The sequence below is a fragment of the Grampus griseus genome (assembly GCF_964374135.1).
Source record: "Grampus griseus genome assembly, chromosome: 16".
NCBI classification, from domain to species: Eukaryota; Metazoa; Chordata; class Mammalia; order Artiodactyla; family Delphinidae; genus Grampus; species Grampus griseus.
The window spans coordinates 67,170,153-67,234,882 of record NC_139010.1 but is presented as its reverse complement, the minus strand read 5'-3'; the positions used below and the strand labels follow the sequence as shown (position 1 = coordinate 67,234,882).

The window sequence follows — 64,730 nt, the reverse complement described above, 5'->3', positions numbered from 1 at the left end:
CAAGGGGGGAAAGCTTCGGCGCCAAAGCTAAGACTGGGAGTCTGAGGGCCAGTAGCGGTGCGGGTAGGTGCTCACGTGGTCTCGGGCTGTTTGGAAATACGGTGCTGGCGCGCGTCCCCGAACACGGAACGTACTGGACGCGGGTGGGATTCGGTGTGCAGAATCCCTGCTCCTCCACTATTCTCTCTCGCTTTGGGAACTTTTATAAATTTAGAATTGCTCCCACTGGGTCTGGACCGCCCAGTCGCAGGACACCCCAAATGGACTTGACGCTCGAAAATTAGTTTTAATAATGTCATAATTATTAATACCCCGGGCGATTTTTACTGCTCTGCCAACTGCTATAAATCTAGGCAGTTGGACAACTGCAACAAAAAGAGATTTAGGTAAGATGAAAAGCTCCCCTCCCCTCCCTTTTTATAACAGCCTAAAACATACGAAGTGCTAGTGGCAACCCTGGGTGTATCTGATATGTTATCAATCGTAGGGGAAAAACATACTGTTAGAAATTGGATCTCCGGGTCCCTGTAAAATTACCTGCCACTCAGCAGCCACTCAAGTTGGTTGGTCCTCGCCATCCCTCCCGCTGCGGCTGGCAGTTCTAGACCTTATTCTTTCTAGATTGAACTGTTTCTAGTAGCCTCTTAACTTCATCCCTGTCAGCGCCTCTTAGTGCTGGCAGAATTCTTTATATACCGTTTTAATAGATGAAGGGAGAAGGACACTTCAGGGAAAACAAATGACTTATTTGAAGGTGAAAAGGGGGAGAGAAAGAGCACATAAGGGAAAACAAATGACTTTTAGGAAAGTCAAATGGGCCCTTAGGAGATCAGATGGGAGACCTGCTAGTTTTTGTGATTTTGTTTGGGTGTTACTCAGTGATAAGAGTCAGACTTCTCTGTGAGTTCCCGGAGAGAGGATTTATGACAGTTGAGTTACTTTGAGCTCTTTTGGGAGGCAGATAAGAGATTTCAGGAACTCAAGTACTTTAAGCTCAAAATAATTTTTATGCCACAGTAGTGGATTCTGGAGCCCTTCAAGAGGGTATTCAGAGTATACTTGCCACTTCCTCCCTCCCAGGTCTGAGGAACATGGTGTCAGTATAGTGGACCAGCATGATAATCTGCTCAATGATGAGAGAATTAAGCACTCTAGGCTATATTATGACGGAGAGCAAAGAAGTAATGTGCCCTTGAATGTGAATTGCTGCAGGCACCGTGGGAGTGCTGCACTCCTTCCAGATGAAGATGAAAAAGAATACATTTTGCCGGATAATAACTGCCAGTCTGTGTTGATCTCTTCTAGTAAGGATTCTACCTCCAGCCCTGCAGCTGAGTTACTTCTCGCTTAAGTTCTGTTAGTCCACTGTCTGTCAGGATCAATCTGGTTTTTGCAAGGACCTAACGGGTGAATTAAATGGAGATTTAATGGGGACCACCCCCCCTCATCCTTTAAACCTTTGAGAGTGGCACTCATTTCCACCATTCTGTCCAAGATGTGGTACTGCTTCTAATTTATTATCTTGGCTGGCCTTAAGGCAGTTTTAGGGAGTCTGACTTTTAGATGAAAACATGGGAGTAAATCTTTGTGACTATGGATTAGGCAATGGTTTCTTAAATATGATACTAAAAGTACAGTGATGAAAGAAAAAAAATATACTTTGTCAAAACTTTTGTGCCTCAAAAGAATTAAAACGACAAGAAAATGTGAGTTATATATTTGACAAGGGACTTGGATCTGAAATATATAAAGAACTCTTACAATAACTTAGCAACTTAATAAGTTAACAATAAAAAGACAAATAACTCTGTTTAAAAATGGGCAAAGGGGGCTTCCCTGGTGGCACAGTGGTTGAGAGTCCGCCTGCCGATGCAGGGGACACGGGTTCGGGAAGATCCCACATGCCGCGGAGCGTCTGGGCCCGTGAGCCATGGCCGCTGGGCCTGCGTGTCCGGAGCCTGTGCTCCGCAACAGGAGAGGCCACAACAGTGAGAGGCCCGTGTACCGCAAAAAAAAAAAAAAAATGGGCAAAGGATTTGAATGCACATTTTCCCAAATGGTCAGTAAACTTATGAAAAGATGCTCACCATCATTAGCCAGTCAGATACCACTTCACACCCTCTAGGATAGCTAAAATAAAAAAGACAGACAATAACAGGTGTCAGCTTGGATATGGAGAAATTGGAACCGTCTTATATTATTGCTGCTGGGAATGTAAAATGGTGCAGCCACTTTAGCTATTCCTCAAAAAGTTAGACATAGGATTACTATATGACCCAGCAATGTCATTCCTAGGTATATGCCCAAGAGAAATGAAAACTTCCACACAAAAATTTGTGTATGAATGTCCATAGCAGTATTATTCATAGTAGCTAAAAAGTAGAAATAACCTAGATGTCCATCGACTGATGGATGAGTAAAATGTGCTCTATCCATACAATGAAATATGAGTCAGCAATAAAAAATAATACCAATACATGCTGAAGACTGTACTGCCACATACACTCACTGCTATGGCCCGGGTTCAATCCCTGGTCCAGGAACTCACGTGGCACAGCCAAAAAACCCCACAAATAAACATGGATGAATCTTGCAAATGTTAAGCTAAGTGGAAGAATCCAGTCACAAAAGAGCACATATTGTATGATTCCATTTATATGAAAAGTCCAAAATAGACAAATTCATGGACACATAAAATAGATTAGTAGTTGCCTGGGGCTACAGGTTGGGTGCGAAGGTTGGGAAATGGGTTTTGGGGAAGGATTTTGGGAAGGGTTTTCAGAATATTCTAAAATTAGATTGTAATGATGGTTATACAACTTTTTAAACATAGTAAAAACCACTGACAACATTGCAATTCAACTATACTTCAATTAAAAAAATTTAAAAACTGTACACTTTAAACGGGTAAATTTTATTATATGTGAAATATATCCCAATAAAGCTGAAAAAAGAAAAACTAGAAAAATTTTCATTATGGATCTTTAAACCATACCCAGGTCTTCCCTCGTGGCACAGTGGTTAAGAATCCGCCTGCCAGTGCATGGGAGATGGGTTCGAGCCCTGGTCTGGGAAGATCCCACATGCCACGGAGCAACTAAGCCTGTGTGCCACAACTATTAGGCCTGCGCTCTAGAGCCCGCGAGCCACAACTACTGAACCCACGTGCCACAGCTACTGAAGCCTGCACACCTAGAGCCCGTGCTCAGCAACAAGAGAAGCCACCGCAATGAGAAGCCTGCGCACCTCAATGAAGAGTAGCCCCCGCTCTCTGCAACTAGAGAAAGCCCATGCGCAACGAAGACCCAATGCAGCCAAAAATAAATAAATTAATTTTAAAAACCCACACAAAACCATACCCAGATTTAGGTCATGTGCAGATTTATATAATGTACAAATTATCTGGGTCATTCTAGAACCATTCCATAAAAGTCACCAGTGATATGTATATATAAAATTATATATGTATATATAATTAAAATACATTATAATTTCAAATATGCTATTGAAATCTCATGTTTATATCATCTTTACTCAAAACTTTAGCTATTTAGGTTAGCGCAGAAATTCAAATTCTGGCTTGGAATCAAATATGCCATCTTCCAAATTCTCGATTTTGCATTCTGTAATAACTATCACTACAGAGTTAAGCACAAAATTACATTCTTTAACAAATAAGATGATAAAATTTCCAATGTAATTGGTATTTTAAAATGTTCTACAATTTAAAAGTTATTTAATGCAAAATCGCCAAACAGTATAAGGGTTTTTGGTGGGGGGAAGAAGCAACACAATGCAAAAATGAGTTATTTACTAAGAAGAGGGAGGTTTACCTCCTCCCCGCACCTTTTCTAGAACCAGAGTTTTTGCTATAGGCAAGATTTAAAGACCCTAACCTCAGGACCAAGATTTTTTTCCCAAATTTTTGGCCTGTAGCCCAAAGTTAAATTTCTTTTTCCAGGTTGAAAGTCAGATGGAAAAAAAGAATTATTGATTTAAAAATCATTTAATGCAGACATTGTATCATCTGTTTTTCTGGCTAAAGAACAAACAAAACCTCATTCAATCAACTTTCTCAAAAGCAACTTCATATTTTATACTTTTCAACATACAGACTTCAGCTGTTTGTTTGGCACCTTCCCAAAGAGACAATTCTCAAGACCCTGAAATCTCTGATCATTTTAAAACTCAGCACACTTAAGATTTGTTTTTATACCACTATACACGCATCAGAATGACTAAAATTAAAAATACTGATAACACTAAAGGTATTAGAGCGAGGTTTTAGAGGAACTGAAACTCATACATTCATGATAGAAATGTAAATAAGTGGTAGAACCAGTTTGCAAAAAGTTTCTCTTTTTTTTTTTCTTTTTGAGGCCAGTCAGCTGACAGCTTTATTGCATCGGGGAAGGGGATAGATCTGTCAGGAGCTCTTCGTGGGGCGGGTCCGCTTTCTCTTCACCATCACAGGCTTCGGGCTGCGCAGGATAGCGCTGGCTCTGCGGGTGACGGCCATAGGCAAATCCGTATGTTCTTTCGGATCACGTGCGGGATGCTGCTGAGGGTGGCCCGGGCGTTCTTGTTGATGGTGGTCCGCACGAAGGAAGTGGCTGCCTTTCGCTGGCCGGATCCTCGCTTCATGACCACCACGACCCCTTTGCCGTCCGCCGCCGGCTCCACGCCCACAGTCTTGCGGTGAATGAGCCCGTTGTAGCGAAAGGAGTTGCGGGCCTTCAGGTTATTGGGTTCAGTGCTGTACGTCTGCTGCTCCTCTCTATCAAGAAGCTGGAGCAGTTCCGCACGACCATCCGTTGCAGATGCGCGGACTTGACGGCAGCTTCTCTCGTGGCAGCGGCCGGATACGGAGTTTCTTTCTTATAAAACTAGGTATACATCTACCCTAGGACCTAGCAAGTCCATCCATAGGTATTTTGCCTAAGATGAAAACGTAAGTCCAACATGATTTGTATATCAACAGATGACTCAATCAATAAACTGAGGTATATATATTGACAACAAAAAGAAATGAATTACTGATACATGCAATGACCATTGATGAATCCCAACAATATTAAACTGAGTGAAAGAAGTCCTATCTACATGAATACATACTGCATACCTCTATGTATAGGAGGTTCTAGAACAGGTGAAGCAAATCCATGGTGGGAAAAAAAATCAAAAAAGTAATGATTACTTAGGGGAGGTTCCAGGGGAAATGAGAAGGAACGTAAGGGAATTTGGGGAAAGGTTATGGTAATTATATCTTTATAGGAATTTTGGTTCCAAGGTTTCTGCGTGTATCAAAATTCCATGACTATTCACTTAAGAATTTTGCATTTAATTGTATCTTCATTTTACATCAGAAGAAAGAACATACTAAATATAGAATTCTAGGTAATGATAATGAATGCTGAAGTATTTAGGGGGAGGTGTATTGTTGTCTGCAACTTACTTGGAAATTTACCCCCCCAAAATTAGCTGTGTAGACAGATGGACAGATGTGATGAAATAAGTGTAGTTAAAACATTAATGGGAAAGTTGAGTGGAAGGTATATGGATTTCATTGTAAAAATTTTTAAACTCTTTTGTATTTGAAAATTTTCATAAAAACATTCTGGGGGGATAAAAGTCCTAGAAGTTTCCAAAAAAAAACTAGCCCATTTTTGCCTCTCTGATCTCATCTCCTGCTACCGCCCTCTCTGTTCTAGCCGCATTTAAGTGTACCAGGTATCCCCTACCTCAGGACTTTTGCACTTGCCCTTCCTGATGCCTGCATTTCTCTTCCCTCACATATCTATCTGACTTTCTCCCTCACCTTCAGGCAGATTTATAAGATTTCTGTCCCCTGGTGTACATGCCCTGTATAATCTCCTCCCCTTGGGTGTAGATGGGACTTGTGGATACGATGGGACATCACTCCAGGGATTAGGTTACCATATATGGCAACGGGACTTGAGGGGATTTTGCAGATGTAATTCAGATCCCTAATCAGGCAATTTTGAGTTAATTTTTTGAAAAAGATGATCTTGGATGGGCCTGACCTAATCAGGTGAGCCCTTCAAAAGAGGGCATCAGAAAGGAAGTCAAGTCAGAGAGATTCCAAGCCAGAGATGCTCCCCTGCTGGTCTTTTAAGCTGTGGAGAAGGCCATATGGCAGAGAATAACAGGTAGCCTCTGGGAACTGAGGGCCTCAGTCTTACAACTGCAAGTAACTGAATTATGCCCCAAACCAGTGAGCTTGGAAGAGGCCCCTGAGGTTGAGATGAAATTGCAACCTGGCTGACACCTTGATTTCAGCATGTTGAGACCCAAAGAGAGGACCCAGTTGCATTGTAAGAGTTCTTTATATATCCTGGATACTAGACCCTTATCAAATACATGATTAACAAATACTTTCTCCCTTTTCTGTGCATTGTCTTTTTACTTTCTTGATAATGTCCTTTGAAGTACGGAAGTTTTAAACGTTAATGTCACCTGATAGATCTATTTTTTCTTTGGTTGCTTGTGGTTTTGTTGCCATATCTAAGAAACTATTGCCTAACTTTTAGTCCAGTTTTTTTTGTTTGTTTGTTTTTGGTTTTGGCCATGCTGCATGGCTTGTGGAATCTTAATTCCCCAACCAGGGATCAAACCTAAGCCCTCAGCAGTGAATGCACGGAGTCCTAACTGCTGGATGGCCAGGGAATTCCCTAGTCCAATTTTTATAATTGATATCTGTGAAAGGAGTCACCTGACCACTCCACACTACCTGGAAAACACTTCTACCAGACATCCCCAAGACTTACCCCCCACTTCATTTAGGCCTTTACACAATTGTCACCTTATCAGCAAAGTCTTCTTTGATCACGTTATCTAAAGTAACAGTACCCTTTGGTCACTTACCATACTTTACACTGCTTTATATTTCTTTAGAGGACTCCTTATATGACACACTCTCTCTCTGTCCCTCTCTGTCTCTCTTTTCTTCTCTTTTCCATTTTCATTTACTGTATACCCCGGTGCCCATATTGGAATGTATGCTCCTGGAAAGAAGGAATTTTTGTTTACTTTGTTAACTGCCAATTACTCAGTGTCCAGCATAGACTCATAATAGGTGATCAATAATAATTTGATAAGTTAATGATTCCCCCAATCCAAGTGTTATCAAACTTTTTCATCTTTGCCAATCTGAAATATGTAAAATGATATTTTAATGTCTTTTTGTTTGCATTTTCATTTCTTTGAGTAAGGTTTAGCACCTTCTCATACATTAAAAAAAAATATTTCTTTCTCTGTTAGCATCATTGTTTTCAATAGATGCTATTGTAATAAATGAAATATACACATCCCTTCAAAAGGATTATAAATGTTATAGTAGTTTTTGGTCGTTCTATTCTCTATCAGGGTTTGAAATAATGCCTTTTGTTGAATGCATGAAGAATGAACAGCTAGAAGGTGAAGACAGGGCCCATGAAACTTTTTGAAGTTTAAAAGGAGTCCTCATAATTGAAGGGTATTGTGTAGGCTAAAATATGGAGAAGACACATTTAGCTGTGGCAAAATACACATAACATAGATTTTACATATCTTGACCATTTTTAAGTGTACAGTTCAATGATATTAAGCACATTCACATTGTTGTGCAACCATCACCACCATCCATCTCCAGAACTCTTTCCTCTTGCAAAACTGAAACTTTACCCATTAAACAATAACTCTCCATTTCCCTCTCCCCCAGCCCCTGGCAACCACTCTACCTTCTTTCTCTATGAATTTCACCACTCTAGACAACTCATACAAGTGGAATCATACAGTGTTTGTCTTTTTGTGACTGGCTTATTTCACTTAGAATAAAGACTTCAAGGTTCATCCATGTTGGAGCATGTTGCAGAATTTTCTTCTCCATTGTGTGTGTGTGCGTTTCTCTGCAACCGGCCTTTTTTTTTTTTTTCAGTTGAAGTATAATTGACCTACAACACTATTTAGTTCCAGCTGTACAACATAGTGATCCGATATGTCTATGCATTTCAAAATGATCACCACTCTTCTGTTGCCTTTGAATGTTTCCCCATGCTTTTGGCCCACCTGCATTTCACACTCCTTAAAGGTCAGACTATTGGCTGCTTCAAGGTGTATCATGCAGTCCCTTGGAATTACATTGTGACTTATACATTCAGGTGTTGATTGTTTTTCACTTATTCATTCATTCACTACAAAATGTGACAATCATGGTTCTGCAAAAAAGGAAGGAAATATGCTTAAGCACTTTGAAGTTTATACCTAGCTGACCTTGCCTCTTGTTGCCCAGGGCACTAGGTTTGCCTTCATCCCGTATTTTTATACGTCCCAGAGAAGGAAACTAATCAAGTGCCACCAGTCCTGGACCAGACATCCAAGTAAACATCAACTACAGGTACCTATTGGGCTAAAGAATCGGAAGTCACAAAATAAAATCTCTGCTCTTTGCAGATCATGTCTGAAGTCACAGTTACCTTCTGTTGATTTGTGAAAGGAGTAGAGGACAGTCATTGGGATCTTGATTATGTTATCTAAGCTGGTTTTATAGTCACCACAATGACTTCCCTGGGAGGAAAGCCAGTGAATCTATTACTGTGGGACGCCGCCAGGAAGGAGCTGGATTCTTGGTCCAGAGGAAGGCGAAATTACATTGTTGCATCTTGTTTGCACTACCCGGGAGTGCCGCGTAAGGCGCCACGCGTGCATCCCGTGGATTGTAGGCGTAGCAATATATTGTCACATGTACTGACACACACCAATCCAGGGCTGTTGTGTGGACCTTCTGGCCAGTATAAAGCCTGCCATATTCTGCTGCGTAGGGTCTTCCTTCCATCTTTCTTCAACCAAGCTGTGCTCCAATAAAGTGTGATACGAGAAGAATCTTGCGTGTGGCGGCTCGTTATTCTGCTGGTCGGAAACGGCCCGCTGCAAGTGGTGCCGAAACCCGGGATCTTCGCGCCTTACATGGAAGACCGATTCAGAACTCGACACACGGAGTGAACCGGTAATTTTGCCGGTACGTAGCTTTTGTGCCTTGCACTGTCTTGTGTGTGTAATGGTGTAAATCTTTTAGTGAAAGTAAGTAAAAGTACATAATGGGGAATACTCATGTTAACCCCACGGCAAATTTTTATGAGCCGATACAGGCACTTTTACGGGATCGGGGGTTGATGTTATCTCACAAGACTCTTGGCCGTTTACTGAATGATATAGATCAAGCAGCGCCATGGTTTGGAGTTTCGGGTACTTTGACTATCCCTTCATGGGAGAAATTAGGAGAGGATTTGCACCGTTTTCATGAGGAGGGTAAGCTGTGCTGTGCGACTTTCCCTTTGTGGAATTTAGTTCGATCTTGTCTTAAGGAGGGAAAGTGTACAGACATAGTGAAACAAGCGACACAAGTTTTGCGGTCATATCAAGATAGTGCTTCCGAAGCAGGCAGTCATAAGGCTACAGATGATAGGCCTACAAAAGAAGAATTAGTAGATAATAAGGTTAAAAAAAAGTTAAAATCTAAACAACCAGACGCCCAAGAGACTGGGCGAGAACCAATGTATCCGCTATTGTCTGGCTTGCAAGCCATGTATTTATCAGATGATGAGGAGCTAGATCCCGGCGATGCTGCGGATTTGGCAGAAGCTGCTGCAAAATATGAGGAGGAGCGTTATGGCCCTTTTGGGGCTTTGCCCCCTTCTCGACCTCAGGAATTTTTTGCCTCAAGAAGTGTTGTTCAACCTAGGCGTTCTGCGCCTTCCATTCCTTCCCCGCAATGTACTTTTATTCCCCGCGAGGCTTGGTTTCAAGTTCCTTCTTCTTTGTCCAATGCGTTTCCAGTATTTGAAGATCCGGCTACACGCCAGCGATATTATGATATGATAGATCATAAATTAATTAGAGATCTTGCAGAAGCTTCCAAACGAGATGGCATTTCTGCTAATTATACTATTATGCTTTTGCAGCGGCTTACAAGAAATGCCTTGACCCCTACTGATTGGCAAGATATTGCTCGTGCGTGTTTAACGATGGGGCAATATTTAGACTGGAAGTCTATTGTTTCTGATTTGGCTCACAGTCAAGCGAGGGAAAATGCTGCCAATGGGCAGCCTGCCTGGAATGTAGATATGTTATTAGGACAAGGACAGTAGATAAATAATCAGACTATGTTCCCTGTACAAGTTTATCAACAAATAAATGAGATTAATATGCGTGCATGGCGAGCCCTCCCAAATAAAGGGGAGGTGTCAGGGAATTTAACAAAAATAATACAGGGAGGCACAGAGCCATTTTCTGATTTTGTAGCCCGGATGATGGAAGCGGCGGGAAGAATTTTTGGTAATGTGGATGAGGCGATGCCTCTAGTGAAACAACTTGTTTATGAACAATGTACAAAAGAATGCCACCAAGCCATTACACCTTTTAAAGGAAAGGACATTAAAGTGTGGATAAAAGCTTGTAGGGAGATTGGAGGCCCTTTGTCTAATGCAGGGCTTGCCGCTGCGGTAATGACAGCTGCTAAAGGTATGCAAGATCCTGTGCGATCTGGGAATTGTTTCCATTGTGGAAAACCAGGACATTTAAAGAAACAATGTAAAATGTTAGGAGCTAAACCTAAGATGTCCCAGTCGGCACGCCCTCCTGGGACATGTCCAAGATGCAAGAAAGGGAAGCATTGGGCTAATGAATACAAATCTGTGAAGGATATTAATGGCCAGCCTTTACTACCCCTAACTCAATCCAAGAGCTTTCAACCAACCTTTGGAAATGCCCAGTCAAAAAACAGGTTAATGGGCCCACGGTCTCAGGGCCCGAAAATTTTTGGGGCCCACGAGAATGTGAACTTGCAGCCACCCAAGCCCCGCGGCGAGCCACGGCAGGCTCCGCAGGGCTGGACCTCCGTGCCACCTCCCGAATGGTATTGACAACCAATATGGGCATTCAGCCTATAGATTCAAATATGCATGGACCATTACCCAAGGGCACGGTAGGATTAGTGTTGGGCCGTTCTTCCTGTACCTTGAAAGGTTTGATAGTTTCCCCAGGGGTAATTGATTCTGATTATACAGGTAATATAAAGGTGTTATGTCAATCACCTAGGGGAATAATAGTTATTGCCCCTGGTGATCGTATTACACAACTTTTAATTTTACCCTCTTGCCATGATAAATATCCCTCTTTGCCTGCTGAACGGGGCTCTCATGGATTTGGGTCATCAGGCATTGATTCAGCTTTTCTTTCTTTGTCTCTTGATGATCGGCCAATGATAACTTTATGGATTGAGGGCCGTAGATTTGTAGGCCTTATAGATACTGGAGCTGATTGTAGTATTATTACCCAACAAGATTGGCCAAAAGCATGGCCCCTTCAACAGTCTTCACAAACTCTACAAGGTTTGGGATATGCTAAAACACCTAATCTTAGTTTAAAATTGTTGACTTAGAAATTTGAAAAGCATAGTGGTTGTTTTCAGCCTTTTGTAGTAGATGGATTGCCTTTTAATTTGTGGGGCCGAAATGTTCAATCTCAAATGAAGTTGGCATTGACCAATGATTATTCTGAAGCAGCCCAGAGAATAATGCTGAAGCAAGGTTATGTTCCCGACAGAGGCCTAGGCCAGCGGTTACAAGGTATACAATCCCCTTTGGAATTGATTCAAAAAAGAGATCGGGCAGGCTTGGGTTTTTCTTAGGGGCCACTGAGTCTATGATTCCTATTACTTGGATGACTTTTGACCCTATTTGGGTTCCTCAGTGGCCTTTATCCCGAGAAAAGTTATTGGCAGCCACACAATTGGTTACAGAACAGATACATTTGGGACATTTAGAGGAGTCTACTTCACCTTGGAATACCCCTATTTTTGTAATTAAGAAAAAATCTGGTAAATGGCGATTGCTACATGATTTGCACGCCATCAATCAGCAGATGCAAATAATGGGACCTATTCAGCGTGGTTTACCGGTTTTGTCCACTCTTCCTAGGGATTGGCCGATTATAGTAGTAGATATTAAAGATTGTTTCTTTTCTATCCCTTTACATAAAAATGATAGGGAGCGTTTTGCTTTTACTTTGCCAACGGTGAATCATAAATACCCGGATAAACGGTATCAGTAGATTGTGTTACCTCAAGGAATGGCAAATAGCCCTACTATGTGTCAGTTATATGTGGATACCGCTTTACAGCCCCTTCGAAAATTGTGTCCATCTTTACGTATCATTCATTATATGGATGATATATTGCTAGCTGCTCCTATTATGAAAGATTTAGAACATGCTTTGACTGTGCTAGTACAATGCTTGCAAGAGAAAGGATTATATCTTGCTCCTGAGAAAATTCAGAGGGGTGACGTAACACAGTTTTTGGGAGCGCGGATTACTAATCATACAATTTTGCCACAGAAATTGATAATCAGGACTGAGCATTTACGAACTTTGAATGATTTTCAAAAGTTATTAGGTGATATAAACTGGTTACGTCCTTATTTAAAATTAACCCGTCATGATTTGATGCCTTTATTTCGTATTTTAGAAGGAGATTCCAATCTTCTTTCTCCCCGAAGTTTAACACCAAAAACTGTTACGGCCTTATCCAAAGTGGAACAAGCAATGAGTGCTGCACAATTGATTAGATTTAATTCATCCCTTCCCCTTTGGTTATGTGTTTTGCCAACTTTTGGATTTCCTACTGCTGTATTATGGCAGGATGGACCTTTATTGTGGATCCATACTAAATCTCTTGGATTACGAACATTAACCTATTATCCTTCCATGGTTGCTGAAGTAGCTATTTTAGGCATTAAACAGTGCTTGAGTTGCTTTACAATGATGCCTGATAAATTAATTATACCTTATACTAAAGAGCAAATAAAAGTTTTGATAGCTACTGTGACTGAGTGGTCTGTTCTTGCGTGTATGTTTCCTAATGTTTTTGATAATCATTTGCCTAAAAGTGAATTATTGAAATTTGTAATAAATCATCCCATATTATTTCCTAGGATAACTGCTTCAGCTCCTTTAAAGGATGCATTGACCATTTATACTGATGGTTCTAAGTCGGGGAAAGGTGCTTATATGGTAGAGGGTAATGACCCCGTGATTTTAAATTTTTGTCTTAATACCCCTCAATTGGTTGAGTGTGAAGTAGTATTAACGGTATTTAATAGATTTCCTCAGCCTTTTAATTTGGTTTCGGATTCATTATATGTGGTGAATGCTGTTAAAAATTTAGAATTAGTTTCTTTTATTAAACCCTCGAGCATTATAGCTCCTTTATTAGTACAGTTACGTGCTTGTATTTTACAGCGCGTAAATCCCTTTTATATTACTCATATACGTGCACATAGTTTATTGCCTGGACCAATGGCGTCCGCTAATGCACAAGTAGATTTGACAACTCGTGCTTTTCCCATTTTAGATCCCCTTTTGCAGGCCCAAGAATTTCATGCTTTATATCATGTTTCTTCTGTGGTACTTCGGAAAAAGTTTTTTATTTCCCGTGCCGCTGCTCGAAAGATTGTAAAGCAATGCCCTGTCTGTGTAACCTTTACATCTGTTTCTCCTGTTGGGGTCAATCCTCGTGGGTTGCTTCCGAATAGTTTGTGGCAAATAGATGTAACTCATTTTTCCTCTTTTGGGAAGTTACAGTATATTCATGTTTCTATTGACACTTGCTCTGGCGTGCTTCATGCCACTCCGTTGGCTGGAGAACGAGTACAACATGTAATTACTCACTGTCTGGAGGCCTGGGCTACATGGGACAAACCATTACAATTAAAAACAGATAATGGCCCTGCATATACTGCAAAATCATTTGCGCAATTTTGTCAGCGTATGGGTGTTTCCCATGTTACGGGTATACCCTATAATCCTCAGGGACAAGGTATTATTGAGCGTGCTCATAGAAATCTTAAAACTGTTTTACTTAAACAAACAGGGGGAATTGCTGAAGGCTGTACTCCAAAACAAAGAATTTCGCTTGCCCTATATACAATAAATTTTTTACAAGAGGGTATTGCAGCTAGTACTGCGGCTGATCGCCATTCGGTGCGGGAGTTGCAGGATTATGGGAAAGTTATGTGGAAAGATGTTTTAACCAACACCTGGAGAGGCCCGGATGCTGTTCTTACACGATCTAGGGGGTCCTTATGTGTTTCCCCGCAGGGTCAAGAACCAGTTTGGGTGCCGGTACGTTGCACTAGAACGGTTGAAGAGTGATGGCCTTTCTACGTCAGTTACTTCTACTATGCTGCCTGTGGGGAGCAATGCAGACAATGGAAGACACCTTTTGGGGAATAAGTAGAACCTGGCCGGTACCCATGCCAGTCCATGCTAAGAGTCGAGTACTCCCAATTTTATATGCTAGTGATTGCTCTATGTATACTCCTTGTATAGATCCACAGAATATGGATTGGATATCATATAATGGCAGTTCTGTTAGAATTAATAAAACCCTTTGTTTTAGTTGGGATTTGAATGTAAGCTGTATAGGCTTGTTATGGAAAAGACTTGTTGCCTGGGATAATCCATTGAAACATAATCAAATGCCGTTTAATATGCTGTCTGAAGCCCTATCCAAAACATCCTTAGGTGCTCAATCGGGCTCAGGTGATGGAGTAAATGGCTTAGAGTTAATGAATGTGACTACTTTATTATTTTATCATGATGGAGTGATTCCTGTAAGGAATAAAAAAGTTAATCAGACCAGGGGAAATAATACGTTAAATTTTTTATCCTGTGTTCCAAATGTTAGGTACCCTCCGGTATTCACATCTTGTGCTGGTAAGGATTTTGCATCGTTGCAAGTTGCCCATGGTTTTCGATTATCATTTAATATAAAGTCTTTTGCGGGCAGGAAAAATTGTAATGCTTCTAATGTTACCTGGTATTATGAAGGGTGGCCGTTTTATTCTTGGGTTGTGACTAATGATGCTGGCGCTAGCATGGATCTTTCTGCGTTGGCCATGATTTATTCTAGTAATGGCACCTTGTATAATGTGAGCGGGGAGGTTAAATTAGCTAATAAAAGTCAAATATATAAATTGAAATTACGTAATATACTAAATTCTTTGTATAATTATTCCAAACCTGCAGCTGTGATATGTGTACAACCCCCTTTTATGTTTTTATTGTCTAATGATACAGAAGGATGTAATAAGGGCGTTTCTTGCTGGATTTCACAATGTTGGAATGGAACAATCGTGCAGACTGCTGTAATACTACGTATACCTACATTTGTTCCCATTCCAGTTAAGGCAGATCCCGCTACTTTTCCATTAATTAATTTGGTGAGGCAGCGGCGGGATCTTGGGATTACTGCTGCACTTATAATTGCCTTAACTGCTTCTGTGACGGCGGCCGCCACTGCTGCTGCAACAATGGTAAATCAGGTACAATCAGCTGCTGTAATTAACGGTATAGTAAAGCAAACGTCGCTAGCATTAAAAAATCAGAATCGCTTTAATACACATTTACATGCTGGCATTTTATCTTTAAATCAACGGATGGATTTGCTGGAGGATGCCTTTGAAGAGTTGTATGATATGCTTCAGCTTGGTTGTGTTGCTAAATTTAATCATCTTTGTGTTACTCCCTATAAAATTATAGGACGTTTGAACCAAAGTAAATTGATTGGAGAATATTTAAAAGGAAATTGGTCTGAAGAAGCAGAAAGACTGCTGTTTGAACAACGATTACAGATTATTCATCTTAATACTACCGAGTTACACCCTATTTCTTTTGGGAATTTTGCTTCATGGCTATCCTCTACTTTTCTTTTCTTTAAAGAATGGGTAGGCATGGGAACTTTTGGCATCCTTTGTGCAGTGGGGATCGCACTATGCCTGTGGTTGGTGTGTCGTCTGAAACGTAAGTCACACACACAGAAGATTATGTTGATGCAAGCCTTGGTGGCCATTAAAAACGGCCAGCCTGCCGGTGCCTGGATCTCCCTGCTAAACAAGTCCTAGTGGTTGCCCCTGCACAGGATGGCCATGAGCCATTGCACTCCTAGTGGGAGCCTCTGCCTGAAATCAGCCCTTGCACCCCGCGCTGTAAGCAGCATTGCACTATGGGAGGGTGATTTCTGCCACCCATGACAATAGCCCTTGAACAGCCATGTCCCCTTGGGGGCAAGACTTGTACGGGCGACCGTTATGTGGTCTAAGGACATAAAGAAAAAGGGGGAGATGTGGGACGCCGCCAGGAAGGAGCTGGATTCTTGGTCCAGAGGAAGGCGAAATTACATTGTTGCATCTTGCTTGCACTACCCGGGAGTGCCGCGTAAGGCGCCACGCGTGCATCCCGTGGATTGTAGGCGTAGCAATATATTGTCACATGTACTGACACACACCAATCCAGGGCTGTTGTGTGGACCTTCTGGCCAGTATAAAGCCTGCCATATTCTGCTGCGTAGGGTCTTCCTTCCATCTTTCTTCAACCAAGCTGTGCTCCAATAAAGTGTGATACGAGAAGAATCTTGCGTGTGGCGGCTCGTTATTCTGCTGGTCGGAAACGGCCCGCTGCATATTACCTGGAAGGAGACTGTGTCCCAGTGCCAGGGCTTGGTCCTGGCTGTTCTAGACAATGCCGCCAAGTACGACCATGTAGACTGCACTGCACAGCTCCTGAGGACACCATTCCTAGGCTTGTGTCATATGGAGAACTGAAGATAAAGATCTCAAATGGAAGCTCCTTCTCAAACAGGAAAGGACTGGGAAAGAGAGCATTGATGGGTACCTGTGCTGATTGAACGGTGCCAATGAACTGACCCCTCCCCGCATGACTTTGTCCTGAGGAAGAGAGTGAGGGTTAGGAATCTGGTTGGTGAGATACCAGTCTCCCTCACACAGTGAGTTGATAGTCATAGTCATAGCATCTACTCTCCTGCAGGCTCTGTGCAGACACTTCATGGATAAATCTCATCCAATCCTCTCAAAAACCATTTAATGGGTGAAGAAATTGTTCATTTCCTTAGAGAGGGAAATGAAGAGGGCATTAGACTAGGAGAAAGGTGGTTCACTACTTACTCACCAGTGGACTTTGGGCAACTCACTTAGGTCTTCTGGTCAATACTCAGTTCCCTGCAGCCCACGAACTGCTTGTTGCAGCACATGAGGAGAGCAGTACAGGATGAAGAGCAGGTGTTTAGAAACTCTCATGCAATTTGACGTCCAGTGCATGATCAGGGAACTTGTTTCATGCTGTTCATGAGTTAGGTGTATTGAGAGCTGTATGTATAGTAGGAAAATATTACCATGTGTGATATTTTAAGGGTTAGTTGGTCAACTGTAAACCAAATGCATACAAAAATCTGAGAAAATAAAAGCATTTAGGTCTTTGTATAATTTGTTATTTTTTACTTATTAAATATAACTTTTTTGTAAAAGTATGTTTAAAATTTGTAGATATTAGCTAAATTAGGAAGGCAAATTTTCATAATAATATTTAACTATAACTTAAAATTGTCAAAACACTCTTCACTTGACTTCTTTTAATCAAGAAAAGACATACTTTTCCTAACACGCAACAGCAGCAGTAATAAAACAACTGATGACTGTGAAAGTGATTCTGAAGAAATTAAAACCAAAAGAATTTGTATTAGTTTTACTTGAAAGTATAAGTCTTCATGTGTTAAGCTCACTTTTGTGGGCATAACTGATACTAAACCACTAAAACTGTGGTATGTTATCTGCAGAGATGTACTAGCAAATGAAGCTAATAAAGAAAGTCATCCATATAGATCAGTGGAACAGGATAGAGAGCCCAGAAATAAACTCACGCACTTATGGTCAATTAATCTACAACAAAGGAGGCAAGAATTTTCAATGGAGAAAAGACAGTCTCTTCAATAAGTAGTGCCGGGAAAACTGGACAGCTACATGTAAAAGAATGAAATTAGAAATTCTCCAACACTGTATACAATAATAAACTCAAAATGGATTAAAGACCTAAATGTAAGACCAGGTACTATAAAACTCCTAGAGGAAAACATAAGCAGGACACTCTTTGACATAAATCACAACAATATTCTTTTTTTGATCCATCTCCTAAAGTAAGGGAAATAAAAGCAGAAATAAGTAGGACCTAATTTAACTTAAAAGCTTTGCACAGCAAAGGAAAACATTGACAAAATGAAAAGACAACCTACTGAATGGGAGAAAATATTTGCAAATTGTATGACCAATAAGGGATTAATATCCAACATATATAAACAGTTCATACAACACAATATCAAAATACAAATAACCTGATTAAAAACTGGGCAGAAGAACTGAATAGACATTTTTCCAAAGAGGAAATGCAAATGGCCAACAGGCACATGGAAGATGCTCAACATCACTAATCAGGGAAATGCAAATCAAAACCACAATGAGATATCACATCACACCTGTCAGAATGGCTATCATCAAAAAGAAAACAAATAACAAATGTTGGCAAGGATGCAGAGAAAAGGGAACCCTCCAACACTGTTGGTGGGAATGTAAATTGGTGCAGCCACTGTGGAAAACAGTATGGAGGTTTCTCAAAAAACTAAAAATAGAACTACTATATGACCCAGCAATTCCATTCCTGGCTATATAGCCCCCCCCCAAAAAATCACCAAAAACACTAATTCAAAAAGATTCATGCACCCCAACGTTCATAGCAGCATTATTTACAATAGCCAAGACATAGAAGCAACCTAAGTGTCCATCAACAGATGAATGGCTAAAGATGTATTTTATATATATATATATATAAATATATATAAAATGGAGTACTACTCAGCCATAAAAAAGAATGAAATTTTACCATTTGCAGCCATGTGCCTGGACTTGGAGGGCATTATGCTAAGTGAAATGTCAGACAGACAAAGACAAATTATGCATGATATGTGTGGAATCTAAAAAATACAACAAACTAGTGATTATAACAAAAAGAAGACATAGATATAGAGAACAAACTAGTGGTTACCATTGGGGAAATGGGGAAGGGGCAATATAGGGGTGGGGTGGTGGGGGGTATTGGGTGTAAGATAGGCTACAAGGGTGTATCGTACAATATGGGGACTATAGCCAATATTTTGTAATAATATAAATAGAGTGTAACCTTTAAAAATTGTATAAATAAATAAAAAGTCATCAAATTTAGGTAGCATTTACAAAGAAAACAAAAGAATAAGTTTAAAACTTAAAGAATACTTTGCAAGACTATTGAATTTTTAAAAATTGATAGAAGCAGAGGTTCAAAATTTCCCATATAAACATTGTTAATTGTGTCTAATAAAGTAGGACTTTGGGATGCTAAAATTAAAAAAAAATAGTGCAAAACTGTATCAAAAATCTTGGAAATTATGGGTGAATTTGTGGCAAAGAAGGTAGGTCAAATATCATTCTTCATAGCTGGACAAATTCAGCAGCTAGCTAATGACATGGCAGATTAACTCACAAAACAAATACAGGTAGCAAAGTATTTTTATTTCTTTTCATTGCAAATTGTTGAATGCACACATACTGCTAACATGACAATTAATTTGAAATATGTATATGCAATTTGAACATTGTAGAGATATGAGGAAGAATTTTTTTTCAGCCTTATTGATGACAACACAACTAGCTCTGAACTACATAAAACTGTGAAGGATTACACTGTTAAGGAATGTGGTTTGAGTTTAAATTTGTGTAGGAATATGCTCTAATGGTGCAGCTGCGTTGACAGAAAAACATTCTGTAGTTATTACCCAAGTTAAAGAGCTTGCATGAGTATGTAAATCAGCACATGGCTTCCCTCATCAAGAAAGCTTTGCAATGAAAAAAATTTACAGTGTCTAGTTACGTAGTAAAAAAATGTGAATTATGCAAAAGCTGATGTATTAAGTTTGAGATTTTTTTCTCTTTATTATGTGATAACATGGAAGCTGATAACATGGAAACACCTATTATTGCGTATGATATGAGGCATGAGATTCCATGCTTACTGAAGGGGAAAGTTCTATTAACAATGTCTGAATATGAAACAAACTTTCAGTGTTCCTAGCAAGTGAAAAACGCACCTACATAAGGTCCCCACCTTTTAAATATGTGGTTTGGATGACAGACTAGTTTATTTGTGTAATATTTTTGGCATTTTTGATGATCTTACTACTTCTAAGCAACGAAAGACTGCAATATGATTTTCAATGGCAGATGGGATCGAAGAGCAAAAATAAAATTGAGAAGCTTGGAAGAACAGAGTTTCCATAGACTGTTATAACATGCTCCATAATTTAACAGCGATTATCAGTAAAGTAGGGGATGATCTTGATATTGCACATCGGGGAGGTGTTATGGCCAAATGTCTTACAGATTTCACAGAATTGTTTAAATTGTATTTCCATCAAAAGAAGATCCATGATAGGAAATTTACAGATCCAGAAACCTTTGCTTTAATCGAAAGATAATTTTATTCAACTTTATAACCTTACAGGATAAATTGGTGGAAATGGCAATGGATTGAGAATTGAAGATGGATTTTGAAAATCAGAATCATTTGCTTCACTTTGGGTAAAAGTGAAAGATGAAAATCTTGAGCTTCCTGGAATGGCTTTAAAATTTCTTCTTCCATTCCCATTAACAAACCTCTGTAATACTGGTTTCTCCACTAGAGCTCTTATTAAAACAAAATTTAGAAACAGTTTCAACAGACATTGTACCTTGTGAATAGCATTATATTCCATTCTGCCTGCATTAGATAGACTAACAAGCCATAAGCATGTGTATTTGTCCATTAAAAACACAATATTGATATAAATAATGTTCATTCCAAGTGGGGAAACATATCGTACTTATAATTTTTCTTTAGTTATGACTGAAGAATGACAAAAAAGTTATTCGCATAATAGCAATTGTCTATATTAATCGGTTATTACATGCACATTTAATGAACAACACATACAGACTTTGCAATTGTTTTACTTTTTCCTTTGTTATGTTTGCTCTGATTATGTTTATTGAAACGTAATATTGTCTATTGAATCTGATAGTAACAATTAGGTTTTTATTTTATATGTTTGTTTTTAAACGTAATTTATCTAGTTTTTTATTTTTTATTGACTTTTTTTTTTTTTTTTTTTTGCGGTACGCGGGCCTCTCACTGTTGTGGCCTCTCCCGTTGCAGAGCACAGGCTCTGGACGCGCAGGCTCAGCGGCCATGGCTCACGGGCCCAGCTGCTCCGCGGCATGTGGGATCTTCCCGGACCGGGTCACGAGCCCGTGTCCGCTCCATCGGTAGGCAGACTCTCAACCACTGCGCCACCAGGGAAGCCGTTGATTACAATTTTGAGTGATGTGAAGTCCAGTAAGTTAGGAAAAAAGGGCCAATTTTATTCCAGTAGGAAAGATGAACATTGTTCTGAGTTTCACTTTTTCATCTTTCCCACTAGAGGGCAGTCAAGAAGTACTTATAAGTGTTGGGCGTATCATAAAGCCAAAATTGCTCTTTAAGAGATTGAAGTACGGAGAAAAAATAAAACAGAGCAAGATCAATTACCCAGCGAACGTTTATTGGTACCAATACTGTACTGTAACACACTAAGACTCGATGAAGAGCTCGAAACCCAGTGTCTATGTATTCATAGCTAAAATCCAAGATAGTAGGTAAAAATGAGACAACACAAGGGTAAAGAAAGAGTTTTGCAAGGTGTTGTTTTATATTATGTGTATTTTAGAGTGCATGCACGTGCAGGAGAGAGAGAGAGAGAGAGAGAGAGAGAGAGGTTGATTCATTCCTCAGGCCTGAAGCCTGGGTGGGCTGAAACCATCTATATTGACAGTTCCAGTTCATAAGACGTGGAGGAGAAGTAGAGGGACACAGGCTGCACATCACAGGTGTTACTGAGCTGTTGCTCTGGGGGACACACACATACATACACTTACTTTTATTCTGATTGTCACTACAAATCTTAGCCCATCTCTCTATTCCAGTTTCCTAGCTGACTTCTTTAGGGAATTGCTTTCACGAATTAGTTCATTCAACATTTGCTGGGTATCACCTTGTTTCCAGCACCTTGTAAGGCTCCGGGTACAGCTGTGAATGAGTTTCTACTCTCAAGGTGTTTAGAGAATATAGCTTTTTATGTTTGGGGCCTTGAAGGTCCTGGCAACTGTTTTTATTTCAAGTCAGCATCTCCTTCAATCGGTGACAAGTGGGCCACTTGGAGCTGCTGTCTCTCAAGTGTTCTGTTGCAAAGGTGGGAACACAAGAAAGAAAAAGAGAATAACTATAGGACCATAGTGTGATCCAGAGTTGCCTTGATAACAAGATTAGAGAAAACAGCCAAGCCTTTGAGGTGCCAGGGCTGGACTCAGCCTTGGCCAACTGTCCATGGAAGCATGTCACCTTTTGACTTTAACAGAACTTCACTGAAGTGAGTCTTTGAAATCCAAAGGAAGAGGGGCCCACGCATTGAGGAACTCACGCCACACCTACTCCAGCCTTGTTCCGATTCGTGTAGGAACACACGATGTTCTCACTTTAAAGACTGTCTGGGGCTGCTGGAGGCAGTATAGTGGATGGGTAAGAGTTTGACTTAAGAATCAGACAAGCTGCAGTTAGAACTCAGGTTGGACCTCGTGGTAGCTGTGTAACTTCAGACATTATGTCTGAGCCCTGGTTTCCCCACTTGAAAGTGGAAATAATAATAAGAGTAGCACCTCAGAGGGTGTCGTGAGGATGGAATCACATAAGTGAAGTTCTTAGCACACTGCCTGGCATAGGATAAGCACACAGTGAGTGCTGGCTTTAAAAAATAAGCTGAGCTGGAGCTCAGAGATCGTCTCATCCAACTCCATTCTACAGATGAGAGAACTGAGGCCCAGCAGCCTCGTGACAGCGGAAAGATCATGAATTTTGGAGTTAGACAGACCTGGTTTTGAATCCTGGCTCTACCAATGGACTTGAGGAAGGTCACTTAATTTCTGTAAGCTTCAGTTTCCTCATCTGTGAAATGGGACAATAAGGTAACTCTGAGGACTAAATGGTATATATTATGTAAAGCACCTGGCACAAGGGCCTGGCACATAATAGTTGCCCAATAAAATGTTCCTTTGCTTCCTTCCTGCTCTTCCGTTGTCCAGAGTCATACTAGGTCCTAACTTTAAAAATGTAGGCCTCAGGGAGTTCATGCTGACCTTCATGATGCAAATGTGGAAGTCAAACTGGTCTCAAGTCAAATCCAGTTGCTGACCTTGGGCAAGTGACTTATCCTCTTTCTGTTGCATTTAATTTGTCTGTAAAATGACGTTAATAACACTACCTACCACCCAAAGCTGGTGTGAGGATCATGCTCTCTTTTGAAGTGTCCCATAAATGTTTAGTTTCATGTCCTTCAAACATGGCTCTGATCTGTAGGAGACTCTCAGGTAGATAAGTAGTCACGCCCATGTTCATTCATTCAATCAGTCATTTTTTTTGTTGTTGTTGTTCTTTTGTGTGCCAGGGTGTTATCAGAGCTGGGAGTCACAGAATTAGACAAGGCTCCTCCTCTTGAGTTGCTCACAGTGTAGAGGACTTAAACAATGGCTACATAACTGTGGGTCAAGGGCTTTGAGAGGCTCGGTCATCAGCAGTTAAGAGTACAGAATCTGGGGCTTCCCTGGTGGCACAGTGGTTGAGAGTCCGCCTGCCGATGCAGGGGACACGGGTTCGTGCCCCAGTCTGGGAGGATCCCACATGCCACAGAGCGGCTGGGTCCGTGAGCCATGGCCGCTGAGCCTGCGCGTCCGGAGCCTGCACGTCCGGAGCCTGTGCTCCGCAACGGGAGAGGCCACAACAGTGAGAGGCCCACGTACCGAAAAAAAAAAAAAGAGTACAGAATCTACAGTCAGACAGCCGAGGTTTGACCTCAGCCTGCCACTCTGGGATCTTGTGCAAGTTACTTAACCTCTCTGTGCCTCTATAAAATAAGGATTACCACTGCACTTCGTTCATGGTGTTGCTATGAAGGTTAAATGGTTTCATAGCTGCAAAGTGCTTAGAACAGAGCCTGGAACATAGTAAACACACTCTGTGGACTTTTTCAATCAATAGGAGCATAAGCAAAAATGACATCAGTAGAACTTAGGGGAGAGGGTGGAATCCTAGAGGAAGAAATAGGGAAACCCAGGAGAAATTCAGTGCAGTTTCTATACCTCAGCCACCCTACATTTCACATTTCAAAATATTCCCAGCAGCCAAACCTGGAAGGAATCTGGAGAGCTTTTCATCAAAGACTCACAGTTTGCAGATGAGAAAACTCAGGCCAGAGAGAGAAAATGGCTTGCCCAGGTGAGGTAGACAGAATAATGACCCCCAAATACGTCCAAGTCCTGATCCCAGAACCTATGATTATATAGCCTTACGTGGCAAAAGGAACTTTTCTGATGTGATTAAATTAAGGATTTTGAGTTGGGAGATTATCCCGGTGGGTGGGTCCAGGGTAATCTCAAGAGAGTCCCTAAGGGAAAGAAGGAGGCAATCAGAGGGGCAGACGTGGCATCAGAAGCAGCGGTTGGATTGATGTGGGCCAACAAGCCAAGGACAGCGTGTGAAATGGGACTTCTGCTTCCCCCATGCCCCTTCCCCATGGAGGCCCTTCCATTGATCTGAGCCTTCACTTCCTGTTATTTGTCCCAGGAACCAAATTTGCTACTTTCAGCTCTGCTAAAATGCCTGCCTCCCCAACTCCTGGTTTTAGAGAGAAAGCCAGAGCCTCACTCTCAGAAGTGTCCACAGAAAATGAGTGATATTAGCTATCTGTGGAAAACTTTTAAGGAAATAACTCACCCTAGATGAGATTTGTGAACAAGGCTGATGAGATTTGGGAAATGTAGTCAATAGCAAATAAGCAGTCATCTAACTAATCATCAGCAGTCCTCTGTGAAGCAAGGCTTGGTGGCTGTGATGGAAAACTGGCAGGAGACGATAGTCAGAGTTTGTATCTCCAGAACTAGACAAGGTAGAAGAGGCCTTGTGAGGCTGGGAGACCAAATTTATGTATTTGGACAGAAAAATCCTTAGAACGGAGAAGAGAAAGTGATCAGGCTACCGCTGCTGGAGAGAAAAGAAGGGCTGGCGACAATCAAGATAGGGGACACTGCTGGACTTGATAGGTGGGAACACAAACTGACATGAAGTTTTTGGAAGCCTGTTTGTAAGTATGGACCAACAATTCTCCTTTAGGAAATTCATCATAGGGGAGTAATAAAGATGTTCAACTGCTAACATGTTCATTTCGGCATTGTTTATAATGGTGAAAAGACTCAACAATATGGGATTGGTTGAATAAATGATGATATGACTATCTGGTAAGACACTATGCCAGACATTTTTTTAAAAATGATGCTGTAGAAGACCAGTTAAAGACATGAGATGATGTTAATACACACTCATAGGTGAAAAGAGCAGGTTGGAAGATGGAGTGGGCATAGGATCTCATCTTTGTTTTAAAAAAATTATAATACACAAAAAGCCTGGAAGGACAAATACTAAAATACTACCAACAGTTCCCTCTTGATGATGGAGAGGTTTTGATTTTTTCCTTCTGGCTTGTTGCATATTTTCCATATTCAATAATTAGCATGTGTTACCTTTGCAAATGAAAGTTATCTATAAAAAATAATTAAAAGAAAGTGACCACTGGGTGATATCTAGTTTGTACCTGGATCTTCCTGTATGTTATCTCATTTACACTTTAAAGCAGTATGAGTTAGGTGTTATTGTGCCCATTTTACTTACAGAGAAACTGACACAGAGACTTTAAGTAACTTGCTCAAGATCATACAGTTCATAAGTGCTGGACCTATGATTTCAAACCAATTGCTTCAGACTCTAAGGCCACCTTCTTTCTACGACATCCCTTGCTTCCTTGTAAAGAGTTGCCAGGTCCCTCTGTGCTCTTTCTATGTTCTGAGCAACCTTCTGCTTATATAGTAGCCTCGGCTTGCCTTATCCTGTAGCAAAGAACAATACTGCTGCTGCTGGACTCAGGAATAGCCTGATAAACTAATACATTAGTTTCCTATTTCATTATTCCCACTCTTGTCATTACTTAGAATAAATTGGTCCCTCCAGAGCTTATTAGGGCTGGGGGAACAGGTGGGTCAAGTCCCAGGGTCCACGCTGGCAGGCTCTGGCTACCCTGGCTGGTTTCCTGCCCAATCTCCTTTAGTCTAATTCCCAGGGGGTCATTTGAAATAAGCTGTGACTTCTGTAGAGACTAGAAGCTGGGTGATTCCCCAGCGTATGTTAACCCAAGGGCATTGAGATAAATGCTCGGTTTCCGTCATGTGAGTTGACCAAGGAGAGAGATGTGCCTAAATTGATTCCATATCCACACCACGTGCTTGGCAGGAAGAAGTCACTTGGTCGATATAGAATGTATCCATGGCCACAGGAAACCACCGAGGTCACTCTCCGTGCCAGCAGCTGCCTTTCCTCTCCCCTTGGGTCAAACATTGCCCAAATGGCCGAGAACTGATCAAGCGGTTAGTATTTTCTGGAAACCTGCACTGTGTCCTATTATCTGAAATGACTAAAGGGAAGGTTGCAGGAACAAACAACAATTGAGCACCTGCCTGCCATCAGCATTCTCCTCTTTCCAATATTCATTCATTCGACAAATATACAACTTGTTGAATGTGTACCGTGAACTAGACCTTGCACTGGATGCCAGAGAGAATAAACAGGTAAAAAGGATGCCATGTAAGGAGCGTCTTACTTAAAGCATAGGATTAAAAATTTTTTTTTGTTTTAAAATTATTGTTCAGTAAAGTTGATTCTGCTGATATACAGTTCTATGCATTTTATTTCTTTTATTTTTTATAAATTTATTGATTGATTGATTTATGGCTGTGTTGGGTCTTTGTTGCTGCACGCGGGCTTTCCCTAGTTGCAGTGAGCTGGGGCTCCTCTTTGTTGCGGTGCGCAGGCTTCTCATCGCGGTGGCTTCTCTTGTTGCGGAACACAGGCTCTAGGCGCACAGGCTTCAGTAGTTGTGGCACGCGGGCTCAGAAGTTGTGGCTTGATGGCTCTAGAGCACAGGCTCAGTAGTTGTGGCTCACAGGCTTAGTTGCTCCGCGGCATGTGGGATCTTCCCGAACCAGGGCTCGAACCCGTGTCCTCTTCATTGGCAGGTGGATTCTTAACCACTGCGCCACCAGGGAAGTCCAGTTTTATGCATTTTAAACATGTATAGATTCACCCTGTTAGCATCACAATCAGAGCACAAAACAGAGTATAGGAATTTTAATTTCCAGTTGGCTGTTGTGGAATTCAGTCCCAGAGAGTTTGAGCAATTCTCCAAGGTCAAGGTGTCCAGTGTTTACACAGATGACAGGAGGAAATGCGGGTTTCACCTTGGAGTCAGCAGGAGGTCAAGGAAGGGCTCTGTGGCCCAGCATTGGTCCTTGAAGTGGAAATCCCCTCTTTTTCATGGATGGTTGCAAACTTCTTGGTGTCAATGAAATCTACTCTGTAGCTTGTCTGGAATAACTGATTTAACAAAGAAGTATTTTGACTCACTTTCTTTAAAAACAACATGACTGCAAGGTAATCTTTTGCCAGTAACTCTTGGTCATCTTGGTGACTGTCATTTGAGGTACCTTATTCTGACTCCTCTCTTGGGGAAAGTGTGCTTGCTGCCCTCACCACAAGCCCGCCTTTAACCCGATGTGTTTAATGAGCTCTATCCTGGACAATAAACACTGCAGTGTGGTGAAAACTGTAAACTGAAAGTCAATAAAGTTGAGTAAAAGTTGAGAGCCCCTTCTAGGGAGTGTCACGCACTTGCAAAATCCAGTACTTCCGTTCTACTTCTTAAATCACCTGCTGTCGTTGCTGAAAGCACTTTGGAAAATTTTTAAGCCAGCATTTTTATGTTAGTTTATGTAAGTAATAAATGCACATGATAAAAATAACACTAAGTGACTGAGAGTCTCCCTCCTACCCCCAGACCTCGTCCCTTGGTCTCCCCTTCCAGGGGCAAATGCCATGGTCAGTTTACTGTGTATCCTTTTGGAAAGTCACTAAACAATCAGAAAGCATTCTATTTATTGTCTGTAGAATGTGCATTTATGTACTGCCTAAAAGAAATATGCCACCCCACTTCTCCTGACTCTATTCGTTCAATTAATTTAACTGGGGGCTGCTACCAGGTATACAAGGACCAATAAGGCAGCTGTGACTTTCAAGGAGCTCTTGTCAAGCAGAGGAGCTGGGGGCAGCATTTGTGTAAACAGGACTAAACACAGACTGCTCGGGTTAGTGGCCCAGATGCCCCTTAGTCCCGCCCGTTTGGTCCTGGCCCATCCACCACTGGCACCATCTTGTGGCAGTGGCTGGTTTTCCAGATGTACCTGCAGGGCTGGTCCCAAAGCCTCCAAGGTGGGGCTAAGCTTGCCTTCCCTGGGGGAAGGGAAATTCTTCTCCTCAAAATCCCCAACAGGACCCCAGAGGCCATCCCCACAGCTGGTGACCCCTAGCCTGGAGCGGGCCTGAGGAACGCTTACTTTCCGAAGTGCTTGGAATTCCCACCCCTGCATCACCAGACTGGAAGGGACTTGAGAGGATGAGCCACCCCCTTTCCTGACTCCCGTTCCCACACAACACATCCCCATCCTGGGGACTTCTGACCTCGTGGGGGTGGGAACACACCAAGGACCAGGCACTCCTTCCCTGGGCAGCCCACTCAGTGGTCACACAACACAAGTGGTGAGAAAGATCTTCCCTATATTAGACAACACATGTGGCCCAGTGACACCCATCCAACAGGCAGACCAAACCGGGCTGACAGGATCAGAAAGTGGAGGCATCTGAAAGCATAAACAAATTTTCAAGGGACATTGATATTTGATACTATTTAAAAAAAGAAAACAAAAGAAACGAAAATACTAAAGTGGTCATTGTGAGAAAAATCAGAACCTTATTGGACATCCTTATACTTGTTCTTTAGGAATTAGATTTCTTGATTTTATATTACCTCTGGGAGGAGGGTGGGCAAGAAATATGATCATTAGAGGCTTAAGACTTCGAAAGATCTTAAACAATATTCCTGGATTCTGCTCTCGGCATTTACCCGGAGGAAGCGTCCCCCACCAGACAGCCTTTCAAATATCTGGTGACTTCTTCCGCTCTCACACTCAACGTCCCTTGCAGTTTGTCAACCTCCAGGAAGCCCTTTCTGTGCGACTGGGAGAGGATTGGGGTTTCCCCCAGCACACACAACCTCGTTTGTGTTTGTCTTTCCACACAGAGTCCTGACCCCTGTGCTTGGAGACAACAATATCCCCTGAGTGGGTGCCCAGGAGGCACCCATAGGGTCAGTGACTACTCCTTGCTTCATGGCTAAGGCTTGAACATCCGCCTACCTGTCCCCGTCAGCCTTACATCACAGGTCTGGAGGGATGGGGTCCTCGTTCTTTACCCTCCTTACCCAGCCCCAGGACAACCAGGGTCTCCCGCCAGGCTTTCCATAGCAGGGTTGTGGAATAGGGCTGAAGTCGAGAGCTGGTGCCTCTCAACCTGGTAGGATAAGGGCACAGGAAGGGGTGACTAAGCCTCCCTGGCAGCTGGGGGTCATACGTATCATGGCTCTTATTACTAAACAGGGCTCTGGAGCACAGGGGACCCTGAACGAAACAGGAAGTGGTCACTGTGATTCAACCACAGAACTTTTTCCTGTCATCTGGTGGGAGTGACACAGCTTTTGGGGAAAGTCAGTGCTGAGGTGGGAGTGTGGGTGGGAGGGTGGGTGGCTGGATGTTCAAGTTATGGGCCAGTGCTGCCGCAGAAACTGGGCAGTGAGGCCGGGAAGGAGGGCAGACTCCTTCCTGTAGCATCGGTGTCTCCAGGGAGTCACAGCCAGCACCAGTCCCAGCTATGTGGGAAAATGCTTCTCCGTAGAGGGGACAGCTCCCAGGAGGCAGCATCTCTCTGCTTTCCTGGAGTCAGAGACCCTATTTACTAAAGCTACCATTTGTACAGGTTACTTTACTTCTCTGAGCCTCTATTTCCTTATCAATATAATGGGAATAATAATGGAGTCCACTAACAGCTTTGTTGTGAAAATCAAATGAGATGTTTATCACTTAGAAAAGTGCTTGGTATATGGTAGGTGGTAATAAACAATAGCTGTTATTATTTAGTATTTATTATAATCAGAGACTCTCAGAGGTGGAAATCTTAACCTGAATAATCCATTTTAAAGAAAAGAAATCTGAGGTGTCAAGAGGGCCAGTGATGTACCCAAAGTCTCACATTGCTAACCAGAGGCACAGGTGTGCCTAGAACCGAGGTCTCCTGCTTCGCAGCCCCTTTCCCTCGTTCTCTCCCCACCCCCGTTCATCATCCGCCACTTAACTGGGTTCTTGTTACATGCCAACCATTTAATGTATATGATATCAGTTAATTCTCAGAGAAGGTAGGCAAAATTGTTCCATCTTTCAGATGCCATGTCATTCAGCATGCTTTCAGCCATCTTCTCATCAATTCCTTTAAAACTCTCTGCCCAGCCACCCCCTCCAGGAAGTCCTCTGGCATTAAACCTTCCCCAGGATTCTAGTCCCTCCCAAACACCCTGCCCTCTCAGCTATTAGCCGACAGCCTGATCTAGCAGATACATCTTGCAACCATCAATAATCAACATAAACATGAGGAAGGACAAACATATGAAGGACAACATCCTTCAAACATGGGTCTTTCACATCATAACTTTAAAAATTGTTTAAAATACTTTTATAATAAACATAAAGTAACAGGCATCATTTTTTGAGTATTTATTTTATGCCAGGCTCTCTTCTGATTCACATGGAATATCTTTAAATATGCATTTCTAATATTCTCAGCAAGTGAGGAGAATTCCATGGCGGCTCCCATTCTTCCAAGGTGTTCCCTGGCTTCTAGCAGCTCACTTGAGGCAGTAGCAGCTTGTGGGCATCTTCTGCCCTTAGGAGAGGTCCAGGCACAGATGAGGCCACAGAGCCCCAGGATGGCAGACAAGGACTAGAGGGGGGCAAATACCCCAGGTACATCTAGGGACAGCCAGCCAAACATATTCATTGTGGTGTGAACGTATTTCTGAGGGAAGATCTGCCCCCTCTGGTTTGTGTCTTATTCTCCTGTTTCAGTGTCAGCCTGTGATGTAAGGTCCAAAATCCTCAGAGGACGTTCTCAGCCTGGTGGGCCCTGCGTTACTCTGCCCTCTCCTTAATCTCTGAGACCTGCTTACCTACCACTCCTTCCCCTGCCTCGTCACCTTGTCTCTACTACACCAGAGCACTTTGCCGTCCTTCCCCCTAATAACCGCAGCTGGAGTACAGCTAGACTTTTGCACATTTCCTTCCCTGCCCCGGCACCCCCCGCACCTCTTGCTTGCTTCCTGAGGACATTCATGTAGAAGTAAATAAATACTCCGTTTGGGCTTCTCTGCCCTGAAGAAACTGGTGGGCTCCTCAAAACAGGGACTGGGATTTAATCTTCACAAAACTTTATTTACAAAAATAGGCTGAAGGCCTAGGGGCCTTAGTTTGCCACGTGATTTTTTTAAAATATTGCATTAAAATATTATTTTTTGGCACTCCACCCCTCCCTTAGGTTTTTGTACTCAAAGCAAGTACTCAACTCTTCTCACACTATTCCCCGTCCTGTTTGTATCCTCAGCCCAGCACAGTACCTGGAGGTGTGTCAGCTCAGTTCTCACAGTTGGATGAATGAATGGATGAATGGATGAATGAAGTGGAAAGGACACCAGAGTGGGGATCGAGAACTCTGAGGTCCAGGCTCTGCCACTAATTATGGGACCCAGGCATATTTGTTAATGCTGCAGACCTCAGTTTTCTCATCTGTAAAATGCACAGACTGTTTTAGGATTCTTTCTGCAAACACTCAACAAACATTCATAGATAAAGTTATGGCTCAGACATAAAAAGAGGGACATGACCGAGTTCGTTGCCCTGGAGGTCCTCACAGTTGAATGAATTTAGTAAATCTCTGAGCCTTAGGTTTTTCTTCTGGAAAATGGGATGATGTTTGCCTAGGGCTGTCGGTGAGGCTCAAACGAGAGAAGGCAGGCATTCTGCACTATATTACTCCAAGTCCTCTCAAATCTTGAGCCCCAGGACTTGTTTAATGCTTTTCTATAAACCAGTCAACAAAAATACTAACATCACACCCTTGTACTGGCTATGGGGAGCAGCTGAGTGCCAGGATTTCAACTCTGTCTGGGTACTTACTGTGTGTCCTTGGGCAAGTTACTGAACTCCTCAGGGCCTCCATTTGCTCATCTAATGAATGGGAATGACAGTTAAGTGTTCTCCCACCTCACAGCATTGTTGCCAAGGTGACTGGAAATTGCCATTGCAAGTGTATTGAAAACTGAAAACACTATATTTGGGAAGTCATCAGAGGACTCCTCCTGGCACAGTGAAGTTTTATGTCCGTCCCTCCCCCATCACACCTGCTCTCAGAAAAGGAACAGAAACTACTGCTTACTGACATGGAAAGTGATCCCCGCCAGGGGAAGCTTAACTTTTACTGGGCATCAAAGCCTTACAGAAGTGAAGTGGAATTTCAGGTGTTGGGGAGTTGGGGGGTCGGAAAGCCTTTCTGAGCCACTGAAATCGCACGCAATTAACAATATCGTGGACAGCGCTTCCGAAAGCTCCTGACACTCTCATTTGGTCATTTCTTATCGAAACTTCAAGTAGACCAACTCACTTCTGCTTGGGCCTCAGTTTCCAACTGCATGAAAGGAGAGAGTTGGGCAAGGACAGCTCTGAGCCCCCTGCTTCTTTTAGGTTTTAATGGTGTTTCAGAAGGCCGGGAGGTGTGGTTGGGAGGGGAAAGGACGATTTCATTTCCCTTTGCCCTCCTCAGTTACCCTTTCCGGTCACTTCATTCCCACACCGGTGACCAGGGCATTGCCAGGGCGTATTTGCGCCCAGGTAGGCTGGGGCGCATCCTCTGCCTGCCCGCGGCACCCTTGGATTCCCTGCCGGCTGGGCGCGGGTGCCCATTGCGCAAGCGCTTCCGGGGAATGTGGCCGGGGCAGTTCCCACGGAGCTCCCAGCTCAGGGTGGGACCCTCTCCTCGGCCAGGCAATCAGAATCACACTCTGCAAAATACTAATTATTGTTGTTTCCAAAGCTCCACCGCTGGCCGTTGCCGGGCCCTGCCCAGGAAGTCCAAATAATCAGCACCTATGGCATTTTACTCACCCCTGGTGGAGAGCCGGGTCACGTGATCCCTGGGTGCTCCGTAGGCGGGAGCCACTTCCTGGAGCTCAGCCTGGGACCGGCAGGTGCCAGGAGGCTGGAAGGGGCTGGGGCCGAGTCGGGGTGTGTGTTCGTGGGGGATGTAAGGTGAAGAAGGGAAGAATATGAAACTCTCCAGGAAGAAGGAAGAAACACTGTCTAAGTGAATTTATACACGATTCTCTTCATTTTCCAGAAGAGGTTGAGAGATGTAAGAAAATTGCCCCAAGTCCCAAGCTGCCAAAAGGAAGAGCCAGGGCACTTCCTACTACACTAAAGGCAGGTAATTTCACAGGCAGGATAAACCACCCCAGTCTAAACAGTGGTTGAGCATATTGGGAACGTGAGAAAGCAGTGGGCAGGCCTGCCCTGTCCAGGTGACTATGGGGCTGTGGGACTCATACTCTTGGTGGCAGTGAAAATGCCCTGTCAAAATTCAATGAAGGGGACTTCCCTGCTGGCACAGTGGTTGGGAGTCCACCTACCAATGCAGGGGACAAGGGTTCGAGCCCTGGTCCGGGAAGTTCCCACATGCCATGGAACAGTTAAGCTCTTGAGCCACAACTACTGAGCCCGTGTGACACAACTAGTGAAGCCTGTGCACCTAGACCCCGTGCTCCGCAACAAGAGGAGCCACCGCAATGAGAAGCCCACGCACTGCAAGGAAGGGTAGCCCCCACTCACCGCAACTAGAGAAAGCCCGCGCAGAGCAATGAAGACCCAACACAGCCAAAAAGAAAAAAAAAAAAATTCAATGATGTGGTACGCATCCAGTAGGGTCCTGTCCCATGACCTGCATCAGATCTGTGGGAATTTTAGGAAACGGTCTCTTGAAAGTTTCTTGAACAAATTACTTAATTGATGTCAATTAAGCATCAGTTGGTATTCCAAAGAAGCATTCCAGAATCAGAAACAGTTTTTGAAAAAACACTCATAATTTGTAAATGCATACCACCCCTCTTTGCCGCCACCCCTCCAAACAGTGGAAACAATACTTGGGGAATGAGTCTATCCACTCCACCGGATATTTTGCAGCTCCTAAGAATGATGATTACAAAGAGTCTTTAATAACATGAGGAAGTGTAGAGGCTATAAGGTAGGATACACAACTGTACACACAGGATGATCACAGCTGTTTGAAAGAAAAAAAGAAAGAACAAAAGAACCCAAACCAATACATAGAAAACAGGTTGGCAGGAAACAGCAAAATGTTGACAGTGGTTTTCTGTGGGTAGTAGGAGATTTCATTTTCTTCTTTCAACTTTTCAGTATTTTTTAACTTTTCTATCTATGGCATATATTACTTTATAGTGAAAACTAGCCATGTTTTTTACTTTAAAAGAGAGAAAGTGGATTATAAGGGTAATAATAATAATACTAATAATTACAACAACAATAATAGTAAACTAACGTCTACTGAGCATTTACTGGGTATCTGGCACTGTGCTAGGCACTTTACTTCTTTAAAAGAAAAAAATCCTCATGGCAATCCTGTGAGGTGGACATTATAAAGGTCTCTATCTTATTTTTTATTTTTATTTTTTTGGCCACGCGGCTTGCGGGATCCTAGCTCCCCAACCAGGGATTGAATCCGTGCCCCACCCACAATGGAAGCGCTGAGTCCCAACCACTGGACCACTAGGGAATTCCCTTAATGTCTCTATTTTACAAAAGCTCTGAGATGTTAGGCATTTCCGGGACATTGAGTTTTTCGGTATCCAGGCTCCAAAGCCCCCTGACGTATGCAGGACTTACCCTTGTGTGTCGGCTTGGAGGAAGGAAGCACCCTACCTCCTACCACTGAGGTCCAAGGGCAAATCCTCCCCCTTCCAGCTTCCTGGCAATGCGTGTGGGCACATGACCTGAGGCTTGGGCCCTGAGCCCTGGAGTGCTGGAGAGTTAGAACTCTGTTCGCTGTGGTATCTGGCTACAGTGACATCGGCATCCTCAGTAGATGCTTCCCGGCCAAAGGGTGGTTTTGTGCCTTCTGCTGCTCTGGGCCTTGAGCACTGCCTTAATTTCTGCTCCTTTCCCAAGACTACCCCTGTTGAATCCCTGACAGTTCTACTGCATTGGATTCCCTTTTTTTTTTTTTTTTTAAGATTGTCCAGGTCCATCTCTGTGGCTTGTTACTAAGAGTTCTGACTGATACTGGTGATTTTCCAGCAGTCTCAGAGCAAATGGTGGAAACAGGACTGTAACCCAGATCTGTCCACCCAGAGCCCAAGCATTTAACTAATCCTTTTGTGTTGTCCACTCTTCCCCAGAGTATGATAAACATTTCCTGAACTCCTAGAAAACAAACCGGAAACATCAGCTTGAAATTTTTCTCAGAAATTGGCGGCCCACCACCCACTTGACTGCCGTGGGAGCCTGGCAACCCAATCGGTGAAGGGCAGGAAGCCAGAGACAAAAGCCAGGTCAGGGTGGAGCCAACTCCTGCCTCCAGTGACTGGGGCGCATGGGGTTGGGGAGGAGAGGAAGCAGAGGCGTCTCAGGCCTCACTGGCACTTCCTGGCTGGTGCCAGAGGACTGACTCAGCGTACAGTGTCCTCATCCTGGAGGCCTTCCTTGACCTTTGGAGAATGGGAGAGGAACCCCTAGTTTGACCCTTATGGCACCTTGCATCTTCCTCTCCCACACCAGGTTGATGACTTATTTACACGTCTACCCCCATGCAACTGTGACCTTCTAGAGAGCAAGGACAGGGTCTTTCCCACCCTGAATTCCTCTTGCCTGGCACATCAATGTTATTGGAATGAATGAGAGAATAAGTGAATGAAGGGCTCTCCCCACCCCTATGCTAAGCAATGGGAAATCTTAAACCCTGGGACTTTTCCAAGTCATCTTGGTGAAAGAGAACAGCCATGGGCTTTGGAGTTGACAAATCTTGTTTTAAAACCTGACTCTCGGGTTTCCCTGGTGGTGCAGTGGTTGAGAGTCTGCCTGCCAATTTAGGGGACACGGGTTCGTGCCCCGGTATGGGAAGATCCCACATGCCGCGGAGTGGCTGGGCCCGTGAGCCATGGCCGCTGAGCCTGCGCGTCCGGAGCCTGTGCTCCGCAACGGGAGAGGCCACAGCAGTGAGAGGCCCGCGTACCGCAAACAAACAAACAAACAAACAAAAAACCTGACTCTCTTACCTATAAGCAGATTCTTCCTTAACCTTTCTGGGCCTCAGTTGCCTCATCTGCAGGATGGGAACAGGGCCTAAATTCTCACATTGAATGATTGGGCAGATAGGAAAAGTGGTTGGCACACATTAGGTCCTCAGTCTCAGCTAGCTTGCTTCCTCCTCCCAACGCTTCATTCTGACTTGCTTCCTTCTCCCTGCCCCTCACCTGAGTAAATGCCCAACGATAGGCAAAAGGTTAAATAAACTATGGCATACCAAAAATATAAAATGTTAGGCAGTCGATAAAAACGTTGTTTAACCAATAATTTTTAACGGAATAGAAAATGCTCATGTATTCATGTGAAGTGAAGATAAGGCTAAATTATTCAATACTGTATGACCTCAGCCATGTAAAATGAGTGTGCATATACAGGCTGGGACGTGCAATAGGCAATTTCTGGAAGGATACTCAAGAAACTCTTAACAGTAGTTTCCTCTTGGGTAGGAATAGAAAGTTAGGATAGACTTCAACTTTTCACTTTATAGCCTTCTGTCTTATTTTTAATATATAAAATAATATATATGCAATATATAATTTTATGTATATATATTTGCCATGATTATATATTAATTTTTAGATAAAAGCCAAAAAACCTAGAAAGAATAGAAAAGAAGTGTAACAAGATTTCAGCAGTGGTTATTTGGGGAGTTGTGGAATTATGGAATTACTAAAATAATTCTCCCTTTTATATTTTTCTATATTTTCCAAGTGTTCTTTGATGAGCATACAGTTCCTCTATAATCAGAGTTAAGGCAAACATTAATTGGAGCAGCTCCCCTGGGGTAGGGGGAAGAGGGAGGACGAGCAGGTGACTGTGTCCAAAGGGCCAAGGGAGCGTGAGGTGTATCTGGGCAGAGGTAGTTGCATTTTTGGAGCCATGTGGTTCCTGCTGAGTCAGCTAACTAGTTGTTTGGCCCCAGCTTGCTGGTGGAGGCAGGAAATCCTCCCACTCCGGCCCTGGTTTACACTTAGTCATCCTCTGGGAAAGCAGGGTAGGGGTGGGAGCAGGAGGTTAGTTGGGAACCTCCACCTGCTCTGGGAGCCTTCTAGGCAGAGAAATCCCCCAAAGATGTCTAAGACATAGGCATCCTATCCACCTCACAATTGCCACCTTGGGGTAGGCAGCAGCTGGGAGCGAGCAGGGAGGGTTGAGGGAGGGGTACTCGGACTATGGCCCTCTGGCCTTTGGCAGGCAGACTGCATCCTCCTGTGGAAGCTACTGTGAATATTAATTACCATTTGTCCAGGGCTTTTAGATTCCCCAGATGAAAGACGCAGCAGAAGGAGTGTCACGATGAATATGTATTTACGGTATCGACTTTCATCCCAAACATCCATCATGACAGTCATGTGTCTCTCTCCTAACCTCCCACTTGCCCTGACATCATAGCCTCAAAGCACAGAAGTTGAGCATCAGTATCAAATGATGCTGAAGGGGAGGAGGGAAGGGCAGGGGCAGCTGATCCCCCACAATCCTGCATTTCAGATGGGTAAACTGAGGTTCTCCATTCCCCCACAGGTTAAAGGGAAGAAATTATGATGAAGCCTATGAAACTGAGGAAGGAAGCCTTGGAGAGAGGCGCTATGGATTCCTCTGGACCAGAGTCCAGGATTCTGCCCCTCTTGTGGATTGAGGAATGGGAGGAATCCCAGAACTCTCTGGCTCAGAGCATGCAATGCCAAGCAGCTTCATCCCTAGATGCACAAAGTAGATGGAGTTTATTCCAACTTCTAATTCCTCTAGTAAACTGATTCACTTCTTTTTGATTGCTTCTGAACACTTGACCACAGCTGAATTCTGTCATCTTCTGGCTCCGTGAATTTTGGAGGGGGAAACTCTTTGGTTTTCTGGACTCTTCTCATTCTGTCTTTCCTTCTTTATTTTATACAAGATGATTGATCTGTAAAGCTACTTAATGTGTTTCTGGGCAGGTGTACAGAGCAAATCCAGTGGAAAGAGGATCATGAAGGGGCCAGCCCCTCCCTCAAGGAGACACATTCTTATAGGAGAGTCAGTCCTTTGCTTATGAGACATTTAAACAATCTAAGAGAGCAGGCAGGCAGAGAAAAGGCCTGAGCCCTGAGAAAAGCAGGATAGTTGTGGACAAGAGAACTCAGGAGACTTTCCCAGGACCCAAGTATGGAGGTGCAAAGGGACACAGCCTAAGTGGAGACAATGAAGAGCCCACTGAGGCCAGAATGGAAGGTTCATGTGAGGATGTGGGCAGGCAGATGGGCAGGCTGGAGGAGATTGTGAAGGCCCTTGAATGTCAAGCTAAAGAATTAGGATTTTGTCCAGAGGGCAGTGGGAACCCACTGAATGTTTCTGAGCCAGAGAATGATACAAGGCAGAGTTTAATAAAAGGTTAAACATTTTCACCAGGAGGGGAATCTTAACATCTCTGAGTCAGCAGCCCTACCATGAAATTCACCATCTCTCTCCTCAGTCCAGCTCCTGAATTCTATTTCAGCTAATGACACACAAGCACAAATGTCACCTCCCCTGGTTGCTCTCTGACACACTACCCAGTGTTATTTTCTTCATAGCACTTATCACCCTTGGAAATGATCTTGTTTATATACTTGTTTACTTCCTTTCTCTCTGTTGTTCATGGAATGTACAAAATGGGGTAGATGGGCGATTGTTATCTGTTTTGTTTGCTGCTTCCTTTCTATCAACTATGACAGTACCAGGCTGGTGTCAGATGCTCAATGCGTATTTGTGGAATGAATGAGTAGATGGATTGACAAATACATTAATGGCACACTATTTTCTCAGTCACCCCGTCCCCACACCCCATGGTGATTCTTGACTCAGCCTTCTTCATCCTCTGCAGAATCCAGTCATTCATTCCCATGTCTATGAATATTATCTCTGCATCCCTCCCTGCCCTCCCCCTACCCCTCTGCATTTACGCCTGGACCCTCCCAGACAACTCTAAGCTTCTTCAGGACAGAGGCTCCTCCCCTTCATTTCCTCCATGGGGGTAAGCACAGGGCCTGGGCAATGACAGTTCCCACTGGTCCAGTCTTTACAGTTTTCCAAGGGTTTTTCACATGATCCTGGTATACCTCGGGCAGGTTCAGACTCAAACCTCAGCCCTCAACTCTAAACCACACACTTATTCAGTTATTCTGATTTACGCATAATTTATGATGAGTGAATGAATGAATGAACAAATGAGTGAATGAAAGCTGGAAGTGCTCAAGATCAGTTGTAGAGGGAGAAACTAAAATTGGGAAGACCTGTTGAGGAAAATGTTGGTCCCCAACATACTGATACAAAAGGAGAGAGACTGGAGGTTGGGGATAAGGGGGATAGCCAAAAGCTGGGGCTAGAAAGGGCTGACTCCCCAGAGGTTAGATGACTTGGTCCCATGTGTCAAGAACCCCCTCCTCCATCGTCTTGTTTTTTAAAATGGAAAGACATGTAGCCAACCTGGGAGAAGACACCAGAGAAGAAGTTAAAGGAGCAGGGGATTCTGAGTCCAAAGGAGATATAACTTATTGGTTTGTGAGCTACTGTGTTTGTAAGTAATAAGTATTAAAAATATAAGCAATTCCATTGGACAAAAATTGCAAAGGACAAAAATATATAAAGAAAAAATAAACTGAAAATCACCAGTTATTTCACCATCCAGAAAAAGTCATCCTAAATTTTGATACACATCTGTTCAGACTATATAAATGTAAATATCAATATAAATATATATATTACATTTATATAAATCTATTATATATACTTATAATTTTATTATATATATTGTATATATATTTTACACATACAAATATACACACACTTTAAAAAAAAATAAAATGGGATACATACAGTTGTGTAAACCTGCTTTTTGTTCATTTAATAATATGTAGTGAACACAAAAGAGATTTTATAAGCCCAAAGGGCAGTTTGATAACCTTTGGGATAAACAGGAAACCAGAGAAGATATAAGAGGATGAAGTGAGTAGTTAAGCTCTGGGTTTTGATAAATATTATTAAAGTAAATAAAACTTAGATGTCCTGCCAGGTTAAGTAAATTATTAGCTCTCTATCAGCAAGGCCACTAAGTCATAGACTCATAGGATGTTGGTACTTGAAGGAGCCTTTGAGTTGATCTAATTCAACCCCCTTCCCTTAGGTATTGAGAAACTCCAAGCCCTGGGACATTAACTAATGTGCCTAAAGAGACATGACTGGTGAGCCACAGAGCAGGAGTGAGAACGGAGTGCCCTGACTCCCAGTCCAGTGCTCTGGCCATTAAACCACACAGGTCAACAGTGTGCATGCTCAGGCACTGATGTGCAGAATGGGACAGGGGAGATGAGGCCCCAAACCCAGTAGTTCTCCAGCTGTATAACACCAATGGAGGTGTGTGTGTGTGTTAAGACGGCAGCAAAGTGTCCCCAGGCAGGGCAGCAGCTTTGATGAAATAAACAAATTATTTGAAAGACATAAACAACCAAAGTTCACTCAAGAAGAAATAAGTGGGGCTTCCCTGCTGGCGCAGTGGTTGAGAGTCCGCCTGCCGATGCAGGGGACACGGGTTCGTCCCCCGGTCCGGGAGGATCCCACATGCCATGAAGCGGCTGGGCCCGTGAGTCATGGCCGCTAAGCCTGCGCGTCCGGAGCCTGTGCTCCACAACGGGAGAGGCCACAACAGTGAGAGGCCCGTGTACAGCCAAAAAAAAAAAAAAAAAAAAATACAGCCGGCATACAACCTGCCCATATTAAGTGCTTTTTTAAAGGTCTTTTCAAAGGCCCTAAGCAGGCTTCCCTGGTGGCACAATGGTTAAGAATCCCCCTGTCAATGCAGGGGAAACGGGTTCGATCCCTGGTCCAGGAAGATCCCACATGCCGCAGAGCAACTAAGCCCGTGCGCCACAACTACTGAAGCCTGCGTGCCTAGAGCCCATGCTCTGCAACAAGAGAAGCCACTGCAATGAGAAGCCCACGCACGTTAATGAGTGCAATGAGAAGCACTCGCCGCAACTAGAGAAAGTCCACGCGCAGCAAGGAAGACCCAACACAGCCAAAGATAAATAAATAAATAAATCTATAAAAAAATAAATAAAGGTCCTAAGCAGTTAGATTACCAAGGGTCTGGCAGCTCTGCTTCCTGATTCTAAGTCTACTATTCTTTTCCTCGTGGGCTGGAGATAAACTGTTTTCGCCTTCCTACCTTAGAGATATATTTGAGGCTTCACTCTCTGGGAGGTTTATTCCTCTCGAGCAGCACATTTTCTCCTGGCTGCTGGAGAAGCCCAGGATGAAAAGCGTAGGGATGCTTCAAGGGTCTATTTTAAACTACCACCTAGTGGCTTCTAGGTTTCTATAAACTTTATAAGTGAATGGGGGTGGATGTGTGTGGCAGGAAGGGATCTGACCTGCTACTATAAATAAATACTACCATGATTTTAAATTTAGGTATCCTAATTGATAATATGAGGGCACTCACTGGAGGTGGGACAAGAAGGTTAGGGTTGAGTTTTCCTGTGCCCAGGCTATCTGGTCATCTCCAGGGCCTTCTTATTGAATACTCAGTCTTTGGGCATTAATTAAATTCTTTAGTGGCAAGTTAGTCCAGTGTGTGGCAGGATCTCCACCCCTTCTAGCTGAAACTGCTTCACCTACAGTCCTTGCTCAGGGATTCTGAGCTAGGCAGCTCTCTGAACTTAGAGGAGACTGATTGGTGCCAGGGTGGACACCTGACCCAAGGTGTCCATAGGCTGACCAGTGTCCATAGGCTGACCAGTGACCAATGAGGTGATGTGCTGACATGGACTCTGACCAATATGGTAGCAGTAATTAAATCTAGGAAACCTGTTTCCTTTAGGACTGGGGAGGGATTCAAAAGTGGGACCTGGGGTTAACAGGCTTATGAGCTTATGTGCAGAGGACAGCATGGGCTTTGAGAGAGATGGAAAGAGCAGCTTCTGGTTCTGACAGCTTTTCATTCCTATCTTGTCATTCATTCACGCCTTCACTCAACCAATACTTATTGAACACCTACTATAAATCAGGCCCTGTGCTAGATTCCTCTTGAAATTCAATATAATCTTTGCTCTCCTACTGCTTTTAGTCTGATGACAAACATTAATAAAATAATCACAGGTAAATGAATAATTCTTAAACTTTGGTGAAATATGAAGAAAAGATATAGATAGGGAGCTATGAATGATTGAACAGGGACGTCTGACCTAGTCTGGGAGCCTGAGAAGGCTTCCCCGGAGAGGTGAAGTTTGAGCTGAGAAGTGAAGGACAAATAGGAGTTATTTAGTTGAAGGGTGAATTTAGGGGAGAAATGTGTTCCAGGCAGAGGAGCCAGAATGTGAAAAGAGGCAGGAGGGAGCATGGCTTGTTGAAAGGAGCTTGTCATAAATCCACTGTAGCCGGAGTGGAGTAACTGGGCATTAAATGCCGTTCATGTCTATACACAAAAGGTTGTGGTTTTTTTGTTTTTTTTTTTTTTTGCTGTACATGGGCCTCTCACTGTTGTGGCCTGTCCCGCTGCGGAGCACAGGCTCCGGACGCGCAGGCTCAGCGGCCATGGCTCACGGGCCCAGCCGCTCCACGGCATGTGGGATCTTCCTGGACCGGGGGACGAACCCGTGTCCCCGGCATCGGCAGGCGGACTCTCAACCACTGTGCCACCAGGGAAGCCCAAGGTTGTGTTTTTTCTAATGTGGCCTGAGGAGACTCTCTCCCTTGAAGACAAAAGCCCAATGGACAAAAGTACCTACTGTATACCCCAGGTGCTCAGAGGCGTACAGGATCAATGAAATAGTTTCATCCCAGCCTCCACCATTTACTAGCTGTGTGATCTTGGGCAAGTTACCTAATATCTCTGAGGCTCAGTTTATGCATCTGGAAATGGAGACAATAAAATCATTTGTACTGTGTTGTGTTGAGGATTAAAGAGATGATGCCTGTGTGCATGCCTAGTTTGACTTGTGGCACATAGTAGGTGCTTAATGCACACTTTTGATATTAGCCAAATGAGAAAGGACCATGGCTCAATAAGAACTCACTTCTTTTTTTTTTTTATTTATATATATTTTTTATTTTTATTTTTTACAGTATGCGGGCCTCTCACTGTCGCGGCCTCTCCCGTTGCGGAGCACAGGCTCCGGACGTGCAGGCCCAGCAGCCATGGCCCACGGGCCCAGCTGCTCCGTAGCATGTGGGATCCCCCTGGACCGGGGCACGAACCCGAATCCCCTACACCGGCAGGCGGACTCTCAACCACTGCGCCACCAGGAAAGCCAGAACTCACTTCTTTTTGCACACTGGTGGGGGGCTGGAGGTGGGGCAAGACTAATACAGTGTTCAAGACAAGGTAGTAAACAATGCAAGAGAAGCTGAGGGATGAGCCAAGGCAGGGGTCAGACGGTTAGCACGGGGAAACACAGCCACGTCCACGGGCTGGCATATCTGGGAGCTTAGGCATGAAGCATCCTGGGGCCAGAAGGGAGAGGATGGAGCTCGAGCCAAGAAGAGGGGAGCTGGGGAAGGGGATTGTGTGGGGCTGGGGACATGGGTCCACCTTGGGAGGCCAGCTCCACTCTGGGACAGAAAGTCCAGTGGACAGTCATCAGTACTTATGAAGCTCTCTTTCCCCACTGAATCCCAGGTTCTAGCAGGTGCTCAGTGTTAAATGGATGGACGGATGATGGTTATCTAGGCACAGAGTCACATCCATCACATGCAGTGTGTGAGGGTTGGGATCATCTGTGCTGTGGCTTTGAGCCATCTGGTCCAGGGCTCCCCCCATAGAAAGTCACCCGCCCCGGAATATAGGGTCTCAGTGCCAGAGATTCTAAGACATGGAGCCAGGCCCTAGTCATGGGGTTTGGGTTCTGGACAGGGTTTATTCCAGAAAGAATACAAAACTTGGTAGATTTACTGAGAAGGTGAAGATTTATACAGTCCCATGGATAAATCCTTCAGAGTGAGATGGAGAGTAGCAACACCGAGGATGTACTGGCTTCTCTCTACGTTCACATCACCTCATTCTATAAATGCACTGTGGTATGTTTAATATTTATTACCCAAGTGTTGTTCTTTTTTAAAAGTCACTGTGGAAATGGAAGTAAAGAAAAATAAAGTTGGGAAATTTTAATGGAAACCAGGTAGAGTTGATACCCAAAATATATGCCATAAGGTCCTATAAAATTGCCAGAGGTAGGCTAAAAATTTGGTTCTGAGCTGTCTCCTTGCCTGAGCAAAGAGGGAAACAGGGGTGGTCACCAACTTTATGGTGTTCAGAAGAGAAACCACCAGCGACTCAGTGAGATGCAGCCTTTCAGGGTATTGAGATCTGGGGTGCTTTCTCCCTGGGTCCTCACACAAAGGAGAGCCATGGGTACACAGGGCTCCTGCGAGCACATTGGTGTGAGCTGCTTTCACATTTCCTGCCCCTAGGTCAGGCCTAGCTCAGGAGCTAGGGTAGACCTGAGGAGCTCACCCACAGACTCTGCTGGGGAACAGAATAGAGAATTAACATTTCTATTCTCCCAGACACATCTCTGCCTGAAGCATTGCTGGAGACCAAGAGAGGTGTTCCTTCAAAACCTGGGGATGAAGGAACTGGATAACACCAGCTTTAATTCTCCACCTGGCACTGGAAGCCAATGTAAAGTTGGTCTTGGCAAAAATGGAGGTGTAATTAATAAGAAGACTATTAAGGGAGTGAGAGTTACGGAGCCATCCCCAGCTGTGGGGCTTCACTTGGCTTACCCTCCAGTGACTCACTGGCTTATGAGCAATCCTCATATGCCTGATTTAGAGGACTTACTCACCCTTCAGAGAAAGAATTTAATGCAATAAAGCAAATGTCAGCAAGTGGGCTGCGGCTTAGCACATCACCCCAGCCTGCATCCAGCTTCCCCCTCCCTGGCTCTCCCTGCTTGTGGCCCCTCCAGCCACTCAGCACCTGGACAGGCCCACACAATGGGACACATTCCAAGGCAGAGCGGAGACTCAGAGATATGAAACCAGGGAGGGACCTCAGGCAGACCAAGCCCTGAAGTTTGGTCCAGCAAGATTAGAGATTAGCTCTAAAGCACTAGAGTCAGGGGCAGGGTGAGGGCTAGAACCCAGGATTTCTTCCTCCTATACAGTGCCCTTCACTCCACTTTCTTCCCCTGGAAACCGTGCTTAGATTATGCAGATGAGGGGTGCAGGCTGAAGCAAATGCAGCTACCCCAGTCTGGGTGACATTCTTATCTGAGGACTCTCCAAGGACCAGTGGGGAAGGAAAGGTGTGTGGGGAGCAAAGTCTCAAGCAAAGTCTTTGAGGTGAGACGTGTAGAAAGAGCTGGGCTACCCTGGGCTCGGCTGCCATCTTGCTATTTGTTGACATGGTGCTTGCTGTGGGGGAGATGGAGGCCTCTCTGGACGCCCCCCCCCCCGCCATAATCAGGTGGTATGGATTGGAATCCCTGTGTCAGGCAAGTATGGTATCATTCCCAGCCAATTTCCCGTTCCCCTTGATTAGGAAACAGGCCCCAAGAGTTAGGCTGGAGCAGAGGCATAAGCCACGGGAATACTCAAATATTTCCCCTTCCTTCCTCCACCACACAGAGGAAATTACTCAGAAGGCAAGTTGATTCAGCCTTGGATTTAAATCAACTCATTGAGGGATTTACCTAGGAACTCCTGAGGGAATTATCTGGAAGAATTAATTCCAAGGGTAAAAGAGGGAGAACAGGCATTTAAGGTAAACCTTTACCTAGTTCACTTATCTGTCCCTTGGTCGTTTTTCCAAACTTTTCTGAGAGTCTGCCACATGCCAGGCACTGGAGGGAGGGGGCTGACCACAAACTTGCCACTCAGGTTTGCTGGAATCAAGGGTCTTGAGCTCTAAGGGGCTTTTGGGATCAACTAGCTTAGTTCACTCATTTCATGGATGAAGAAGTGGAGGTTCAAGTTGAACTCTGCCTGGGGCTCACAAAGAGCCCAGCGTGGGCGGATGCTCTGACCACATCTCCATGTGGCCTGAGCCTAAGGAGTTCTCTTGCAAGTGAGCCAAGGGAAACCTCCCAACAGGAAAGCATTATTCTGTATTGCTAAGATCACCAGCTCGTGAGCAGACGCACAGCCTCATGCCTCCAACTGCACACCCACCACCATCACCTTAGCGTTCATTCGGAAATAAAACCCAGTGAGGCAGGCTGGGCCCCGCCTCAGTGTATCCCTGCCTTACCCCAACTCACCAACATGAAGAAGTGTTTTTGTTCTTCTCACTATTTTTATTTTGCACTATAAAAAGCAACAACATCAACAACCAGTAACATACTGCTTTTCTTCACATTCATATGGATTTTAGGAAATTATTGCCTTTTCCCCTGGAGAAATAACCTACAGACAAAAAAGAAGTAGTACCACATTGAGAAATCTGCAAATCCCAGAAGTCAACAGCTTGAAGACAACCCCAAGGGGCAGGGAAGAAAACAAGTGTCACCAGAGACCAGACAAGCACATGTAAGGACAGCAAGCTGGGGTGACAACCGTTTCAATGCCACTGACTCAGACAGTGGGTACCCTTTCTCTCCTGGCACCCAGTGCCACCACCTCAAAGGGGTGATTGTTGGTCTATGGTCTAAAGAACTCTTTTCAAATGACGCCAGAGTTGCTTTGAGGAGAGGTGCAACGAGAAAGGTTCAAGTATGAGTAAGAATCATGCCAAAGTCCAAAGTCAGGGTAAAACCCACAGTGAAGAGGAAACCAGAAGTGTTACTGTCTCACTACTTCACCCAAATGACTCCACCTGACCCAAGACAGAGTCTCAAAAACATCTGAGGGTTCAAACGAGCATATACATCATGTCCCTAAAACCCTGTAGGGTTACTTTCCTGACTAGGTGGTGATCAGCTTATGCCCTGAAGCAACACAGACAGATACGGAGACTGCCAAAGTTAAAAAAATAAGGTGGAAATTGTGCTTCCTTCAAAATGAATTGGCTTTGTTACTGCCTTTTCTCCTGGTCCAGCAACTGCTTTCTCTCATATTGCTGCAGGTATTTATTGCCTTATGCTTGAAATGAAAAGGCAAACTTTGAGGTGCAAAGACTGGGCAGTCCTGAGGGCAGGGGGTCTGGAAATACAGTAGTCAGCACGTGCTGTGCTCTCATAATGGCTTGGCCTTCCTTCAGTCCCAAGAACCTATCCCCGAGGTCAGTCTGAAGTTTGTTTGCAAACCTGGTGACCCTTCACTGGTCCCACCAGGACAGCGGGACAGAGTGAGGTCTTCAGTATTGCACACGTATGAAATGTCCACGAGTCAAAATACAAAATCACAGTTGTTCTTGGAGCTGGGCTGGTTTTCCCACTCTGGTCTTAGCAGGATGTGGCTGTGGCCATGGGGCTCTGGCTGAGCTCTGAGACTGTTGAGTGGGTGGGCAACGGTGCCAGCACCGAGGTAGGGAACGTGCAGTAGGAACCCTGCACGTCAGGGCTCAGTGTCTGTAAATGGGCTATGAACGAAGGGCCGGCTGCCTCCCCTTGGGAGGAGGGAGCCTGGGGGCTAGGCGCGCAAGGCAGGATCTCGGACTCATACTGTAGGAGCTGGCCCATGAAGCTGAAGTTGGGCGAGACCACACTCCTCCTCTGCTTGATGTAATCAAAGGCGTCCTTTAGGTGGAACTGCTTGGTCTTCATGAGGTAAGCCATGCAGATGGTGGGTGAGCGAGAGATCCCAGCCTCACAGTGAACCAGGACCTTGCCTCCCTTTTCCCTGACACAGTCTGGAAGAAAGAAAAGACAGTGGAAATGAGTTCGGATTGGAACTCAAAGGCAACTGGATTTAATTAAAGAATTAAAAAAAAAAGTGACCTAGTAATCAAATCATCCTCCCTGCTCAACGTCTGTGGTCCCACACCAGGCTTTTGCCAGTCTTTAACCTCCACTGCTGAGGATAGACTTTAGGGTCCCACCATGATGTCTATCTCTGCGTAGGACCTTCACAATCCTTAGTTCTCCAGGATGCTTTCACAGGTTCTGCCACTGGAGGTGCTGGACCTGGAGTAACTCCTTCCTGGGGATGCCATCTTAACTCGGGTTCCACGGATGCGTTTCAAGAAGACTTTGGAAAATCTTTGAAGCTGCATGCAAGTTTTCGTTGCACATTCACATTTCCCTGAGAGGGTCCCAGGCTCAAAGACTGACTTGGAGAAGCAATTCCTGCCTCTCGGGGTCTGATTCTAATGGTGATAACCTAGCCCTCATCCTGGTTGAGGCCTTCCATCCTCCCCGGGATCCCTGTTTGGCTGTGCCAGGGCGGGATGCTTGGCTCAGCACCGAGGGTTCCCAACCAAGCAAACATACAATAAATAGTGCACAGCCACTAATTATAGCCTTGGCTAAGTAACGCTTACTAGACGGAGGATATAAATGGCTTTGGCAAACTCCATCTTGCACAACAATGGGAGTCACTGCTATAAAGCTACCACCTTCAGTTAGCATTCATTAGCTCAATATGACAAAAGCGGGGTGCCCTCCTTTTCTGTTCTACTCCTCCCCCCAAAAGAGCTCCAACTGTTAAAAATGAGCAGGGGCAAAAGGTTAAACACATATACACATCAAATAAAAACCACAAAAAAGAGTCTTTCCAATTCCCTCTCTTGCTAGTGAGGAAACAATTACATCACAGGAAGTTAGATGTCCATGGCACTATGTAAGGCCACAGTATGCAACAACATTTAAGATTTTGAAGGGCAAATAAAAAGTCAGCCCCCTTACCCACCTCCCTCCTCAAGTTCAAGAAATTTGCAAATGCATCTCTAAGATCTGAAAGATCCAGTTTCTGAGGAGTCAGGGAGGAACCTGGAGTCTCCCCAACAGAATGAAAATCCCAAAGGATACCCCAGGGTTCCTCATTAGAAGTGCCCCAGTCTGTGATTCAAAAGAAAAAAAAAAAAAGTTCCTGTAAATTAGTTCAAAAGAGACTCCAAGTTCCTAGGATTATAGGGTCGTGACTCCAACCTTCTTTTGCTCCTCCACCAGCAAAAAGCTGGTAGTCTAGCTTTTAATTGGCCCAGAGCCAAATCCCAGAAAGCAAAGGGCCTACAGTGTGTTGCTTCTGGATCCCACTTCACCCCTGGGGGCTTGCCTTCTACGTGGCCCTCGGAAGGGGTCAATGCATGATTCGGCCTCAGTCCCTCCTTCCTTCAGGAGGGCAAGGAGTCTGGGGAAAGGCATCTCGTGTGCCTTCAGAATGCTGTGGGTTTGTGCGGTTGTGTACCCAGACACAATGCACACACAGGATGGGGAGGGAGGCTTCTGAGAAGTGATGGGGGCGGGTTTCATGACTTCACTGAGAAGCTATCTAGATAATTGAATAACAGGCTGACAAGGGCAAGGCATTCCCAGGGACAGGGAGAACAAGTCAAGGGTTTCCCACCCTGACCTCATCATCTTGACTGTCTCTCAGAGACTCCAAAGGAACCATCGCAGCCCAGAGGCTCAGGGAACAGGGAGGCAGGCTCGGCCTTTTGCCTCTGGTGAGTTTCTCTGCAGGCTTCTGTGGAGTAGAGATTGTGTGTGCTGAGCAGAGGGCTCACCACGTGGTGGAAGGGGGGCCTTTAACGGCTCCCTGCACTAAGTAATCATTGCTGCACCCAGCACCGGCCTTTCTCCCTCCAACATCCCTCAGAGCACGAGGCAGGAAGATCACTGCTCAGCTTCAACAGCTATGCATGTTAAAGGGAAAGAAGGACTCTGGAAAGGGAGGCAAGCCCACAAGGATGGGGAGTGGTGGGTGCTTGCAAATCTGAGACACAAAAAAGTCAGTCCAGCCCCCAGGGGAGATGGTTGAGGGAAACAGAGATGTCCAATGAAAGAACAATCCAGCCTGTTCGAGGAGTTGGAATCCCAAGGCCCAAAGCCCTTTCTAGGCAGAGGGACCAGAGGTTTCCAGGCCTACACGATGGAGTAAATGATAACTGCCTCACGGAACGTACAAAGGATGCAAAAAGATGCCAACTTCTCTGTGCATAAAGCACAGAGCTTGAGACGAGCGCTATCTTTAGTCCCAAATCAGCTGAAAATGCAAAACAATTGCCCCCAAAGCAGTTTGCCAAAAACCGTGGAAAGCTGCCAGGGCCCTGGGGGCTCAGTGCGTAAGGAGTGCTCTCTCAGTCCTTCTGTTTGTTTTCAAAAATATCCCAACCTACGCAGAAGCAGTTTGGGTGGTTCTTTCCCTCCCCTGCTTCCCCGGCATGGAGCCTCACACACGGATGCACCCTGTTTCCCGCCCAGCCAGAAACACTAACAAGAGCGACAGAGTATTGCTATAAAATTGTAGTAATTCATTTATCTTGCAAATTAAAGCTCCTATTAATAGCAACTCAAATCCTCCCCTCTGCCGTTTTGGTCGGTGCATCCAACGAGCCAAGTTGGCTCTACAACAAGATGCTTTTCTTCTCACTGACGGGAACCCCCATCAGTACATCAAAATCCAAGAACACGCTCCCCTAGGGGGCCCCCAAAACAACTGAGGGGGAATGGCTGCACCTACCAATGAAATCTATTGCTTCTTGAAAGTGGGAGCTGATGTTAGCCGCATGGCTGTCTTCCACGGGGATCCATTTGTAGTGTAGGTGGGTCGTGCAGGCCTCAGAGGTCCGTCGTGAGACATTCAGCAGAGCCGTGATGTGCAGGTTGGCGAGGAACTCACACTTGGACGCATGGTAGGCACTTCCAAGGTACAGGAACGGAAGGATTTCGACTGGGCCGCCCTGGAAGGAGGGGCAAAGGAGGACAACCAGGAAATGTTGGATTAGCTTGCTCTTTGGGGAGAAGAAACAAAACAACGCTGACCTATTTGTTTTCAGGTGGGAGGTTCCCTTTCTGGTTTCCGGGTAGAGAGCTCAGAGTCAGCGCAGTTCACCCAAGAGTGTGTGGGTGGAGCCTCTGTCCTGGTAAACTCTCTACCCTACATTACTGCCTTGTGACTCAGTGACAGCAAATCCCACACAGCTAAGATTTTCATTTTCTTATATATATTGAGGTGGTAGGAAATGCCGGCAGCCTTCCTATACTGACAAGGATGAGAAGAGGGTGGTGTGATGGAAGACTTGAGAGGCCCGTGCTATAGTTCTAGCTGCCCTGAGAGTGCCAGAGTGAGTCCTTTAACCTTGGGGGCAGCCTCGGTTTCCTTCTAGATAAAATGGAAAATGGTTCAACAAGGTGAGCCCCCTCCTTTACAATCCTGACGTTATATATATATATATATATATATATATATATATATATAAAATGTGTTTCATCAAACCTAGGACACTGTTGATCCTAAGATGCATTTGGAGCTCAGAGATGTTAAAATATGCTTCCCCCGTCCCCCAAAAAAGTAAACTTCTCAGAAGTGAAAATGACCACTATCTATCCAAAATCCTCAGATAATGAAAAGCTGTTAGGCCATGAGCAGGGCCTGATCCTTTTTTTTTTTTTTTTTATTTGGCTGTGCTGCGCTGTGTGGCATGCAGGCTGCAGGATCTTAGTTCCCCAACCAGGGATCAAACCCGTGCCCCGTGCAATGGAAGCGTGGAGTCTTAACCACTGGACTGCCAGGGAAGTCCCAGGCCTGATCTTCTCGTGGGGTTGAGTTTTGGTGAGAGACGCGGACATCTTCACCCTTTTGGGAGACCACCTATACCTGAGGTTTCTAGTTAAGAAGGATCCCCAAAGAACCAGAAACCATCTACCCTGAGGAAAAGCTAAAAAGAACAGCTAGCTAGTCAGACTCTGGCAGTCTCAGCATTTCCAGGGTGGCAAGAAAAGCCATTGTTCCATACTTGGAACAATGGGAGCCCCTGGAGATTTAGAGGGAAAACACTGAGCTGGGGTGACAGTGGCTGTGTCTTTGGCAGCCTTTCTCATATCATCCATCCGCTTCCTGTGTTTCCATTTCCTGTCCTGGAATAAGAGTAGAATGGAAACTCTCTGCCAGACCCACAATAGGGAAAGGGGCACGGGACGAGGGCCAGGAGAAGGCAGTTCTCAAATTACCCCGCATGGGTGTTTGCTTTTTCTTTCCTGAGAAGTCAGGTGTTTAAGGCAAAGGCCAGTTTGGCCACTTGAAAGAAAGTTATAGAGATTTTACAAAAGGTAGTAATAGTAACCAGTATTTTTAATAGCTGGCCCCAGAGCTTAACACTTTAGGTGTACCTACATAGATCTCTCCCTCTCTTTAGAGCCTGGAAAATGCTGACACACCAGGCCTGGGAACCTACTCAATTTCTCCTGGAGCTTAGCCCAACACCCCTGAAACCATGTTTGTTTCCTTTTTTGAATCTTCTTTTTAGACTCAAGAGGAAGAAACCAAAGGCCTTCAGAAACCCCAAAGGTTAACACGACCTCACCCGGCTTCTCTCAAGGCAGAAGCGCTACTAAGAGTAGCACTAGGGGGTTCCCCAGATGAACTGTGGAAACACACCAGGGCCTCCCTGGTCCTTGCTTGGCCAAAGGTCTGCTGTGCTTTCGCAACATCCTGCAAATTCTCGTTTCTCTTTCACTTTCTGAGAATGGAGGAGGAAAACACCACCCAAACAAACAAACAAAAATAGAAATTCAGCTAAGCCGGATGCCCATGGCTGGAAAGTCCAGGGTTCATCATACACTGTAATTTTAATAAAAGAAAACAAACAAAATAATAACCCTGGCACCTCGCCAAGCTAATAGGTTTCCATTCAAGGAAAAGCCACCTGGCTGTATTTGGAAGTTTATCCCCAGGGGCAGAGCTCTGCTCTTGGCAGGCAGCTGGCATCTTACACAGTATCTAGAAATCTTCCTTCTATGATTTGGGTATGTTCTTATTTTGTGCAAAGAGCTTTTTGTGCAAAAAGCTCCTCCTACCAAGTCAGATGCCTAGAATGGCCCTCTTCCAAAAGAAGGCATGTGGAAAGCAGAACAGGGTCCTGAAAAGAACCAGAACAAGGAGTTAAGAGAAGGGAGTTCTGGGCCTAGTGTGGCCATGAACCCAGATGCAGGATTCTTGGCAAAATCAATCATCCCACCAGCTGTGACAGTTTTTCCCTCTGTAAAATGGGAAGGTAGGTTTTGATCTCTGTTTTCTGCAGATTTGGGTCCTTGCTGGCTTTTTCCACATCCTCCTGCATTGTATAGGTAACCCCTGCCTGAGCCGTCCACTTTTTCTTCCTCTAATGAGTTGCCAGAAGGTACAGTTCTTTGAAGGGAAGAAACCCACATGTTTGTAGACACATGAAATCCTCTAGTGTGTCTTGATCTCTGGTTTCAGAATTTATGGAATTATAAGCATCAGAAACCCCTAGGGGAGGCTGCTTAGCCATCCAAATAGTAATTTCTCTACAACCCTCCCCCAATCTTCCTCCTTCAGTTAAAAATACCTAGACACGCCTTTACAGGTACTGGGTTGGTTTGCAGAAACTGCAGAGCATGAACAGTTACGAAGAAGATCAACACAGGAAGCCTGAAAGTCAGCTCTGAAACGTCTTCAGGGAAACCTAAACCGATATTTCAAAGCTTCTCTGCACCTCCCAGGCCAGCTAACAATAATGTATATTTCGCTTCCACTTTTTGCCAGAAGCCACCGAGCGTCCTGAAGCGCATTTGCTCTTGTCAGCTTATTTGCTGGAAGGAAGCCCATTTACTCTTAGATGGAAACTCAAGTTGGCAAGCAACAGAGGCTCTCTAAAGCTAGAGGCCTCTGCCAACTCCCTGATCCGCAAACGAACCAACCAAGGTTGCTGAGCAGGGAGTGGAAGAGCCAGGGTGCTGTGCAAGGAACAGAGCCAGGAGCCGGGACGGTACTTCCACACTGTGTACCTGGTCATAAGCCGGCCTGTAGCTGATGTTGAGCACTGACTTCCCACACTGACTGATGAGGGCTGTCTCGGTTTCAACCTTCTCTGGTGAAATGGGTTTTACGTCCACGCAACACTCAGGATATTCCGAGTGGAAAGTCTCATATCCCCCTAAAAGACAAAAAAAAGGCAAGAGAGATATAAGCATCGATTTTTCTCAGGCTGTCAGAAAATGCCCAGAATTGATCCATAGCCTGAGTGTGGAATAGTAAAAAAATATTCAGCTACTATACATTTTGGTCATATTAAAAAATTGAGCCAAAACAAGTAATAGTTTTAGAATAGAAACGGGCTCCACAGACACACACACACACACACACACATACACACTCTCTCTCTCCTAAAAAGCTATAATTCAGAAAGGCAGTGATGAAAGTTTTCTATGCCTATCAGAAGATAGGCATAGAAGAAATGAAAGTTTTCTATGCCTATCAGAAGAAGCTTAAACTGTGAAAGGAAATATATCTGACATGTGGCAAATATTAACCAAATCCCTCCAGAAAACAAAAGTTGTTTTCTCTCATTTACCTAAAATGCAGGTGTGATTATGCAGAATTTCAGTAATTTGTGAATGAGACTCTAAACTGGTCTGGTTCATCCCTAGTCCCTTAGCTCTAAACTGGATTATAGACGAAACCTCCTCTATTCATAAGGGAATGGGGGTTAACACGAGGTTTAAACTCAGGGCAATAAAACAGCTCTGCCCTTTCTCTTTGCCAAGGTGCTAAGAACACTGCTGACAATCCTCTCCATAGGTCCAATGTAATCAATCTAGTTAATTACCTTCCAAACCAGAGCAATGAGGCCTTCTGAACTTAATTCTTAACTCCTTAAGTAAAAACTCCTTCTTTCTCCTTGATGACCACCTACTCTCCCTTTATCTTATGACCCTCCCCTCCTGAACTTTCTCCCCAGCTACACACACACACACACCCTCATACCTGGCAGGTATGATTCTATAAAAATCCTAACTATATTTAAACTTCTCCAAATGGATCAGATCACTTAAGGTAAAAACTACTCTCTGACCGAGTCACAGAAACTTGAGTAGGTAAGTTCTCAGGCCCACACACGAGGTAGGGAAGAACCAAACGAAACACTGGCCTCGAAGCCTCAGAATGCCAAATGCTGCTGGGTGCATAGGCCAGACTTGTGTGGGGAAACACTTTGCTTCCAATCCAAAGGGACCTAAGACACTTCCAAGAGCCTCCAGAAAACCTGCTTCTTTTTCTGGCCCAGAGAATTCACTTGGGGTCAAATCATCAATTTTTTTTTTGTTTTTTTTGGTCCATGCTGCACAGCTTGTGAGATCCTAGTTCCCAGCTTATGGGATCTTAGTTCCCTGACCAGGGATTGAACCTGGGCCCTGGCAGTGAAAGTGCTGCCAGGAATTAGGAATTCCCTAAATCATCAATTAAATAAGCATTCTGAGACCATGTATTTTTCCAAAAAGGCCCCCTTTTTTTCTTCTGTCTTTTGGTGTTGTAATAGCCCCACAGTGGAGCACATGGTGGTTTTTTAAACCCCTGCAGTAGGCAAATGGTTAATGGATTACACGGCAGTCTCCAGCTCTCTCCCAGAAGCCACAGCCAATTCCTAGAATGAGTCATCTAGCTATTACTGCTTCCTCTCAGCTTGCTGGAACTGCCCCCAACCCCATTTAGCACACCCAAATCTCCCCTGTGGTCACTTCAACAAATAGCCAATTGGGCCTTCCCAAATGAGCTTCTGGACCTCCACAATGACCACGTTCCCGGTCATGATGACAGGCCATGCCGGAGGGAGGCGGAGGTGGAAAGTTTGAAGGTGTCTGTGGCTTAGTTTTCCCTCCCTCCCCACCATTGCCCCCACCCCCTTCCCTCCCAGAAGGCAGAAAGAAACCACACTTACACTGACCCTCAGCTTCCTCCAAAGAGGTGTCCCTAGTTAGCAAATCACTTCCTGTGCCTGGGCCTCAACATTTTGAGTCCCAGGAGACAAACTGAGTGATAGGGGATGGGAATCTGAAGTAAGAGTGGCCCAGGCCCTCTCAAACTTCAGAATGAAGCTTGGGAAAGAGAAGCCTTCAGGCCACCCCATCTCTTGGCTTTAAACAGAGCACTTAAGAGTTGGCTGTTGGACTTCCCTGGTGGCACAGTGGTTAAGAATCCGCCTGCCAATGCAGGGGACACGGGTTCGAGCCCTGGTCTGGGAAGATCCCACATGCCCTGGAGCAACTAAGCCCGTGTGCCACAATGACTGAGCCTGCACTCTAGAGTTCATTGAGCCACAACTACTGAGCCTGCGTGCCACAACTACTGAAGCCCGTGTGCCTAGAGCCCGTGCTCTGCAACGAGAAGCCACCACAATGAGAAGCCCGTGCACCGCAACGAAGAGTAGCCCTCGCTCGCTGCAACTAGAAAGCCCACGGGCAGCCATGAAGACCCAACGCAGCCAAAAATAAAATAAATTAAAATAATAATAATAATAAAAAGAGTTGGCTGTTAGGAGGACAGACAGGAGGTGCGGGTGTGGGCTGGGTCCTGCCTGCCTGTTGACAAAATAAGGCAGGCAGACAAAGTCTCAGTGTAGTTGAGGGACAGATAAACAGGGTCCTGCCTCTTCTAGCTGGGGTCAGGAGTCCTATAGATTAGATGGTCTGTCTTTCACCCACTCCCATCAGAGGCGTGGAGAGACAGAACATTCCTCTCTGGTGCCTCACTTGAACTCCAAGAGCCGTGGCAATTCTTTTGGCAGCTTCAGTCCTCTTCAGAGTGATTCTGTTTTTGATCACCACCGCATTACCAGGGGAACTGAGCAGAGAAAGCACACGGACACTATATATAAATACGCACTGACAATGCCGTTCGGTCATCTCATCTTAGTGGGTTTTTTTGGGACTGGAGGGCATTGAGGGAAGTGTAAAAGGCATTGCAGGACTTCCCTGGCAGTCCTGTGGTTAACACTCCGTGCTTCCAGTGCAGGGGGCGTGGGTTTGATCCCTGGTTGAGGAAATTAGATTCCACATGCTGCGTGGCCAAAAAAAATGGTTTGCCCCACGATCTGGGATGCCACTAGATTAAAAACCTGAACTCTTATCTGGATGTGAGTCAGGTAAAGAAAAAATTTTCTTTGGCAACAACTTAAAGTTTAGTACTGTTATAAGGGTAAGTATTAAGCAATTTCTACTGAAATTTAAAACGGACATAACTTTCGACGTGGCAATTCTCATAATTTTACTGAAAGATAGTGCACATGCAAAAGCATTTGGACAAAGGTATACTCTCCCACACTGCTTCAAATACTAAGGCTGGAAGCAACCTACTTACTGGCTATCACCAGGGGATGGGTTTAAAAAGTGAATAGGACATGTATGCTCTGATATGGACAAATCTCTCAAGATCTAGTTAGATGAAAGAGGCAGGAACAGGAAATATACAAAATCATTTTATTTTTACTCATGGAAAATTAATTTATCTAAAGATGAACAAGAAATAGTTGACTGTTGTCTCTGGGGAGTAGAACTGAGTTCTAGGGTGTGCAGAAGATCCACTTTTCATTGTACAGCCTTTGTGCTGTATGTTACTTACATTAAAAAAATTTTTTTAAACATTAATTTTTCTGAGATGTGAGTCTACAGAGCTGCCTACTTCCTGTGGCAATAACTTCCAAACTGCTAGCGTGGCCCCCTGCAGAGGGGTGGGGAGCAGAGGTAGGACCCGGAAGGGTTTCCTGGAATGTATCTTTCGTGCTACTGGAGAGGCAGAAGCTTTTTCTGTACTCACTGCTAAGAAGCGGAGACAAAAAGCATATCAAAAAGAAATCAGGGACTATGTGTGAAAAACCTCTGCAGAGCTTGGAGGGCACTCTCCATCTCCTGGGGGCTGAGGCTGGGTAAAAGAGGAATATCATTATCTTCTGCCTCTGTTGTTTCCCTAACAGGAATCAACAGGGGACCGTCTGTAAGAGGTGCTAACAGAGGTGGGAGCTGCCCGTGTGCCTCTGGAATCTCCTGGCCCGGAATGTGTAAAACTCCACAAGTCGCACGGTTTTAAAACAGCGCTCTCACTCTCTCAGCTCACTGCACCTGAGCTCTGAACCACATCAGTGTTACATCTCCAGGTGTCCCCATCAGAGTCGGCCGGCGCAGCCTAGGCTGAGTCCTCATGTCTGCCCTACAGGCTATGCCTTCAATACCTTTGAGGTTACAAAGGACTCAAATACAAGGCGGCAGCAGTTATAGGAAGTGACACAGAAATCAATATTCTGGAGTCAGAGTAAATCACCCACCCACCACCAACGTCATCTCCCCCAGCAGGTGGAATGGGCAGACTGGTGAAGCAGCTTCTGGGGATCTCAAACCAAATGCGACGCAATCCCCTTCACAGCCACCCTGTGGCACCTCTCACGTGTCCTGGCTCGCTGGTCAGCCTGCCTACCACCTCTGGCAGACAGCGTTAGGCCCGCCGGGTTTGGCCCACGACCAGTACAGATGATCCTGGGGTGGGGGAGAGGAGGTGAAAAGGGTGTCAGCTCCAAACGGAGCGAGAGAAAGGCCTGGGAGGGGAGAAGGGGAAGCCAAAGAACAATAAAAAGCAATAAAATGAAATGGAAAGGAAGGGGAGGGGAGGAGAGGGACTCGCCAGGGTCAAAAAGGCAAGAGGGTCGAAGACGACACAGCCTAACATACGTTAATCGTGCAGGAGGGAGAAAAGGGGACACCGCGGCGCCACACTTCGGGGGTGAGGGTGTTACGACCTGCTGATCCCTCCAGATCTGTCCATCAGGACGGCTCCAGAGCGCAGGCCCCAGCGAGAGCGGTGAAGCCGGCGCCAGGAAAGCCGGCCCGCGCCCAGCACTAGGCGACCGACCCCCAGCTGAGAAGCAGCGCCCCCGGCTGCGTAAGCAACCCCACCCCACCCACCCGGGCCGAAAGGCCGATCGTCAAGCGCTTTCGAGGAACTCGAGTGGGGAAGCTGTGAGCGCTGACACTAGCAGTGCCCTCCCTAGAGCACGTCAAGCCCCAAGGTGCAGACTCCCGCCAGCGGAGAACCGCTCGGGTTCTAGCGTCAAGGAAGGCGCCCGGCGCCAGCAGGGGACCCCAGAGCCCGGGGCCGTCCCGGCGCGGACGGTGACAGGGGACCGGCGTCCCCGACGCGCTCACCTTTGAGGAAGTAGACCCGCGGGCCGGCGGGCAGACAGGCGAGCAGCGAGGTGAGCACAACGCGCGCGGCGCTCTCCTCGCGCAGCTTCTGCCAGTGGCGGCTGCCCTGGTCCAGCACGACCACGGCCGCCACGCCGCCGCCGCCCTCCTGCAGCAGCCGCGCGCGCGCCGCCTCGTCCGGCAGCACGTAGCGCGCCGACACCGCGCCTCCGCGGGCCCGCCGCAACACCACCGAGTTGAGGTTGACGTTGAGCGAGCCGCGCACGCTCGAGGCGGCGAAGGCCAGGTAGGGCCGGCAGTCGAGCACCACACAGCGCGCCGCAGCCTCCTTGCGGAGCATCTTGCGCAGCTGGCGCCCGTCGAGCGACGTGACCTTCATGCCGCCGCCGCCCAGCGGCCCCGCGCAGTGCGCCCCGCAGGTGCCCACAGCCAGGGTGCCCGCCGGCGAGGCCCGGGAGGGCGACCCGCGGGCCTGCGGCCGGCCGACCGAGCCCGGCGCCGGAGCGACCGCTCAACTCTTCTTTCCCGCCCTTCACGCTCGGCACCCGGCCCGGCCACTTGCCGCCCCAGAAGCCGGGGATTCCGCCGGCAGCTCAGCGTTTTATGTGAATGGGTGTACAGCCTGTGACGTGGCTGCCCATATAAGGCCGAATAAGAGTATTTCCCCGCCCCTTCGGGCTGTGGCCACGCCCCCCGGGAGCCGGACGTGCTGGGCGGGCGCCGAGCGTTAGTCAGCCTGAGAAAGAGGAAGTGGCAGGCAACTTGCCGTGCTCTCTGTGGCGCTGCGCGGAGACACTCACTTGCGCATCACCGGGGACTGCTGGTGGGGTGTCAGGAACGCCACGAGGCCGAGGTGACCCACGCTGTGCGGGAAGAGGAGGAAGCGGGGGAGGCGGAGCTGGCGTCGTGACATGGGTTTAGAGTTTCATAGACGTAGGTTCAGAACCCGCTGGGGGCCGGGCCAGGTACCGTGGTAGGCAGAGCTAGGGGCGGCCTCGGCCAGTGCCCCCAGATGGATCTGACGTAGATTTCGATCCTTACGCGTCTTTACGCGGGGAATGAGATGATAGCTGGAATTTGCTTCGAAGGCTGGGTTATCGACTCAAGATTGGGCTTGTGTTGGTATCGTTGAAACTTGGTGACGGGTACCTGGAGGTTCATTATACTGTTTTCTCTACTTTTCTTTATATTTTGAAATTTTCCATGATAAAAGCACCTCAAAGTAAAAGTGGAGAGAGAAGAGCCAGCAACTAATCTCCCCAAATGGGTTCTGCCCTCAAAGGGTTGATGGTCCTTTTCTTTGTCACACTCCCAGTAAAAATTAGAATAATTGTTTTTTGAGGAACCGTTTTCTGAGCCCCAGAAAAATCTGTCCTGAAATCAGCTGCAGCATCAACACGCACCGTTGATGGAGCTCAGCCCAGCCAACTGTACAGGTGGCTTCTGGATTTGGGGGATTATCTGTGGCTCAAGTATAATCCCAGGCTGTCTGCACCCGCCAGTCCCCAGCAGCTTCAGGCTTCCCATCCCCAATCTTGGGGAACTGGACACGATTCACCCATTCAGCAAGTATTTACTGAAGGTCAGCTTTGTGCCCTGGTAGCTGCAGGGACATGCTTCTACCCCCAAACTCAGGACGAACCATTTTATTGTGAGCCTGAGGCAGGAGGGGACTGCCTGATGGAAAACAGCCTGCTTCCACTAGGGTGGGGCTTGTTTACTACCGACAGAGGGGAGTGAGGTTTTTAGAAGGAGGCAGAAGTCCAATTCTGAAATCAAATGCAGTCAAACCGGACAAGAGCCAGCTGGCCGTTGCCTCTGGGTCTCAGATGCCTTCAGTCAGAGGCGCTGTCCTCACCCTGCCACTGGAATCCCAACGAAGATGTGATGCCGGGGGGTTTTCTTTCTCTTTGGGATTATACGTGCCAGCCTTCCCTGCAATCTGCTCCTCCTCTAGTGTCACCGGAACCACCCAGCCTCAGACGTTTCAACCTACAACCACATGGCCAGGCTCTGTATTGGTTGCTGGACACCAAAGTGAGCAGTCCTCACTCTGCTCCAGCTGCCCCCAGCTAGGAGACGAGGCTTGGTCCAGCCCAGAGGCCTCTTTTTTTTTTTAATTAATTAATTAATTAATTTGCTGCACCGTGGCGTGTGAGATCTTAGTTCCCCGACCAGGGGACCAGGGATCGAACCCCTGCAGTGGAAGCGTGGAGTCTTAACCACTTGACCACCAGGGAAGTCGCCACAGGCCTAAGGTCCTGTAGTCAGTGTGGAAGAGCATCCACGGCGTGCGAGGTGGGGTAGGGATGTGGCCCTGGAGAAGGCCACTCAGCGCAGAGGAGAGCTGAGGTGAGCTTAACGAGAGTGAATCCAGGTGAGCCAGGCCACGGAGTGGGAGAGTGGAGGACATTCCAGGCAGAGAAAACTGCTTGCGGTAAAGGGAAGAAAACCAAGAACCCAGCGAGGTATGTGCTGGAGGTACGTGGGAGACTAAGGCATTTCTGGCATTTATTAGAAAGTTAAGCAGGCTCAGGTGACGGAGGGACTTGTGTGCCATTTACGGCATTTGGATCTTATCGTTTGGCTGGAGCAGCCACGGATGAGGGTGTTACTCAGTGACTTGGTCAGGTGAGCATTTGGGGACCTCACTGAGGTGGCACTGTGGAGGATGGATGTTTTATTTGCAAGTGGAGATGGGGTCCAGACCGGCGTCAGGGAGACAGATAGGCGGCTTTTGTGGGTAATCCAGGCCTGAGCTGATAAGGGCCTGCCGGAACTTGGCAGTGATAGCAGCAATTGAAGAGGCCACACAGATGGGAGAGACATTTAGGAAGTAAATTGCCGGAAGGGATGGGATGGCGGAGAGAGGAGTAGAGGGTGACTGAGTAAATGGTGACACCTTTAGATAGGGACCCTACAGGAACAGGTCCGGGTGTGTAGCAGGAGAGGGGTCGGGGGTGAACTTTAGACTTACTAATAAGTAGGAGTTGATCCTGGGCCACCCAAGGGGGTGGTGGAAAGGTGGCCTGGCGAACAGTGCAGGAAGGTCATCCATCAGTGGATTGCTCTGTCACTTCCCACCCCAACAGATCACCAAGTCCCTGGCTTCCAAAGCCTCTGCCTTCCAGATCTCATTCCTAACCTGCTCTTTCTGGTCCCATGGCCAGGGCCAGCTTCCTGGGTGTGTGACCTGTGTGACCACAAGGCCATCCTTAGAAGGGCATGATGCTTGGTTTGATGCTCTGCTGTCACTCTCTTGAAATTCTTGATAATTTTTGGACAAGGGACCCTGAATTTTCCTGTTGCACTGGGCCCCGCAAATTATGTATCCCGTGCTAGCCATAGCTGTAGTTAAAGGGCCCCATTATCCCCTGCACTGGACCCTACAGTAGCATCCTGCCTCCCAATCGCCAAGCCCTCTCCTTTCTCTCTTGTCTTCTGCAATGTGATCTTTTTAAGCTTAGATCAGAGCACAGAGCCCACCTGCTCTGCTCGAAAACCCTCAGTGGCACCTATGCACTGTCTGATAAAATCCAAATTCATTAGTGGAACATCAAGGTCCTTGTTCTAGCCAGTTGGCCGTAACCCACCTCCAGCCTCGTTTGTCTCCTTCCTTCCCCCTTCCCCCTTCCCCCAGCCCCAGGCTCCAGTCACACAAAACTACCTATTTTCCTAAACTTGCCCAGTATTTTGCTGCCTCCACACTTTTCTACAGGACTTGAGCGCCTCCCCCATTCCTTTGTTAGGAATCCTTCCCTGCCTTCACACACCAGCTCCAGAGCTACCGTTACACCTCCAAGAAGGCCCCCCTTAATCCCCCAGCCTGCTAATCAGTCGCCCTCCTGGGTGTTCTCACATTGTGCAGTTTCCCCCTCCCCCAACAGAGTGTTATCTGTCCTGCCATTAGTTTGAAGGCTCCCAGGCCATACTCAGGACTTATCCCACCATCTGTGACCCAGTCATAACACCCAGCACATGGTAGGAGCTCAGGCAATGTTGGTGGAATGGAATCCAGTGCTTGCTGAGGCTTGAAAGCAGCAGGCTTTTTAGGAGGCACCCAGGGGAAGAGTTGGCCACAGCATAAATCAGGGCCTTAGACCCTGGGTCAGGAGGCAAGATAGGAAGCTGTGGATGCACAGACCCTAGGATCAGGAAGTAGAATTCATAGGCCACAGGCGTAGGAGGAGGAGGAGTGTGTCTGAGACTGGAACTGTTTAAATAATCATGCCTTTCTCCACACACCCCCACCCCCTGCCCACTGCTTTGGAATGGGAGTGAGGGGGGTTCAGGGAAGAAAGCAGAATTTAAATTAACATGAGCGTGTGAGGCAAGACCTTGTTCTATTTGTCATTCGCTCTCCCCTGCCAGTTCTACTCAGTCGGGCAAGGAGATTTTTATGTTTCTTGACCCTCCTTGACCGGTCATCTTAGTCCTCAGGTCCCGGTTCATCGCTGCGATCTGGTGTTCTTACCCTTTGAAGGGTCATAGTGCCCCTTTTTAAAAAGTGTGGGCCCGTTCCTTGGAAAAGTGCACACACAGCTTTCAGCTTCCAATGTCAGGGAGCTTCATGGACCTGGGAACTCCTGTGATGGTCCCTGCTTCCTTCCTCTGCCCAAAAACTGGGGCCAGGTGGCCTGTGGGGGTGGATCAGAGGGTGCCCCAGAGTGCCACCCCGAAGCCAACCCAAGGGTCCTCCAGCAGCTCCAGCCCTCAGACGGTGCATTTTGCCAGCTCTCTTCATTTGCTTGTTTCTCATCATGAAAGTAGCGCGCATGCTCGTTGTTTTTAAGAGCACTACTTTCTTTGGTGTTAACATTCCCAGTCAAGACTGCTGTTGGGTCTGGACCCAAGACTTGCTTCCCACCATCTTGGTCAAAGGAAAGAGCACTGGACGAGGAGTCAAAGATCTGGATTCCTGTCCAGCCTCTGCTATGACTGGCTTCTGTTGTTTCCCTAATATTTGTAGAATGCTTTTTGTGTGTGTAGGTGTTTTTCTCCCCATGGCCCTCCCATCTCCCTTGCCCCCAGGATCTTAGAGTGGAGTGAATACAATGTTCACTCAAGGGTACAGGCAGCACTTGCTGTGTGACTGTTGAGAATCACTCACCCTTTTGTTTTCCTGTCATGGTTTCCTCTTCTATAAAATAGGGACATTAGCGCCTATCTGCTAATGGTGAGTGACAGTGACATAATATTCATAAAGCTATAGCCTGACGCAGCATAAGGTATTTGTGTGGTTGTTGCTGCTATTGATAATATCCATCAGCAAAGCATTTACTCATTTACTCAGTCAAATCCTGATGCACTGGTACATTCAGTTTCCTCTTCTGTAAAATGG

General features: G+C 45.4%; 1 protein-coding gene and 1 pseudogene across 2 annotated transcripts; both read right to left on the bottom strand.

Annotated features, from left to right (window-relative positions):
• Positions 1-4,426: 4,426 nt before the first annotated feature.
• Positions 4,427-32,996, bottom strand: LOC309834304 (large ribosomal subunit protein eL28-like; annotated as a pseudogene). Its single transcript has 2 exons — positions 32,961-32,996; positions 4,427-4,886 (listed from the first exon to the last, which is right to left on the bottom strand). The product of its transcript is annotated as a large ribosomal subunit protein eL28-like (transcript).
• Positions 32,997-46,661: 13,665 nt separating this feature from the next.
• On the bottom strand, positions 46,662-59,768 carry DUSP5 (dual specificity phosphatase 5; the record flags this gene model as incomplete). The annotated part of the gene is made up of 4 exons (XM_082673525.1): positions 46,662-48,150; positions 50,922-51,141; positions 54,209-54,357; positions 59,390-59,768. The coding sequence occupies 4 exons, from the start codon at positions 59,766-59,768 to the stop codon at positions 47,744-47,746; spliced, it is 1,155 nt and encodes a 384-aa protein (XP_082529651.1). The 3' UTR covers positions 46,662-47,743.
• Positions 59,769-64,730: the final 4,962 nt, after the last annotated feature.